The following is a 72,089-nucleotide window of genomic DNA, read 5'->3' on the forward strand; positions in this document are numbered from 1 at the left end:
ATTTTGTGTCAACTAAAACTTTTTTTGAATTTCACCTAGAGCATAGGACTGCACTAAAGGGGCAAGGTGTAGGTATAACTTAGGCCATGTCCCCGTCCAGAGTTTAGGAACTTAAACTCATCTCAGTCAAATTGAAATATTTAATATTTCAAGATATATTCTTAGCATTTGAGGCCTCATCCTTCCCCTTTGAAGTTAATGACAACTTTGCTTTTGACATCAATAAGAGAAGAATTGGGCTCTTCACAGTTTGTGCCAGTAATTTCATCTATCAAATGCAAACAAGAGAGTCAAATTTCATTGTAACTCCAGTGTAACTCCACTGATCTCAACAGGGTAACATCAAGAATAAATTTAACTCACTACTGTATATTTCACCTCCTACTGTGTTTGCTATCAAGGTGATGTGAGAGGTTTGGCTATCCCATTTAAAAAACAGAAGGATTATATAAATTCTCCACTTTAATTTAATAAATAAAAAGTAAAATATATATAGTAAACTTAAAATACATAATAATCTGCTACTGCCCAGTTTTTACAAGTTAGCTGCTAATTTACACCACACTCAAGCATTAAAAATCCTGTCTTGGAGCTCATTTCTAAAGCTCTCCTAAAACAGGCCTCTCTCTGATTGCACAGATCAGACTTCTTTATAGTGTGGTAGCAGATAATCCAACATCTCCTTGCCTAAAATAATGAAATTGTTCCTCTCCATTCAAAACGTTAACAGTTAACTAATACCTGCTGTGAAAGAAGAGGGGAGTTAGCTAAATTCTTTAATACAAAAATTCCCTTAGTAAAAACATGTGGTTTTGTTTAACCAATCACACCACAACCATCTAGTTACTAACCTATTTTTTTCCCCCATATGACAGGCCTAAGTTCAAATTTCACAATACCCTCCATGGTGTAAGACACCTTGGTTTTGGGGCCTGCTTCTACTTTTAGAAATTCCATGCTGCAAGTATTCCCATTAAGCAGCAGCTCCTTAATACACTAGCCATATCATTTCAAAGCAAACACACACCAACAATGAACAAACAATTAGAGAAGGTAGCTGTAACAATGCATCAGCCATTGCAATATTAGCCGCTTTGCTCTTTGGGTAATATCATGAATTATTCAGTTACTCTTATTCAAAAAGAACAAACCATTCCTTCTAAGCTCTTTAAGAACCAGATCCTTGTACACATCCCTTTTACCCAAAAGGCTTTGTCAGAGCATAAGACTTGCACATTTCAGGATTAGTGTAGGACATAACAAACAAAGAAAAAAAGTCTTTTGGCCTAGCAAAAGCAATGAACAAAAACCTTTCACGCAGATGGCTTTGTATTTGCCACACATGTATTTACAGTGACCTGCATTTTCTAGCACGTGAATTTTTACAGTTCCTTCTCCCACTTGACAGGCTGATCACAATATTTAAAGCCAGTATTGAGAGCAGAAACACCTGGCATCTGGCTACGGTTGCTGGATAGAGTTCCTGTGCCTCAGAGGTAATTAACTCATTATTAATATATCTTTATTCAGACTGTAGTAAGTAAATTGAGTGACTTAAATTTTAGCAAATTCAGGAAGTAGTGGAATGGAATTTCTTATTGAGATGAACGGCGCTCACATCCTACAAAAAAATGGTGTTGAAAATTTGATTTATCACTCTATTAACCTTTCATATTATTATTATTGCCTACATTGAATAGTGCAGTTGCGAAATGCAAAATGTAATTGAGTAGTAAGACAATTACTGACCCACATTCAAACTTTTACCAGGGCCCCATTTTGTCATTCACTCTATAAAAGACTCATATTTTGGGCTTCAGTAGGATTGGGACCAGTTGTTACGTACTAGTCCAAAAATATAAAGTAAGATAAGTGGCATTCACCACAGAACTATATTAAAGGCATTGATAATATGTTTTCAAACAAGTTCATGGGTTTTGTTTTATAAATTTGAACATGTTTAATTGAAGTCATATGATGTAAGCGTATGCTTAAAGTTAAGCAGCAGATTGTTTTCCAGAAAAGAGGCCTAAATCACTGAAAAGAGGTTACTGTTATTGTTGATTCTTTCAAATTTACGTAACTGTGTATATATATACAGTATAAAAACCCTTGAGATATGAATTAAAGCAGGAAGTCATATTGTAAGCCTGATAATATGTATCAAGGCAAAGATCTGACACAGGAAGCTGCATGAGAGCTCTGGAGAACAGTAAGAGGTTTTCAAAGATCTTGATTAAAATACAGAATGTAGCTATCCATACAGTGCAAATCTGCCACTGTTCATGACCAGCTGCAGATCTAATCCTGTTTTCAGATATGTCATCTAGTTGCACATCCTGCTGGAATTACCAGCAAAACAGCTACCACCAAGGATTATACAGCTTCCTGATTCAATGGAATTGAGTGTTTGAACCATTGCTAAGTATTTTAAAAATACTCTTTTTTGTTGTTAATTTCCTTGTGAATGTTTCTTTCATCATCCACGACGCTATAGCAAAAATCACTACTGGTTTCCTTTAAATGTGAACCACCTCAGAGCTAGTCTTATGTCTGAGACATGAGTTCCTCCATTTAATCTGGCAAGAATGGCACTAAACATCTATGTGAGATGTGGATAATCAATACCTACCTCACTGAGGATTAATTAGTTTGTGTAGTGCTCAGTGAAAACATACCATATGTGCTAAACTTTATTAAAGAGACCAATTCATGGGTGAAATTTCACCCATGTGAGGGAGCCTGGCCAAGACTCTCCTCACCACTTATATCCCACATTCCCTGTGAGTGGAGGGATGATGGGTGAGAAATAGCTCTGCATACGGCCTTCATGCCACCAAGTGGAAATCTGCACTGTCCTTAAACACGACGGAGCGGTGAGTCCTGTTGGTGTGGGGCTACTGAGGGCACATTTCTATGGATCCAGTGCCCTGAACCCAGGCACAGAAGTATTGAAGCAACTATTTCTGCTCTGTGTAATGTGGTATGGAGGAATAGGCACAATTTGAGGAGTCAGGAGCCCTATATTCTTCCCCTAGCACTGCCAGTGACTTAGTATGTCCTTGGGTAAGTCATTGCCTCTTTCTGTCTTGGCTTTCTTATCTGTAAAATATGGATAATATTTACTCACCTATCTCACATGGCCTTGAAGATTAGTTATTGTCTGTACAGTGTTTTAGAAAAATACTAAGTATTGTTATAACAATGTAGCCAGAAGAGAATTTCACTCTTACGGTCAGATTTTGAAAGGTATTTAGGCACATAAAGATGTAGTTAAGTGCTTAGTGGAATTTTCAAAAGAACCTCAGCAGGCTAGGCAACAAACTGCCATTGATTTTGCTAAGAGATATCACTCAGATCTGGGTTGAGATGCCTAACTCACCTAGGTTCTTTTGGAAATCCCATTAGGCACCTATCTGAGGCTTAAGCTCCTAAATACCTTTGAAAATACGGCCCTTTGTCTTGGTTTTTATTCTGTTTTTCACCATTGGTTACATTAATGTCAAAATACAAATTTTTATAGGTCTGGGCTGAAGAAAATTAGCCTATCCATCTCTGGATACTAGCTGGCAGATAGGGAGGCAATGATTTAATTTGCTTATCAGATGCATGATTTCTTATATGCTATGGAACTGCAAATAGATTGGGTAATTTTTGACCAGTAATATTAGTAGCAACACCATGCCTAACTAGGAATGAATTCATATTTCAGGGCATAAAATCTTTGCTTCAGGAATCATTAAAGAATTTTACCCCATTATTAATTATTATAGACTGTGTGCCAACAATCTGTGGAAAGCTGTGAAGGTTATAGATAAATATCCTGTCCCAGTCTGAAAGAGATAGATGCCTTATGGGTATTTTTAGCTTACTCCAAAATAATAGGTAATAACTATTGTTAGAGGCAGGGCTCCTGATTTAATGGACAGATTATCAAATCTGGTGTGGCAAATTCTATGTTCCTAAGTAATTTCTTTTAGCATGTTTCATCTGAACTGTTGGACAGTTTGGTTTCAATTACTGTGTCACATTTCCTTTTCCCTTTTCTTTGTTCAAAAGTCAGATCCGTTAACCATTTGATCTGTTTTCCATAAAACCTCCTTAACTTTAAGCATGGGTATTCTTTTTTACATGTATGAGGTTACACTGCACTGGAAACTATGGAACTGGTACTGTCACTTTGCAAACACACCTTAAGCCTACTACAGTATTTGAAGATATATTTAGTGAGAGGAGAGAAAATGGTACTTTGCGGAGTGCTGTAATATGCAGTAATATTTTCAGCTGGCAGAACTAGACATAGCCTGATGAAAACACATCATTCCATGAACCTTACCCAGACCACAGAAAAGATCAACTTCAGACAGCAAAGCCTGAAATCTAAAACCTGAAACAGTAATATAAATGATCTGAAAAAGACACGGCATAAAAGCAAACATCTTTCATTTTCAGACTAGTCAGTCCATGGTTTTGGACAGATTAAAATGTTTCAAATCTTTCCTGGAATGCAAGGGAGAGAGTGGACAGGAAGAGGGTGAAGCGGAACAGAAGCTGCTATCAATATAATGAACATTTGCCGATCAAAACATTGTGTAATTTATAAAATTAAAGTCATATGGTTTTTGTCCTTTGCCTATAGTGTGCATGGTTTTTCAATGTGATCACTAAGTTCCCATTTTTGAAAACCCAAATGCTTTCTCTGTGTTTTTCACATTAACTCATTTTACTTTCCACTGACACTTTGCAATTTCTATGGATTATTTTCCAATCAGATTTTTTTTCTGTAAGCCACTTCTTTCTGAATTTCTGAAGCCCTTTTTTACATTTCATCCCATAGGAGTTTAAGATTTCCAGATGTCAGAAATTTTTAAATGTACAGTGACCTGTTCAATGTTTTAGTAGTAGTGTAGAAACATTGACATAAGATGTAATGTATACAGTATGTGGATAGAGAGAATACAGGATGGCATGTGGAGATATAAAATTTTATCAGCATTAGGTTGTGCTGGCTGCATTACCCACATGTGCTGAAGCCATGAGTGTGTTGTTATCATTACTTATTAACATAGTACCAAGAATGTGCTCTGCACCTTGTTATGAATACAAAGAAACCTTTATACAATACACGTTATCATGTATTTACATTAGGACCCATTCTGAGATGATATTTCAGAACATATTTTGGAGTTTTATAGTTGTATTTGTTTTATTTTTAAGTTCCCTACATTCTAGTTGCCTTATTTACAAAGCACTGGCTTCAGTTTTCCAATTTTAATCTCCAGGATCTTGTGATTTGCCTGGGGTGCTCGGGGATGCTATACCTCTTTCTCGAAAGCTGGAATTCCTAGCCATCCAATAGGATGTAGCAAGTGTTTCTAGCCCTTAAACACATCATTAGTCCAGAACTGAATTTTCTAGTCCTGGACATCAGAGTTGTATGTAATTTTCATTCCCTATTTTTAGGTAATCTGGAAAGAAGGAAAAGAAATTGAGGCACTCGCTTTGTCTTTTTCAAAGCAGATGTCCTTTGCTGTAGGGACAAGATCATACATTTGTCTCAGACTGTGTCATGGTTTGCATGAGCAGTGCTTGAAAATGTACTGTTTATATGGTTCTTAGTAGCACTTTACTGGAATGAATCATAGGAGATGAGGCAAGAAGTAAAGGACATCCCTTAAAATACAGGATGAATAATCACCTTAGCCTAGGTTTGTTTGTGATTTCAGAATCAATTCCCAATTGTACAGATTTGGAAACTCATCCCTGAAAAAAAAAATCCCTTACATGTATTATCTTAAATAGATTTCTTTTAAAAAGGAAAGTGTTAGGGTGGGGTGCTTTTTTAGCTTTAAACAAACAAACAAACAAACAAAATGAAAAAGCCCAAAAGCAACCAAAAAACATAATATGCAGGCATTTTTCTCTTAAAATAGCCAGGATTAAGCTGCCAGTGACTAAAATTAACAATTTAAAAAATCCCCCCCAAGACCTATTGGCATATGTATATATGCATTTGCACACGCAGTTCAAAGGCCAAATTGCCCCATTCCGTGGGAAGGAGATAATAAGAAGGAGATGTCCACAGAGGTCCACCCTGGGAATTTCCCCCCCTATTGTTCTACCTCAAGGTTAAGCGAGATTTGTCCCCTGAAGACTGGGCCATTAGAGCTACCCTCAAACCTGGAGAACCCCCAGGGATCAGCACACAGCCAGACAAGGCCATCTCACATAAGAGCTGCTGTGCACTGTTCTGGCCTCTGGCTGCCCCAGGCTGCAATGCCTGGTAGCAGTGTGCTACCTGGCTGCCCCTGGCTCCAACTGTTCCTGGAATGAGGGATGCCACAGAAAAAAGTAGCAGTCCCAGGCTGCTTTTCCTGGGATACTCTGTGTGACTGGAGGGAAGATGATATAACACCTCTAGGGCCCCAATCCTAGTCTGTCCACTTCTTCCAGCAATGTAAACACCAGACTCAAAGAAAAATGGTGCTCCAGAGTTGGCTGAGTTCCACTTCCTTGCGAGAGGGAGGAGATCCAGACAGAGTTCTCACTGTGGAGAGTGACAGGATGGTCTCACCATTGGTAATTAGAAATGCAAGTGCATGTTTTGCATAGAAGTGCCACCTTCCTCACATATGTGCAGTTATTCTTTACACAGTTTTTGCAGGTACTATTTAGGCAGCCAATTTTGAAATGATGACCCTCATTGTACCTTTCTGATAGCTATACACTGGACTTCATTTTTTATTTTGTTTCATAGCAATGTTAAGGAAGAAGTTGATGCTATTAACTATACCAATATTTATCATGCAACTGTATCAACTTGAAGCAATATCTGAAAATAGTGATTTATAATGAAAGTGTGATCTTAGCCTTCACTACAGAAGCCACATCCTGTCTATGCCATAAGCATTGGTTAACACTGAGATGCCACCACTACTAAGCAAGTGCACCCCAACACCAGCCACTGGCATAAGGGATCAGGCTCCCCTAAACCTCCAATGATTCCTGGCTGCTGGGTTAGCCCTTGGGCGCGTGGTGTCAGGTGTAGAGTAGAGTGGCTGGAGTGTACCAGAATTAGGAGAAAGGAAAGGTATCTTAATGTGACCTTTCTCCAACCCCAGTGTGGAGGGATGTGGGTGTGGCTACAAAGATCAAAGACCATTTTGGAAAGCAAGGTTCTGGAGGACAAGGAGCTATAGGCTACTGCCAACACCAAGCTGTGTCTGCTGCTGCTAGGGTTACATAATATTTAAATAAAAATAATGCAAGTGTTAAGTACAAGCTCTCTGTTCCCTAAAAAGAAGAAAAGTACATGAAACCAGGACTGGTAGAATTTTCACAGTAATTCCAGATGCCTGAATTATACCTACACAGCCAGTAAGTGTGGAGGGTCTGAGACCACTACCTGAATTAAGGTTTGGGGACAATGTGGAGAAAATGAGGAAGTGGTTCAAACAGAAGTTTTTCCTGTATACAACTCCAGTGAATGCAGACACCATTAGTGGTACCAGGAAAGTGACCTTATTATTAAGGTGGAGTTCCTGAAGAATCAGGCTTGGGACCAATCTTATTCAGTATTTTTATTAATTACCTTGGCACAAGAAGCAGGAGCATGCTAATGAAATTTGCTGCTGATACAAAGTTGGAAGGCATCATGAAGGCATAAGAGGGTCAGAATATGAGACAAGAAATTCTGGGTGATCTCGAAGACAAGAGTGCCAAAAATGGGGTGAAAAATCAAGAGTACAAAATGCAAGATCATGCACTTAGGATATAATAATAATAATTTCTGCTAGAAACTGTGAGTTCATCAGTTGCAAGCAACAGAGAAAGAGAGAAAGCTAGGTGTGTGGATTGATCACAGGATGACTATGAGCCACCAATGCAATGCCTCTGTGAAAAAGACAAGTGAGATTCTAAAACGTATTAGATGAGGATTTGCCATTAAAGAGAGAGAATTAATGCCATCGAACAACACACTCAAAAGACCTCATCTGGAATATTTTGTTCAATTCTGGTCACCCAAGTTCAAGGAAGATTAATTTAAATTGGAACAGGTGCAGAGAAGAGCTACTAGGACGAACTGGGGAACAACTTAACTATTTTTAAGAGAGAGCTGGACAAATGTATGAGTGCAATTGTATGATGGGATTACTTGTGACTGTTGGGGACAGGACTCAACAGCCCTGGGGCTCACTTCTGATTTATGTCTTATGTTCCTAAAAGCTCATGCTTCAGCGTTTCAGCTGGCCACCTGCAGGAGTCAGGAAAGTATACCTCCCCCTCCCCCACAATACATTGTGGGAGAGTTTCTTAACCTCCTTCCTCTGAAGCATCAGGGATGGCCACAGCTGGAGATGGAACATTGGCTGAGGTGGGCCAGGGCTCTGAGGTGGCATCAAGCAGTTTCTCTCATGGTTCTTGCTCACATCCTTAGGGTCTAACTGATCACCATGTTTGGGATCAGGAAGGATAGGCACTGACCTGGGATTTTTTTTGCCTTCTTCTGCAGTGTGTGGGTGTGAGTCACTTGCCAGGATTATCTGATTATATCTCACTTAATCATTTCACTGACATGGCAGGGGCCTCAGGCAGTGGTGCATCTCGGTCTCTCTGCCTTTGGCACATGATAATCTAATCTTCTGTTGTCTGTAATACTTTGGTCTAATTTCAGTGTGTGGATGCTGGATGGTGTTGGTGCCCTGTGATATACCGAAGGCCAGACTAAATGATATAGGGGTCCCTCTTGGCCTTAAACTCTATGACTCTATGACTAACTGTAGCTGATGCAGAGGCCCTAGATATTTTTAATAGTTTCCAGCTAACAACCTTTCACAACACTAATTTTTGATAAGGGTCTTAGTACTGTTTGAAGCTTTGGTTATCTACAAAAAAAGAAGAAAGTCTACAAAAGATTCCTCTTTCACACAAGAATGTAAAAGGCATGGAAAAGTATTGTGAAATGCTATAGACTTGAAGTTCAAGAGCCAGTATTTCAATTTTGGCCCCATAAGAGATCCTTTGATTCTAGATTGACTGGTGGTGGGCTGCCAGCATGGAAAGCTGTGTGACCATTTGCAGAGATATTGCGAATTGACTTTTTTTTTTTTTTAAAGAAAAAGACACAGAAATTTGCAAACCAGCAGAACAGGCAAAATTGCACGTGGAGACCCTAAGTAAGGAGAGTCAAGAAGCCTGCATGAGGTTATCATGCAGTGGAATTTGAATGATGGGTATGAGACGAAAACATGCAAGGAAATTAGGCAAGAAGCGGCATCTAATATCACATCAAACAGCCCAGGGTTAGTCTACACTGGAAGCACTACAATGGCATAGCTGCATCAATACAGCTGGGTGCTGTAGCATGTCTGGTGAAGACGCTCTCTGCTGATGGGAGAGTGCTCTCCTATCTGTATAATAAAACCACCTCCACGAGAAATGGTAGCTATGTTGCTGGGAGAAGCTCTCTCACCGACACAGAGCTGTCCACACCTGCGCTTAGGTCAGTGTAACTTATGTCACTTGGTATGTGTGTGTGTGGCTTATTCACATCCCTGAGTGACATAAATTATAATGACATAAGTGGTAGTCTGTACAAGCCCCCAGATGACTGTGTGGGAGATGAGGTTGAGAACATGCATATACAGATCATTCACTATGTGGGCAAAAGTCTGCCTTAAGTACTTCTATTTTGCTAGACAATGCTGGGAAAAGAAAACTGTGGATACAGTGATAGCTCTGGTGATGAGCCATTGTACATTGATTCCACAGAGCAACTGTCAGAGGTCCTGGTAAATGGGGAGGAAATCACAGCACCCTCAGCTGTGTGGAATGTAGATAATGGCTGTCAGACTCCAGTGAACTGAGTGCCACAGAGTCTACAGGTATCTTCTGAATTTGAGCTTGAAGGAGACACATAAAACTCATCACTAGATGGTAATGAAGCCCTTTCCAAGAGATAAATTTAAATTCTTATTACAAAATGAGCCAGATGGTAGCAGAAAGAGGAGGAACATCATTCCAAATAATATCCTGCTATTTCTGAGGGAACTGGACACAGAGTGACTAGAAATCATTCACCAGACAGTTGGGAACAGTCTGATATAAAAAGGAGCTTCAGGAGAAGCAATAATGACCATTAAAGAATTCTCTAAAGTATTATCTCATACCAACCAGATTTCCAGCACTATTTCAATCAACAGTGTCATATTTTTAGGTTTTTGCATGATGAAGAAAATTTCTTTGAGTGCCTCTAAAGGTAGACTTGGTGGGCTACTGTTGGAAAGAACACACTGCAGCTGGAGAGAACTGCAGGATACATGTCCAGAGCCTTCACAGACACAAGTTTAAATTTGATTTTTAGAGAGAGAGAGAATGTGTGGTGTACCTGTCTCTGTGGAAGGATCATTGTCTAAGGGCAGTTATCATCCATTTTGGAAGATGGAGTTCTAGACAGCAGGGAACGGTAGGCTGCGGTCAAATCCAGGCTCAGGTTTCTTCTGTGTTAATCTTAATCAAATGTTAAATAAAAAAAATTAAGTTTTAAATATAGGCTTTTCATGCCTTAATAAGAGCAATACCTCTCTCTCCCTCACCTTCAGCTGTGCAGAGCATTCCACAGCTGTAATTGAAGACTTGGGCCTCAGTATTCAAATGGTAAAAAGTCTGGAGAACAGGCTTATAATAAGCATCCCTATCCTCCTGTTTTTAACTCCCGGATTTGACAGTGATTATGTATTTTTAGCCATACCGTATTCTGTCAGAAGTCTCTGCTAAGCATACCCCAAATGACTCCCAAAGCCCTCTATGTACAAAATACCCACTTACTTCAGTGGGAGTTCAGAATATATGGGGTTTTCAGGATAAGGCCATAATATCTGTAAAGATCCTGCTATTGGCAATTTGCTGCTTCAGTAATGCAGTAGCTTTTTTCTATGGCTTGGCAAGTTGTTTGATGCTTTGGGGGTAATTTAGAATACATTGAACAGAGGCGCCTGACAGCTATGGTATGGCAAAAGTACAGCTACTCAGAAAAAGTATTCCTTGTCAGCAAAGTTGGGTGTTTTTGTTTTCTTTTTAAATTTGCTTTTCACCAGCAAAGTGACCTTTGCAAACCCATTTAGCGTATTCGCTTCTATTTGTCAAACCTTTTTAGCTATGTTACCAAACAGACACAAACCACCTTTCATCTTCATGAATACCCCTTCCCCATTCCAAGTGCTTTCGGTTGGTGAAAATGGATCTGATTAAAAAGGATCTGATTAAATCTGATACCAAACAATACAACATTAACTTTAAACTTTCATTAAAAATATATTTTAAAAAAATCATTGCACTTGACATTGGCCAAAATGTTCTTTATTTTAATGAAAAAAAAAAGATTGGCCTCATCTGAGTGATGCTTCTTCAGTGATTTTGTGGTGTGAACAAAATACATGATAATATGTTCTCTTTCACTCTCCAGCTACATGAATATTCCTAAGCTCCTGTCAATATTATAAGTAAGAGATGAGGTAGTTCTCAGTGGTGCAGGTCACTTATCTAGCAAATTTTGGCACTTGCTTCTATTTTAAATATTAGCAGCAGTGGCCACTTCTGAAATATTGGGTAAGTGCTGACCCACTGTCTTTTAAATTGTGTGCGCCGAAGAGGCATACTAATTACAATAATAAGCTATTCAACACTGCTAACTATGCGTGCGGTGCTCATCTCTAGAGGAGCCAGGACATAATGCATCATCTGAAAGGACTCACACAGTTTATTGACTTCTATTTTGCTGGTTGAGGTTCCAGTTAAGCAAGCAGGAAATCATTCTTATTGGATTATGAAAAAATATTGCACAGTGTGATTCATGTGTGGAAAATATGCTTGTTCTCTCAATTGCTTCACGTCTTCGTTGTTATGAAACAAGCATCTGTGCAGTTGATTGATAAGCCTGTCTGCTCAAGGTCTGCCTGTTTCTTAGACTTGCTCAGGAATGTGCTTGGTGGTCATATTTATTGGCAGGATGGAATACACTACTTTTGGCAATACATTGCATTTGTGTTTGTTTGTGTTTGTTCATTTTTGAAATACAGTGCACATCTGATGGGCTGAAAGATGCTCTGTTTTGCAGCCTCTTCTGCTAAAAGGCCACTGACTTGAGGCCTACAGACACGGTAGAGGGCAGATCCCTTTGCTGGGCTTTGAATAAGTCCCAAGGAAAGATAATACAAACAAAACCAAGTATGCCATTCTAGGTGGGAACTTCCATAGTGCACTAAACAGCATTTAAAGAAAGTCTGTCAATCACATTGGACCTTCTCATTGTGTGTAATATATCCATAGTGTCACTTGACAATGGATAGTACTTTAATTTCTTGAGTTAGTTTACAGCATCAGGCTGAAGGATTAAAGGCAGGCCTGAAATGGAATGCTGGATGTGGACCACTGCCAACAAACTTTGAGGAAGTTTGGAAGTAGATTTATATTCACACTGAGGTCAATTTACCAGCTTGATTCTATTTCTAAAATAGGCATACTGGAAACCCCAACACTCTGTCACCCCATGCACACCCATTTTAAACTATGGGGAAATTCAGATTTTGATTTAAATCAAGATATGAACTTTGCAGACTGGATCCATGTCTAATGAAGGCCAAGTGCCTTTAACGACCTGAGAAATGTGGTCACAGTATTAGCATTTTTTTTAAGTGTGTTGCTTACCACTAATAAAATGTTATTACATTTTTGTAATAACTGGCTAATAATACCTTGCCATACCATGTACTTACATTTTCATCAGTCAGACCATTAATCAGAACCTTTCTGATTTGGAGTCAAAGTGGTCAAGGTTGAATCCAGGGTACACTTTTGGAACCATTTAACTTGAATAGAATAATCAGAAATACTCTCATCTTATTTCTAGCCATTATTTCTTCATTCTGACTCTTAATTCTGCTGAAGTTCATTATCATCCCCCTAGATTAAGCAATGTCATTAACAATAGTTGATTGGGTTAAGGGACTATATCAAAGCTGCATTTTTTGAAACACTAAAATTATAGTAATGATGATGGTTGCAAAGCAAGGCTCTATAAACTGTTCTGCCAATGTACTTAGCTCTTACCAGACCATCCAACCCTTCTTTGTATGCTCGCTAGCTTGTGTCCTGCTGCCTCAGGGAATCACTGGTAGAAATCCACAGCTCAGTTCTTAGGAGATGAGGAATCATCAGTAAGTTTACCTAGAGTTGATTCACTTGGGGTTGAATGCAAAGGTTGTCTTTGTCAGTAAGGGAATAGTTTCATTTCAGCAGGCTGGGAGATAATTAAAAGCAAGTCCCACGTAGCAGATATATTTGTAATGATGATGTAGGTGTGGAAATGGTGGAGAGTGGGGTCTGAAAAGGGTGGAAGTGTATGTGCAATCATATTTATTTGTGGAGTGGAAAACTTGAAAAAGTCAACATTTGCCAATGGTTAGCCCATATTCTCCACAGGTACCTCTGATTTAGTGTACTGTGTTGGAGTGTCTCAAATGCATCATTGTGGCAATCATTGACTAATTATGACTGTTCATGTTGACTATTACAGATACATAATATCAACAAAATTCTGAAGGTCTTACTCAGTTTTTACTCCATTCTCACTCTAACAAGTTTCCTTTGACTTTAGCAAGTGATTGCCTAGGACTAAATAAAAAGGACTTCAGAGCCTGGCTAGTGGTGCAGCAACCGAGGCCCCTTCCACTTTTTGAAAGTTCTGAAAGTCCTGATTCTGAAAGTCCACTTTTTGCTGGGGTGGACCCTGCCCCTTCCCCTCCTCTTCCCCCCTGAGGCCCCACCCCCTTGTCAAGCCAGCATGGATTCCACCTGGGAAGGGGAGCCCAGGAAGTTGTGAGAGCAGCCCCCAGCCTGTGTCCCTGCTCCCCAGATTCCCTGCCCAGCCCAAGGCAGGTGGAGGGTCTGTGACTCTGCGCCAGCTCCCACAGCTGCCCAAGTGGCTCTGTCTCTGAACTGACTCTGGCCTCAGAGCCACAGTCTGGCCTTGGTAAGAGCTGTGCAGGCAGATGCAGGGAGCCATGGACCCTTCACCTGCTCTGGGCAGGCAGTCTGGGGGGCAGGGACATGGGTGTGGGGCTGCTTTCGGGGTGGGAGCACCTTCCAGGTGGGGGGGGGGCCAGCTCCCTAGCCCTGCTCTGGCTTTGGGCTTGGCTGGGGGCGAGGCCTTGGGGGGAAAAAGAAGGGTGGGGTGGGATCTCAAGGGAGACAGAGGCCCCTGCCCACTCCACTTTTGGGAAGGTTCTGACACCCTTGAATCTGGCCCCCATATTTGGTAAACTGGGGTTCTGTAGTGTGTGGATAAAGATTTCATTTTTCTTGTAAACACATTTTTCAGTGTTTCTAGTGCAAAACGTCACCTTCAATGTCTCCATTATTAATAGCAAACCATTCTTTCCTGTAATTTCCTGCTGTTTCGGCAATACCTCTGTTATAGATCATAAGTGCTCTAGCTGACTTGGCTTTTACTGAAACAATTATTCTTCTGTGCTAACTTAATTGCTTTTATTTTGGGGAAGAAATAAACGCTAATAAAATTCATGCGACAAGGTGGGTGAGATAATACCGTTTATTGGAACAGCATCTGTTGGTGAGAGAGACAAGCTTTCGAGCCACACAAAGACAAAGCACTACTACAGGTCTGGGAATGGTACTCCAAGCATCACAGTTAAATACAAGGTGGAACAAATTGTTTAGCATAAGTAGTTAGCACATATTGTAAGAGTCCGTTCAAGGTAGAGTGACCCGTCAACACCTCTGCAGTCACAAGGCAAAAAGGGGGTTAGTAGGTTACAAATTGTTGTAATAAGCATAAAGTCAGTGTCTCTATTCAGTCCATGGTTTTAGTATCTAGCAGAATTATGAATGTAAGCAACCAGGCTTGTCTTTTGAAGGTGTTGTGTTAGGTTGCCTTTGAGGATAAGGACTGAGAGACAAATATAGCTCAATTGCAGGTAATCAGGTATTTTTTTCTTTTATCATTTTCCTGTATGAATTTATTCAAGAATATAGTGGTTGCCTGGCTTCACCCACATAGTTGTTGTTGGGGCACTCCGTGCACTGGCTGAGCTGTACCACATGTTGTGATAGGCATGTGTAGGATCCTTGGAAAATTGTGTTGTGGAGGGTGTTGGTAATTGTAGCAGTGGAAATATATCTGTAGGTTTTGCACCTGTTGGTCTGGCAGGGTCTGGCACACTTTAAGTTGGTGTGACTTGGTCTGTGGGGAGCTTGCTTCTAATGATGAGCTTGGAGAGGCTGGGGAGTTGTTTGAAGGCCAGAAGTGGGGGCCCAGGAAAGATTTTTTTTGGAATGGCATCCCCATTGAGTATGCATTGTCGTTTTTTGATGATACCCGTTAATGGGCCACTATATCTTGAATGGTCCCTTAATATGTTCTAACCACTTAGATAAACAATCTCTTCCATCTTGCATTTAGCTGCGAGTACCTTTTCTAGACCTGATGAAGAGCTCTCTGTGGTTCAAAAGTCTGTCTCTCTCACCAACAGAAATTGGTCCAGTAAACAATATTACCTCACCTACCTTGTCTTTCTAATACCCTAGGACTGACATGGCTACAACTACACTGCAGATAATAAAATTTATATCTATCTTTTCATTTACGGATGTGTAATCACATTGTTAAATCCTCTTGATAGTTAATAATAGTTGTGAGAAAGTTACAATGTGTATTCCAGTTTCTTCATTTCGGACTCCAATTTCTCCTTTACATCATCACTTTTGTGTGCATTCTTTTTTCACATGAACATATTTGGAGTAAGGTTTTCAGAGAAATCTTTCATCCAGTTCTGCTTTCAGGGCCTGAGCTCTAGTGAAATGAGCTCTAATGTGACTTAGTGGATCTAACTTAGCTCATTCATAAAATGTTCTTTCACAGTTGTGTAAGCAGAGTCAGGATAAGCTCTACCCTGACATCTGGTGGAAAGAATTTCAGAGAGTGTATTTGCATAGGCACGCCTACCCTATCCCAGACTGCTGAGCTGTGGGACTGCTCGGTGACAAATGACTCACCCTCAGTTGGGTGGTACTTGCTAGACAAGGGACATGGGTTCCAAACCCAGTGAATTGAGAGAGAGAGAGGCTGGGGACAGGTATCTGTGCCTGGTGGTGCAGTCTCCTTGTAGAGCCAGAAGCACCAGTTCCACCCCCTTCTCTCTCCACTGTGGAATGTCAGAGTTGATTTTTTTATTCCCTCAAGAATCTAAATACAGGTTACTGAGCTGAATTCACTTTGGGCTAATGGTGCACTAGCACTGGGGCTCCCCTACTAAGAGCTGAGATCACTAAGAGCTGAAATTACTAAAGAGCTGAAATTACTGAGCTGAGAGCGCTGAGTACTGTGCTAACTAGTGGGGGAGCCTGAAGATATGCTGTGGAACAGAGCGGCTGGCAGAGTGGAGCAGTTTGTGGGGACAGCTGGAGCGGATCACGGGCCAGCTGGTGGCAGCGGAGCGGCTGGCAGAGCGGAGTAGCTGTGGGATGGGTGGAGCAGCCCACAGAGTGAGCAGAGCCGAGCAGTTTGCAGGGAGAACTGGAGCAGCTCATGGAGCAGAGCAGCTGGTGGAGAGGAGCAGTTTCTGAGGACGGCTGGAGGAGCAGAGTGGAGCGGCTGGTGAAGCGGAGCAGTTCGTGGAGAAGGCGGAAGCAGAACCCACGGAGAGGCAGAGCAGTTGGCCCTGGACCACGTAAGGTGCCCCTTTCTACCCAGGCTGGGGGGAGGGACCTCTACAGATAAACTCTCGAACTCTGGGGTGGCATTGACCAGAGAGTTTTGGGTTGTTGGACTTTGGGGTGATTGGACTTAAAACCCTAAGAGGAAAAAGGACAGTGCCAAACGTACTTGGAGATGGGTTTTTGTTTATGGTTTGTGTTATAACCCTGTTTGTGGTGTTTCTCCAATGGGATGCCGCATTGATTCCTTCCTTTATTTAAAAGATTTTGCCACACTCAGACTCCGTGCTTGCGAGAGGGGAAGTATTGCCTCCTAGAGGCGCCCAGGGGGGTGTGATATGTGGGTGTCCCAGGTCACTGGGTGGGGGCTCGAGCCGGTTATGCATTGTGTTACTGAAACGGAACCCCTGGATACTGAACCCGGCCCTTGTTGCTGCCAACTCAGAGGAGCAGAAGGGTTACAGTTGTAAACACATTTTGATAAATTCCATGAGGATATTACCTGACCCAAACCCTATCAGCAAAGATCATGAAATATAGATGTGTTCCTGAATTATTTTTCCTGTTAAGGTAATACAGCAATGCACTTACTACATCAGGTGTATGAAGTTTAGCTTCCTCTGGGGTTTGGAGAGACACGAGGAAGAACTCTGGCAGATGAATGGATTGGGTTCACATGGACAGGAACTTGGGATGAGTTCTCAGACTGACACAGTCCTTATGAAACATTGTATAAGATGGATATGCCCTGAGGGCCTGAATCTGCCCTATTCTTTGAGCTGATGTGATGGCTATTAAAAAGGCAAGCTTCATCAATAGGTGGTATAGGGAACAGGCTGCTAAGAGCTCAAAGAGGGTGGCCATCAATCCAGTTAATAGTCATATAGTTAATAGTCAGAGATGTGCCCTTTACCTAAACAAAAAAGCACTCGGAGCACCCATTGTTAGATGGCATAGAATCATCACAGAAAGGGCATATTGTAAACCCTGGTGATTTAGCATCTGCCATAACAACATGAGTCCCAGTACCACGGGGGCACTAAAAGTTAACTAACTCCCTAACTACTATATTAATTAACTAATTCTTAGCACTAACATCAACAGAGTTGCAGAGAAGCAGATGGATACTGCAGGGGTTCTATCTTGCTGCCACAAAGTGTTAGATAGGAACTGAAGGATGGTTGGGTCCACTCTGTCCTTTGTGCATTGGGCAGGCGTGCATGAGGACATCTACGATGGAGGCACAGCCCCAACTGACACTACTAGCCAAAAGAATCCAGTCTCACATGCCTGTGCACCAACCACTTGAAGAAGGGTGGTTTTGGCCTGAGTACATTTTATATACAATTGAAAACAGTATGTGAGTAGCAATGAAAGTCAGAGAGAAAAACAACTTTGATATGGGAACTTGAACTTCCTGATATCCTTGCTCAGATTTTTACCCAGGCTGGATCATGGCAAACACTCACCAAAATCAGATTAACCAAGGCAAGACTTCAGGATTAGGACTACTTTGAATAAAATAGACCAAGGAGCATATCCAGCATATTCACCCATTTTTCCTCCATCAAGGAATGAACCCACCCAGGTGTCTGACTCTCCTTTCATTTACGCTGGTGTAAGTCACAAGTAACCTAGCTGAAGTTAATGGGATTAAGTTCATGTCAGTAAAATCAGAATGAAGTTCCATATGTCAAAATCTTTCTTTGATAGCTCAGAATGTGGGACAGGATGTTACTCCATCTTTAGCATTTTAATATTATGGTATTGCAGTCCATTCTTAGGCAGTGCTTTCTTGAAAAAAAGTGGAATGGTTGACATAATCATGGTAAATCTAGCTCTAATAACTCCATGCACTTTTGTCACATTATTTCTCAGCCTTTACATTGTTTTCTAATGATTCCTTTATTGAATTTACATTTTCTTTTTCCTACATATTTGACATAGGCACTGACTCTGTGGGTGCTCTGGGGCTGGAGCGCCTCCGATCAGCTCCTCTCCCTCCCCCCAGCACCTTCCGCCTGCTGGCGGGCCCAGCTGATTGGTGCCTCCGCCTCCCTCCCAGCACCTCCCACCCACCATGATCAGCTGTTCCATGGCATGTAGGAAGTGTTGGGGGAGTGCAGGAGGAGTGAGGGCAGGGCAAGGCATGCTTGGGGGAGGGGGTGAAAGATGGCAGGAAGATGAGGGGTGGGGGTGGGAAGAGGTGAGGCAGGGGCAGGAAGAGGTGGGGCACAAGGGAAGAGGTGGAGTAGAGGCGGGCCTTGGGACAGCGCGGGGGTCGAGCACTCCCCGGCACAATAGATAGTCAACGTCTCTGATATTTGGTAGAAATATTTTTTAAATCTTCTGTTGAAATGATTGAGGTATGTTTAAAGGGCATGTCCATCCAGTCAAACCTCTTCTGCGGAGACCAGTACATCAGGAGCAGCACATCACTGAAAATCTCTTTTTCCTTTCCAGTGTCATAACTAGAGATGGGACTAAACCAAGCCTCTGGATCGGAACATGTCCGAACTCTGGGGGAATCAAAGGGGCTCAGAATCTGAATCTGGATCCAGACTGGAATTTTGTCACTGGACCCTATAATGGGCTAAACCAAACCCCTGGATCTGAACATCCTCAGGCTTTAAGTATGAGATTTTCAAAAGCACTTCAGCTTTAGCTTAACACCTCTTCCATTGAACACAGTGATAAAACTGCTACTGAAGTAAAGAGTTAGGTCAATGCTGAGGGCTTTTGAAAATCACCACCTAAAAATCTGGAGCAGCCCACAAAATATGTAGTTCCAGTCCATCTCTAACCATAATAGTTTTAGGCAAATTGTGTCTTACCTGAAAGAGTTGTAGATAAAATGTTCAAAAGCACTTAAGTATTTTAGGAATGTAAAGATACACTTTTCAAAATCCTAAAATGATTTAGAGGTCTGTTTCATTTCCAAAAGTAACTTATGAATTTAGGAGTCAGCTGGTTTTGGGTATTTTTTGTGAATAGTTTTGGTCAACCCAATACTATTTGCAAATTAATGGAAGAGTTTTGACCGCACTGAAAAATCTGATTTGGGGGGGATTTTTGAAGCAAAACCTTAAATTTTGGCCCAGCTCAACATTTTTTGACTTTGTGATTTGCCAAAAAATTCAAAACATTTGTTTTTGGGTCAACCACTGAAGTCCCACAGTCACCTAAATTTCAGCAGCTGGTCATGTGCCCAGTCACCTAAACATACTTAAATATTCACTGTGCCAGAGAGATAGTGAGAATGACTCTATAGTCCAATGGTTAGAGCACCTAAGAGGTGTAAGCCCCAGGCATCTGTTCCCCTGCTCCAAGGAATATTTAATTATTTATAAAAAGTGGAACAACTCCAAAAGGAGACACTAGGAAATCCCTACCCTAGAGTACCTTATAGGCCAATGCTTTGGGCATGCTCCTAGGATGTTAAAAACCAAAGTTCAAGTCACGGCTCCACACCAAGCAGAACAGGGTTTTTAAGCTCCCATATCCTGGGTGAGTGGTCCCGACTGGGCTAAAGCCAGAGAGAGACACTTATCTCTCTTTGAGAAATAGGGCTTAGAGGCTATACCCCTCTCCTCAGCATTCCCCATTGATTAGTTTAGATGGCTCCCTGCTGAGCATCCTGGTTTTTGTGGATCCCATTCTTAGGCATCTATCTCTCCCCATGCATTATATAGGGAGATCAAGCACCTAACTGTTGTGAATTCCTTAGTTACAGTTTAAAGTTAAGTTAAAGGGTACTTTACGTCTGTCTCTTTTTCTCGTTTTCTACAAACATCTAGAGTCCAGCTGGTTTGGGATTATGGGTTGTTTTTTTTAAACCTAACTCTTTGGAGGACAGATGGAAGGAAGGGAAGGCAAGAGAACACTGACACACATTAAATGCCAATAGCTCTTAAGATGTGGTGGAAAGGGTTGCCCTTTGCTACTTTCTTGCTATAATTTAATACAGCTGGTGTTTGCTTCCATTTCTCTGCCACCCCAGAATGTTAACTTCTGTGTGTCTGTCACTTTGTTTTCATCCTTCTGCCAGACATTGGCTAATGTGTAATTTATTGTAATTGTATAGAGAATATTTAGTGAAAGCCACCTCAACAGCCTTTCCATTTTGCTTTTCTAGGCTACAAATTAGTTTCAAGGCACTTCTTACAGTAACCTTCACAAGTCCTACTTGTAAGTAAAAGTTATAGTTGGATTACAAATATATTTTGTTTGCATTGCCTGGAGGCTTCAGTATACATTGGTGGCCCATTTTGCTAGGTGCTCTAAAAACACATGTGACACAATTTTGCCCTGAGCATCTTTCTATCAAACAGAGTATTGGATTTTAAGGACCAATCTTGAGTGTTACCATTAATTTGCATTGATCTCAAAGGGAGTTGAGAGAGTTTAGCACCTTGCAGGATCAGCATCTATCTATCTATCTATCTATCTATCTATCTATCTTATGTGTGTGATCCCAGAAAATGAAGGCTTTGTAAATTATTAGAGAGATTATTGTAGTCTTAAACTCTGGATCATCAGAGAGATTAGTGTAAAAGATGGAAGGATACCCTTCTTCGGACAGAATAGTTTACACATACAATATGATTTAAATGGCACTGTTATGGAAGTGAAAGGATTTGTAATTTTTCATGACATGAGAATATATTTAGAAATGATTTGATTTATTTGAAAATAGGCTCAGACTCTTTGCCACAGTGAGAAAAATGTTATGCAATATATGGAATTATGCTCTTCTGCATATTTTCAAATGCTAGAGGCTTGACATTTATTTATTTAACAAATAATTGCTATATGAATGAGCCAGACCACACTGAAAATGTACTGATTTTTATTGCTTGTAAAATATGCCGGATTAACTGCTCTGGAAAATGAAATTCTTTTGCCTTAAAATAAGAAAAGCATGGAGAACTGGCACTATAACTATAGAGTGATGTAAAAGAGCATATACATAAATGAGAATCAGGGCCTTAAGCTCTAGCTGCTATGGTCATGGAGAAAACCTTCAAAATGTGACCCTAGTGGAAGCACAGTAGTAATGTCTACCCAAGTTTGCAGAGAGCCTGAAACAATAGCTCAAGGGTATAAACTGCCCCGTTCATTTTAATAGCAACAAAGAGTCCTGTGGCACCTTATAGACTAACATACTTATTGGTGCATGAGGTTTCGTGGGTGAATACCCACTTCATCGGATGCATGTCATGTCACATGCATCCGATGAAGTGGGTATTCACCCACGAAAGCTCATGCTCCAATACGTCTGTTAGTCTATAAGGTGCCACAGAACTCTTTGCTGCTTTTACAGATCCAGACTAACATGGCTACCCCTCTGATACGATTTATTTTAACAAGTGCTAACTTAATTGCCAACCATGATCTGTTAAAAATGTGTATTGTTAACCAGTTCGTTGCTCTTCACAGAATGTAATAAGGAGAGAGGAACTACACTAATCTTTCCCTTTGGAATGGCTCCCCAGAGGACTAGCTGGAGTAGGGAAGGCATTGAAAATGTATGAAGTAAGAGGGATAGGCTTTGAACATCACATGGTGGAGTTGCAGGGTGATTGTGATTTATTTCCTTTTATTCAACTGGTGCTCAGTTTTCAAAAGTTTGGGTAAAACTTCTTTACCTCTCAGCTTTCCCTTCAATTCATTGGGTAGAAAATCATGGACTGGGAAAGGCAGACTGAGAATTCAAGTCCCCTTGCACATACTATATCCCATTAGCTGACAATGGTAGTAGATTTTGTAGCTAAATGTCTTTTGCATATGCAGCATGTGGATTTGATCTTCCATCCTTCAGTTCCATGTAGTGCTGCCAACTTAACCAGTTGAGTGGACTGATAAATATATTTGTGCGTGTCTGCCATTCCAGCTAGTAGATGGCTGTGGCACACATTCTAACTAATGTGTGCTTTGGACCTATAAAATATTGGGAATCTTATGTCTTTCCTGTGTCATACTGAACTCTACCCTCTGGCTAATGTGGGATTAGTAACCTGCAGGAATTGAGCCTACCTGTGGGCAGAAGATGTTGGGCAGTTTTTGCTCAGCCTTGCTTGAAGTACACTATTGTTCTTTGTGTTTCTTGCAAGGTGGTTCTGTTCAGCTGTTTGGTTATTACTGAATGATGAATGCAATAAGCTCTGTGGAATCTTAATTCATTACTACAGGAATCTGAAACTAAAGAAGAAATTGTTTCTTGGCATGTATTTTTGCAGCAGTCAGGATATGCTCCAGATAACAAGCTCTAACTATGTAGAAGTGAAGACCAACTTTTCATTCCTTGGCCATCTGCTCATACTTCAGTCAAGTTTCAAAGTGTGATCATTTAAATTGCACATTGAAATAAACATACAGAGGACAGTGGAACAATCTCCTAAGGGAAGTGGTGGAAGACCCATCATTTAAATAGTTTAAAATTGGTGTATATAAAGAGCTCAAGAATATATTACAGGGAAGAGTCATGCATTGGCCAGGGAATGGACAAGATGACCTAAGAAGTCTTTCATCTATAATTAGATGTTTATGTTCCCAATGGTCTACCATTGTTCAGTAACAAGAAAAATATGTAGTTGGATTTGCTGTCTAAAATGACCTTCAAAACTATTGAAAATTATGTAGATGTGCATAATAATTTACAGTAAGTTATATCAGGGCTAATACTCATTTTATCCAGAAATACAGGTATCTAAGGGCCAAAATACATACATACATTATTTATGCCAAGTTACAGTGTGTATACATATACACAGTACTGTTCTTTGAGAGGCTGAGCCTGTGAACTGGTGAGCACTCCGTTTTTGAAATCTAGAGATCTTTCCAATAAAACCCAGATGATCTTATATTTACAATACTTTTAACAGAAGTAACAAAAAGAACGTGACAAAAATGTCTTGTTTCTAGTGTTGTTGTAGCTGTGTTGGTCCCAGGATATTAGAGAGAAGAGGTGGGTGAAGTTAATGTCTTTTGTGGACCAACTGCTGTTGGTGAAAGGGATAAGCATACATAGAGCTCTTTTTCAGGTCAGGGAAAGGTATACAGAGTCACAGCCGTAAATAAGGAGTTATCACTTGTTGCAAGAGACCATTCAAGACAAAAGGGGCAGTTAACACCTCTACCGTCCTAGGATAAAGAAGGGTCAGTGGATTATAGGTTGTTGTAATGAGCCATAAATCCAGTGTCTTCTTTAAGTCCATGATTTTTGGTGTCTAGGGGAGTTATGAATTTAAGTTTAAGTGTTGTGTAGGTTTCTTTTGAGGTCGAAGACTGAGAGGCCAGATACAGGGTGCTCATTTTCATAGGCGCCGACTCCGTGGGTGCTCCGGGACTGGAACACCCCTGGGGAAAAATTAGTGGGTGCTCTGCACCCACCAGCAGCCAAGCTCCCCGCCCTGCCCCATCTCACCTCTTCCTCTGCCTCTTCCCCTGAGTGTGCAGCCTCCCAGCTCCTCCTCCTCCCTCCCAGCGCTTGCCGCCGCCAAACAGCTGTAGCAAGCTCCAGGAGGGAGTGGGGAGGAGCGGGAAAGTGGCACGCTCAGGGGAGGAGGTGGGGCCAGGGCAGGGATTTGGGGAAGGAGTCAAATAGGGGAAGAGAGGGGGCAGAGTTGGGATGGGGACTTTGGGGAATTGGTTGGAGGGGGCAGGGCTGGAGTGGAGTGGAATCGGGGCAAGGTCAGGGGCAGAGGGGGGTCGAGCACCCACTGGCGCCATTAGAAGTCAGTGCCTATGCTCATTTCAGAAAAAGTGTTTGCTCAGGGATGATAGGGTGTTTTTGTCTTATAATTTTTCTGTCTGAGTTCATTTGAGAGCATTATGATTGTCTGGTGCCACCTACGTAGTTGTTGGGGCATTTGATGCATTGGATGAGAACATCACATGTGGTGATAGGCATGTGTAGGACCCATAGTTCTTGAAAGGTGAGTTGTGGAGGGATATTGATCTTCGTAGTAGTGGAGATATGTCTGCAAGCGTGGCATCTGTTATTATGGTAGGGTCTGGTCCTCCTTTGAGTTGATGTATCCTGGTCTGTGGTGAGCTTGCTTCTGATGAAATTGTCAAGATGGGGGTGTTGGTTGAAGGCCAAAAGAGGGGGTTCAGGAAGGATTTCTTTCAGGATGTGGTCCCAGTTGAATATGGGTTGTAATTGTTTAATAATTCCCCATATGGGTTCCAGTGCGGGATAGTAGGTGACAACTAGGGCTCTGCCACAGGTTTTTTCCCCCTGTATTGAAGCAGATTCTCTCAGGATGTTGGGTTGGCCTATTCCATGATGTGAGCTAGTTCTCTGCTGGACTGTGCTTGTTAGGTGAAGGTGGCTTTAAGTATGTATCCTGGACTTTCTCCTTGTAGCATAACTGGTGTTATCTGAGTGCCTGGCTGTAGATAACATATTTCTTGGAGTATTTTGCGTGGTTACTGGATCTGTAAAAATAAGCATGGTGATGCATGACTTTCTTATATATAGTTGTCTGTCAGATTCTGCTGATCATGTCCAGGAAGCTGATGTTGTAGTAGGAGTGTTCTAGAGATAATTTGAGATGACTAGATGATAGAACACATTTGGAAAGAAAATATAAATTACTGCATTTTAGGCTTCAAGAATTTGATATTGCTTTAGTTCTGTATTAAAAACATGTCTCTAGATTCTGGCACTATAGCAACTGCATATTATATATTTTATCCTTTCAGGTAAAGGATTATGGCTAATGTATATTGACATCAGCCCATCCTACTTGTGTGAATTGGAATAAACCTGGCAAATCAGGACATGGGAGGAAGGATGTTCATTTACTCTTATGGAAGAAGGTGTGTATATTGCATATTCTAAAAAAATTATACATTTCTGCTCGCTTTCTCTTGCTCTCTCAAAGAAATACACCTACAAAACTCAAAATATTAGATGCAGCACTGTGCACTATAAGGATTACTGAACTTACACCATATATTGGCCATATGTTTCAGCAAATTGGTGTGTGGATCTAGCTCTGGGCTGGATTTAAATAATCTATATTTCTGCCAGGCATGATCAGCATTCTGTCTATACTCATAGATCCTCACACATATGTATATCTTGGTCTTCCTCTTCCTGAGATGCTGCTGTCACTTATGGGAGTCCAGCAGTCACATAGAAGAGAATGGGGACGTGATAGACTAGAAACAACTGCCATGAGACACCTTGGAACAATTTATCAAGAGTCCTGGTGGATTCGTCATCACTGACAATCTTTAAATCAAGATTGGATGTTTTTCTAAAAGATCTGCTTTAGAAATTATTTGGGGGAGTGTTACAGCCTGTGTTACATAGGAAGTCAGACTAGATTGCCACAATAGCTCTTTCTGGCCTTGGAATCTATGCCAGCATTTCCAAACCTGAAATTTCTGGGTTTTCTATGAAAACCTTTTTGTTTTTCAGGGGTTGCTTTTTTCCTTTTTGGACAAAAGGTCAAAATTTCAAAAGGTAAGTAGATTTTTTGGTGAAAAAAAATTGTCTAGTTAAAACCCCAATTTTCCATCAAAAGCAGATTGGACAAGAAATTTTTGACCAGCCCCAGATACAACCTTTTTACTCATTGCTCAAAAAGCTGAAGATTCAAAAAGTCCTTTTCATTTCACTGAGAGGCAGGCAGCATGCTAGAAAATGCTACAAAGCCTCATCTGACACTTTGTATTCATAAGCAATGGCTCGTGTTGAATTATTGCATACACCTGGCAGCCAAAACAATTACACATGTAAGGCTTCAGTTTATTTGTATTATGTATTTTTTATTACTACTGTAATGAATAATGTATATGTACATTACTAACTACGGAAATATACATTGCAATGAGTAATCTTTGTAATGTTCCCTAGTGGACTTTAATGCAGTACAGTGCCATGTTAAAGTGACTCAAGAACTTTTAGTGAACAGTAGCAGGGTCAACTATATGGGACCAATTTATGCACAATGTGTTAGTGTGCTTTAGAAATCACACCCTTGTAGTCTACATTACTGCTGTGGAAATAAGCCCTTACTAACCATTTCTGGCATTTTTGGATAAAGATAATTTATTTATTTAGGAACCAGGTATTTTGTCAGTGTTTATCAATTAAAACCTAACATCAGACGCCCTGTGAAAGCACGGTCTGTCTACCTTCTGGCTCCTTTTGCAATTTCCTTAGCCAATACCTCCTGAGGTATTCACTTTTTAGATTTTTTCATAGCACAGGACAATGCTTACGCTATGTCTACACTAAGCAGCTTTTGGCGACAGGGCTGTTTGTTGCCATTGTTTGTCGGCAGCAGAGCGCTGCCAACAAACAGCAAAAGCATTGTGAGCAGCAGAGCACTGCTGCCAACAAACATCTTCCACCCCCAACAAAGGGCGTTAGCGTTGTCAGCAGCAGAGCGCGCCTGCTGACAAAGAGCTGTTCACGCCAATGCTTGTTGTCAGCATAACTTTTGTCTTTCAGGGTGTGTTTTTTAAACACCTCCGAAAGACAAAACTTTTGTTGTTCAGTTGCCAGTGTAGACATCACCTTAGTTTATAAACTTCATAGAGACAAGCACTGAAGCAAATTTTTCATATGTTTGAGGAGGAAGGAGGAGGAACAGGAAGCATCTCTCAGGAGTTTTACAGGTATTGTATATTCAGAGGAGTCATTTAGACATATCTGTCATTGGTCAGCTAAGCACCATTACATTTTTATATTTAAAACAAAAATCACATCCCCCCATCACATCTATAATTACACCAACTTGCTTTTTCACATGCCTGACAGTTTCCAGATCATTTCATCAGCTAATGCAGACTCAAATTCTTTTATTATTACAGTCAATGAGAGTTTTGCCATTGACTTTAGCAAAAACCAGGACTTGGTACGCAATGCAAATCAATTACTGTGATAAACAGTCTCCTTAATTGTTCTTTAAGTCATTGCCTAGCAATTTCCCTAACTTTTTATGTACATTGTTACTATCAGTGAATGCCAACTGCTCTGTATTTCAGTGTTTATATTTCCATAGAATGGGATAATGAATATTTTAAGACTGACAATAGTCTTGGTTTAACCAAAATCAACAAGCCTTTGCCAGATTTGCAGACATTTGTTGTTGGTGGAACCATTCATAAGTATGATTAAATTATTATTTGGAAGAGAAATTGTGACAGGATTCCCAGGGTGCAGCCTGGGACTGTGGGACCGCAGTTCACCCTTAACTCACTAATCTGTGTTGTCTCTCACAAAGCTTTGCTAGTGACCAGCAGCAAACGCCTCCAGGTGCTGTTATCACTCAGCACAACAGCATGTGGAGCCCCATACCCAGCTAGATTGCATGAGCCACTCATGAATCACACAGAGAAAGGCACCAGCCAAATGGCAGCTCCCAGCCTGGTACCTCAGGAATATACCATCTTGCACTGCTCGAGACGAGCAGTGCAAATTTATTAATTGGTTCACCACTTCATTAATGGAAAGTGGATATACACTAGTGTCATAAACAGATAAGAAAAGTTAATATCACAGAAGTACTTTATATCTCTTTGACTGTAAAGGGTTAACAAGTTCAGTAAGCCTGGCTGTCACCTGACCAGAGGACCAATCAGAGGACAGGATACTTTCAAATCTTGAGGGAGGGAAGTTTTTGTGCTGTGCTGTTAGTTTTGGTTGTTGTTCATTCTGGGGGCTCAGAGGGACCGGACGTGCAACCAGGTTTCTCTCCAATCTCTCCAATACAGGCTCTTTTAAGTTGAGAATAGTGAGTACTAGGTAGATAAAGCGAATTAGGCTTATGGTTGTTTTCTTTATTTGCAAATGTGTATTTGGTTGGAAGGAGTTCAAATTGGTATTTTGCTGAAAAGATTTTAATTTGTACTTGTATACTTAGGCTGGGAGAGTATTCCCAGTGCCTATAGCTAAAAAACCCTGTACCTATTCCATCTTAAATTTACAAGATCATTTTTACTGTTTTTTCTTTCTCTAATTAAAAGCTTTTCTTGTTTAAGAACCTAATTGTTTTTTTATTCTAGTGAGACCCCAGGGGACTGGGTCTGGATTCACCAGGGAATTGGTGGGGAGAAAGGAGGGAAGAGGGAGAGAGAGGCTGATTTCTCTCTGTGCCAGGATTACTTTCTCTCAGGAAGAGTCTGGGAGGGGGAAAGAGAAGGAGGGAGGAAGGTGAATTGGCCTCTCTGTTTTGTGATTCAAGGAGTTTGAATCACACAGTGATCTTCCAGGGTAACCCAGGGAGGGGAAGACTGGGAGAGGCAATGGTGAGGGAAAGAGTTTATTTTCCTTGTGTTAAGATCCAGAGGGTCTGGGTCTTGGGGGTCCCCGGGCAAGGTTTTGTGGGGACCAGAGTGTACCAGGCACTGGAATTCTTGGTTGGTGTCAGCGCTACAGGTTCTAAGCTGGTAATTAAGCTTAGAGGAATTCATGTGGTACCCCATCTTTTGGACGCTAAGGTTCAGAGTGGGGAATTGTACCATGACAACTAGCCTTTGTAAACTTGAGCAGATTTACCAAACACTTCAGGAAAACTCACTGGTAAAGATAAACAATTAAACAAATTTACTGACTACAAAACATAGATTTTATGTGATTATAAGGAGGGCTGTCAATTAATCTCAGTTAACTCATGTGATTAACTCAAAAAAATTAATCGCGATTAATCGTACTTATAACAATAGAATACCAATTGAAATTTTAAAAATATTTTTGGATGTTTTTCTACATTTTATATATTGATTTCAATAACAACGCAGAATACAAAGTGCACAGTGCTTACTTTATATTTTTATTTTTAATTACAAGTATATGCACTGTAAAAATGACAAACAAAAGAAATAGTATTTTTCAATTTACCTCATAAAAGTACTTAAGTGCGATCTCTTTATCATGAAAATGTAACATAAAAATACAGATTTTGTTTTGGTTATACTGTATAACTGCACACAAAAACAAAACAGTGTAAAACTTTAGAGCCTACAAGTCCACTCAGTCCTAATTCTGATTCTGCCAATCGCTAAGACAAACAAGTTTGTTACATTGATGGAAGATACTGCTGCCTGCTTCTTATTTACAATATCACCTGAAAGTGAGAACAGGTGTTTGCATGTCACTTTTGTAGCCAGCGTTGCAAGGTATTTACATGCCAGATATGCTAAACATTTGTATGCCCCTTCATGCTTCGGCCACCATTCCAAGGACATGCTTTCATGCTGATGATGCTCGTTAAAAAAATAATGTGTCAATTAAATTTGTGACTATACTACTTGGGGAGAGAATTGTATGTCTCCTGCTCTGTTTTACCTGCATTCTGCATATTTTTTGTATTAAAGCAGTCTCAGATGAAGACCCAGGACATGTTCGTTTTAAGAACACTTTCACAGCAGATTTGACAAAACGCAAAGAAGGTACCAACGTTAGATTTCTAAAAATAGCTACAGCACTTGACCCAAGGTTTAAGAATCTGAAGTGCCTTCCAAAATCTGAGAGGGACGAGGGGTGAAGCATGCTTTTAGAAGTCTTAAAAGAACAACACTCTGATGTGGAAATTACAGAACCCAAACTACCAAAAAAGAAAATCAATCTTCTGCTGGTGGCATCTGACTCAGATAATGAAAATGAACATGCATCAGTCCACACTGCTTTGGATAGTTATCAAATAGAACCCATCATCAGCATGGAAGCATGGCCTCTGGAAATGTGGTTAAAGCATGAAGGGACATATGAATCTTTATTGCATCTGGCACGTAAATATCTTACAATGCCAGCTACAACAGTGCCATGTGACTGCCTATTCTCGCTTTCAGGTGACATTGTAACCAAGAAGCGGGCAACATTATATCCTGCAAATTGTAACCAACCTTGTTTGTCTGAGTGATTGGCTGACCAAGAAGTAGGACTGAGTGGACATGTAGGCTCTAAAGTTTTACATTGTTTTGTTTTTTAATGCAGTTTTTTGTACATAATTCTACATTTGTATGTTAAACTTTCATGATAAAGAGATTGCACTATAGTACTTGTATGAGGTGAATTGAAAAATATATTTTTTTGTTTTTTACAGTGCAAATATTTGTAATAAAAATAAATATAAAATGAGCACTGTACACTTTGTATTCTGTGTTGTAATTGAAATTAATATATTTGAAAAATGTATTAAACATCCAGCAATATTTAAAATAAATGGTATTCTATTGTTTAACAACGCTATTAATCACGATTAATTTTTTTAATCACTTGACAGCCCTAATTATAAGTGAAAGGCAAAAAGTCAGAGTACTTACCAAAGGAAAACAAAATATAAACACACAGTCTAAACTCTCGACCCTATTAGACTGGGCAACATCTAGATGAAGCAGTTTTTCTGACCTTACTGGATATGGCAGTCCTTAATATACAGGTTTGTCCCTTAAAACTAGGCCAGTCACCTCTGTTGGACTCTTCAGTCTTCTGAGCGTCCTTGTTGCTTGCAGCATAGGTCAGGGTAGGAGAAAGATTGAGCCTGGGGCTCCTGTGTTCTGTTTTATACCCTCAGTCCCACGTGCTTGGAGAACACAAGTCCAGGCACGTCTGGTGGGCATTGCTGAGTCCCCAAGCAAGGTTTAGCAATTCCCCTGGTGTGGTCTTATGCAAGTGAGTTATTGAATTGTAGCTCCCTTGCTGGATAATGGTTGTTGATGGTTGTTTGGCACTTGGATGGGCATTGGTTACTTTCCTTGGCATTGTCTCTGGAGAGCTAATATCTGGGCACTTCCCAAACCCACAGCATATTTTAGTGACAACCATACAACACAATTCTCATAACTTCATATGCATTAACAATATACATATTTAGATAGAACAGTGACTTTCAGCACATCATAACCTTTCCTCTGATACTTCATACAGCCTGTTTTATATGTAATATCAAAATTATATATAAATGAGGAATATGGGAGTTACAGGATACTCCCTCAAGGTATAGAATGTCACAGAAATGAACACCCAATTAGCTCACTAACTTGTTTAGAAACTGCATCAACTAACATATACCATTCATTAAATACCTGCAGGGCAAGGTTTTACTGCTTTTTCAATGCAAAACAGAACAGATGCGGTTAGTTTGCTGCCAACTTACACTCTTGCTTTAAGAATTATGCAAGTGCAGCAATTAGACTTAATTGAAAGGACCAGATCGAAAAATTAACTTTTGTGTTTGACATGGCATCTTTCCTGAATGAGATAAATTTATTTTTCAAATGAGCTGCAACATGCATAAACAACCTTGCTTTGGCTACTTCAAAAGTTGCACTTATAGTATTCAGTGTGTTTTCACTACTCAAATCCAAGGGAAGCTGAGACAGTGTTAAAAGATAATCCTGCATTTATATACATCTGACTTTACTAACAGAAACAAAGGCACCATTTCCCACAATAAACAAATGCTCTAATCATCACAGAAATCAGACCTCTGGAATGTGCTCCTTCCATTTTGAAGCTTGATCCTCAATCATCTGATAGACATTTTCTAGCAGATGTAGAAACATTGCATTTAGAAGCTCTTAAAAATGTATCCTATGTATAAACTATTGCTGTAAATTGTGGAACCTCTGTTTATATATGAGAGTCCAATGTATCGCCTCACATTTAGCTTGATAAATAAAATTCCTCAGTAAAGAAATTATTAAAACACAAACAGCTTTTGAACCTGTTTGCCAGATTTTGCTTTTTTGTTTGGGGTTTTTTTTGTTTACATGGTCTTTAGTTCCAAATACCCAGATTTTCCTCCTACATAGTACATGAATCATCAGGCATATGAAACCTATTCTTTGTATTTATTTACTGTAAACTGCTGTCCCTTATATTTATATGGAGAGCAGGAGATATTCCAGGGATTTTGGAGCCTATATTCTTAATTCACATTGATATCAATGAGAGTATGGACTGCCTTAAGGATCAGGTCTTTAGTGGGGTGCATTAAGTCCCCCTCCCCCCATGCCCATTCCTCTAAAGGACAGGGAATTGATACTACTTGAAGACTTGTACTGAACTTGATGAATTAAAATTTATAGTTACATTGTCGAGACACCACCATATTTTTTTAAATTTAAAATATATATTTCTCTTTTGTTTTAAGGCTGAACTAACTCCCCAGCTATGAACACCCTCATATGTTAGGGAAATATGGATCCATATTTGAACAGTTTCTGCTTCATTGTTCCTTTGAGGGATGGGGATTACAGTCACACCACCACCAGCACAACAGGAAGAATGAGTTGGAGGTTTCCCCTTCTAAATATGCACATGGATGTTGGAACAGCCAGAAGACAGGATTCCCCATTTCTCATGGTAGCACAGCTCCTTCAGACATTCTGTTGTGACGGTGCCCAATCAGCCTGTGTTCCCAAAACACTTTTGTGGAGGGATTATTTCATAAGGCAAAGGGGGAACCTTGGACTCACCAACTCTACCAAATTCCAAAGACTGCTAAATGGCAACAGCACCCACCCACTGGACGAGGAGCCAGTGAATCATTACCATTCTACACTTGGCCATTGACACTCTAGCTCCCAAATGGCTCATTCCTCCCCATCACCCACACAGATCTCCTTGGTTTTCTGACATGCTGTGGCAGATGAAGAGAGGGGGTGGAAACTCAACTGCTCATGGAGGAAAACAAAGGCTGATTCAGATAGGATGAAACATAATGAATTCCTCAAAATCTATGCTAAGGTTATATTACAGGCCAAAAGAGAACCTTTCTATCAGCCTTTACTGAAGCTGCCAAATCTGACCTCAAGGAGTTATCCTAGTGCTAAACCATTTCATTAATCCTAAATGCCTTCAACCTGCATCATTGCTGAGCTCCAAGTGCTGCGACGAATAATCATCCTACTTTGCTAAAGAGATCCTTCACATTTGGGAAGGCTTCTCAAACTGCATGGATACGCTCTTCTTGTACTCCCCAACCAACAGCCCACCAGCATTGCCAGACTTCAGTACACTCACTCAGGACTTGTGAATCTGATACATGCCTTTCCTGGCTTGTGAAAGAGTCATGAATGACTGGTGCCACTCCTGACTTAAATAGTCAATGCCTCATACAGAGAATGACTCCAGAAGCTGAGAATGAGTGACAGGGGATGGATCACTTGATGATTACCTGTTCTGTTCATTCCCTCTGAGATACCTGGCATTGGCCACTGTTGGAAGGCAGGATACTGGGCTAGATGGATCTTTGGTCTGACCCAGTATGGTCTTTCTTATGTTTTTATGAATCTTCTCTTCCTCCTTCAAACACAGAATAATCCAACCAATACTGAAGAAACTCACTAAGAAACCCACTACTTCTACTCTAGCCAACTACCAACCAGGGTCAAACCTACATTGCTGAGCAAGCTCAAAGAAGCTAGAAAAAGGCCGACTACCAGGTCTTCTAACTGATGCTAACAGTCTATGCCTAGCACCGTATGGATTCAGGCCAGGACACAGAGCCAAAATTGCCTTAGTAGCACTGATGGATGATCTCCTTCTGTCAATGAATAGAGGAGAGACATAGATTCTTACCCTCCTAAACCCCTCTGCAGCATTTCATACTGTTGATCATGAGATTCTGTTGTCTTGCCTGACATATGTGGCAGGGGTCCAGGGTAATGCACTAAAATGGTTTGAATCCTTCTCAGATGGATTTACCTAACAAGTAGTGATGGGAAATTGCTCCTCCACCACTAGACCCTCATTTGTGACGTTCCACAAGGATCAATTCTCTATTCAGTCCTAATTAAAATCTACATGCAGCCACTAGATGAACTGCTCAGATTACATGGATTCAGGTCCCAGCAATAAGCAGAGGATACACAGTTCTACCCATCCTTCACCACATATGATCATACCAGAATTACCAAGATGGCCGAGTGCTTCAATGAGATCAATTCCTGGATGAGGAACAGCCAATTGAACAAGATAGAGGTGATGCTGGTGGGTACAGGAAAGTGAAGAGCTGGCAGCCATAGTGCAGTCTCCATTGGCTGAAGACACAATTGGTCAATTCAGTCCATATTCTAGGGGTACTCATGGATTCCTCACTGACTATGAGTTAGGTTAAGTTTCTGACATGGATATTTTTAGTAAAAGTCAGGGACAGGTCATGGGCAATAAAAAATATTCAGGGAAGCCTGCGACCTGTTCCTGACTTTTATTAAGAATACCTTGAGGGAGGGGGAGACACAAACAGAACGCTGCTGTGGGCTTGAGACAGCTCCAGCCTCACTGCTGCTCCTGCAGTGGGCTGGACTGCTGCTGCTCCAGCCCCAGGGGGATTGATCGAACCCCAGCCACTGCTCAGATGGGCCAAGGAGTGCTGCTCCAGGGCTGGGCCATAGTCAGCTGTTCAGTGGCCCCGGAGCTGGCTGTTGCTCCCTTGCCACGAGGCTGGCTGCTCGTCAGCTGTTCTGGCAACCATTACTCCAGCAGCTCTGGGGCTGATAGCTGTTCCAGCCCTGCCCCAGAAAAAGTCACAGACGTCCCAGAAAGTCATGGAATCTGTGACCTTTGTGACAGAATCATATCCTTAACTATGAGCATTCACATAGCAACATCTGCACTTAACACTTTTCACTGTCTTTGTTTGTCTAGGAAACTCCATCCCGTCCTGCCCGATGAAGACCTGGCCTCAGTTATTCATGCCTTCATCACTTCTTGGCTGGATTACAGCAATGTAATATACCTGGGCATGATGATTAACACTTAGGAAACTCCATCTAGTTCAGAATACTACAGCACATCTCGTCAGCAACACAGGCTACTGCAAAAATATCTAATCTGTCCTCCACTCTCTACACTGGCTTCCCATAGAATTTTGAATCAAGTTCAAGGTCTCAGTCCTTCTTTTCAAAGTGTTCCATGTACTGGGCCCACAATATCTAAAAGACCATCTAAAGCTCTGGGACAAAGACCATGGTTGACAACTATGGATTCCTCTGGTACAATGGAACTGAAAACTATAAGAGAGAAGCTCCTCTGTGAGGGAGACTGAGCTTTCTCCAGGGGTGGTCAAAGACTCTGGAATGAGCTCCCCAGGAATTTAGGACCATCACAAATCTCACCACTTTCTGCTCCAAATGCAAAGTGTATTTATTTGACCTTGCCTTTTCTTACAGTAACACATAGCAAAAGGTATATTTATATTTAATTACAAAAATAAACAATGCACATCCTACCCAGACACTCCACTGAACATGCTTCTTCTTCTAGGGAGAGGATGAGAACGCAAACATGTGATAAATGTAGTCATGTTGCTTAAAGTCCTGCTGGAAGGCACCCAGATACTGTGGTGATAAGCATGGTATAAAAACCTATATAGAACCGAATCTCCATTGACATAAGGTTAAGCTGGGTGATCATTATTGCCGCTCAGCATTTATGCATAAAAACATTTTTTCAGATGCAAAATGGCTTTTTGACCAATATGAAAATGTTCACCCTTTCGCTTGTAGAAGTGGAGATAATGAGTTAGCTCTTTATTAGCCATTAGTTCATGAGTATTTGGGGCAAGAGAACCAATATTATCCAAATTGTTTGATATAATATGGTCATGAACAAAACAATTTCACCAAGATATTTATCACCTTATATCAAACTCAAATGTTTAGAAAATTGGCTATTTACACTATTTTTCCATTCAACAGATTATTACTAGAACTATTATTCTATGATAATCTGATGTTAAAGCATGATTTAAAAAGAAACTAAGAAAAATTTTAAATAGCAAAAGGCACCAAGCCAACACTAAGGATTAAAGTGTTTGCAAACTTTCAGTTCTGAAAAAAATCAAGCTGATTTTTATCTAGAGCATGACATAAAATAAAACCACAAAAAATACCCAAAAACATAGCCAGCATAAGCCATTTCTTTTATAAATGTAAAAAATTGTATCTGGGTTGACAGCATATATTCCATTCATGCTTTATGGAATTGGAAATAGTTGTGTTGTAAGCCCTTTAGAAAAAAGGTGTTTATAATGGAAATTCTGACAGACTTGGAATTATTGTGATGCTACTGGGTGCTGCTTTAACACTGCTTTATATCATACTGTATACCAGGCATGTTAGACAATGGGATTTATCCTCTTTCACCAGATGCTTAATATCATGAGTGTCTGCTGAATATTTTCTTTGTGTGATTTTTAAAAGATGTTCACATAACTATACATCTTTGTCCTCATTTTAAAACTTGTATTTATTGATATTCTGGGTATCTTATTATGGCCTGATTCTGCAAACAGTTGTGTTGAAGCCTTTGTGACTATTGATGTGAATGGACTTTTCCTCTGAATAAGGGTGTGCATGATCTGGCTTTTACATTTGAAATGAGACCTTGATGCTTTTTCTGAAAGGAAACAGATTCCACTTGGGGACTGAGACTATTTTTCACCAGGAATGATAGTTCTTTGTCTTCTCCTTCAAGGCCTGCTCCTGACTACTTTTCCATACTTGTCTCTTCCTGTTGCCCTCCTTGCTTGCTTTGCTATTTTAAAGTAACAACTAACAGCCCCTCAAAATTGATGAGGGGAAGAGGAAGGAAAGGAAATAGTAATGGAAACTGGTCAACGGAATTTAGGATGACCTTTTTGTAAAGTATACACCTTGCATTGAATTATACTGCTTACGTAAATCCCAATTCAGCAGTCTATCCCTATTCAGAAAAATGCTTATGCACTTGCCTTTAAGTATGGGCTTAAGTTCCACTGACATTTATGAGCTATAAACACATACTTGACGCTAAGCAGGTGCTTTTCTGAATAGGGATGGATTTAAGCATGTATTTAAATCTTTGCTGAATGGGGCCATAGAACTTCACAATTTGTTTACATAAACTAATTAATTCACTAAGCAGCTCTGTAAGCTCCAGGCCAATGGGGGCTGCAGGAAGCGGTGAGGGCCAAGGGACGTAGTGGCCGCAGATTCCCACAGCCCCCATTGGACTGGAGCAGCAAACCGCAGCCACTGGGAGCTGCAATCGGCCGAACCTGCAGATGCAGCAGGTAAACAAACCGGCCTGGCCCGCCAGGGGCTTTCCCTGAACAAGTGGTGGCCCTAGTTTGAGAACCACTGTCCTAAATGGCAGGTTCTTAGATTTGGAACCACTTTAATACCTGAAGTTTGGCAGATACATTTAGAACCATTCTATCAGTTTTCATCTGTTAACATGAAGGAAATTCCAAATAATTTTGTCCACAGTTCTTATTCCTCCACCAATCCTGTGTTAATTTGAGCAATTTGCAGTCTAAAACATGATCAAAATGTATCTTGCACAGAGGTGCAATTTACCATTATGTCTGAAACTGTAGTTGTCCCAGTTTTTTTATTTCAGGTCTGTAATTTTTTGTCTACAGCAGCAAGAGTGAAATAATTTGACCCATTAGCATGTCTGTTTTTACCAGCTTGTCTGGATGAATAAACCAACTCAGTAGTTACTGTCCAATGATTTATGTATAGCACAGGAAATTTTACTTCTATATTTGACTCCAAACAGTTCTGACACTGGATTTTTTTATGTTGTCACTCTGTTATGTGGTTTCAGAAATTAGACATCATTATGGAAGTCTAACTAAAGGAACGTCAGAAGTGGTAATTCTGTCTGTTGGGCTAACATTTTATATTCTGATCCTTTAAGAAGGACTTCACACATTTTTTGAGAGGATATTTTGATTTTTCTTTAAAAACCACCAGAAGTTCCTGTTATCTATCCCTGTGCTCAGTTCATTAGAATGTGCCCTTCAGACAAATGTAATCCTAGACACTCCGGCACAGCCAAATTACTGTAATCAGGGAAGAAAAGTTTAAAAATGAAAATTTTAGTAATTAAAAAAGAATTTTACTACTCTGGAGACTTTAATGGTTAGAGAATACCACTCTAGAATTATTTGAAATGCAGACCGAGCTGCAGGAGGCCAGGGTACAGAGCATGGAGTATCTGAATTATTCAATACTGACAGGAATACCTACTGAAAGTGAAATCTCTTATCCACATCTAAATTACCTAACACTTTTTCTTACCCAAAATAGGATCATGTATATTGATATTTTATGAATTACACTGAAAGTACTTCTAATTATTTTAGATTATTCAGTGGCTCCAATTACATTCAGCTAATTGCTGTAGTGTGTATGAAAAAAATTGTGAATATAAAACTGTCCTAAGTGGTGCTGCTTCAGAACACCATTTGCTGAACAGCTTGTACAGAAACCAAATCCTATGAAAGAAACAGGTGTGGCGTTGCAAACAAATAAATTTGCAAGAATTTCAGATCAGGAGCAAAAAAAAATAAGGTTAAACTGAAGTAATACTCTATGGAAACGCTAAAAAAAAACAAACAAAAAAACAAACCACTGGGAAAGTTTTGCACTTGATGATAAAGGCAGGACCCTTGAAAACTGGGTTCTGCAATGGAAGGTAACCCTGAAGATGTATTGAGTCAATGAATGACAGGCAAAACTGCATAGAGATAATTGGTGCTCTCTACCCACTTGTTACTGACATAGTATCCAGAATGGAGATGCAAACTGGGCCTACAAGTATCTCCTGCAGTTACTTGACTCATGTAACAACATGATGCCCAGGGGTGGAATAGAATTCTGATTTGAAGAATGTACATGACAACACAGATCTGGCAATAGCACGTTGGAGGTGTGTAGCTCTGACTTGGCAGGACGGCATGTAACATACACTGCCAGATGGCTGCCAGGGTGGGGATTGTAGGGAGAAGCCAAAGTTTCGGTGGACCTGAGCCCAGTACAGTCTTAATCCTCTGCCGCTGAACAATAACAGTGACACTGGGATTTAACATTAAAGTGAAAAAGCAGGCGGATCTGCCCACTGAAGAAAGTGAGCAGGCAGCAAATTAAAACAATGAAGCGATGAGAAGAAACTGAAGTTGACTAGGGAATATCAGAGAGTATTTTCATTAACAATGCAAGGTTCTAAAAATATGTTTGCATTATAAGAACATAAGATAAAATTTGACGAAGTGGATCTGACAAGGTCTACTAGACTAGATGCATATCTATGACAGTGGCCAGCAGCAGATGTTTCAGAGGAAGTTGTAACAATCCTACTGTTTGTAAGTGATCTCTTTATAAAGATATAGAAATACATTAGTAATGGTAACAGATCTTAGGGAAGAGAAATGGCAGATGTAGCAATCAAATATCTCTTTATGTCTATATTATGACATATTTTCCATCCTTTTATTAATTTTTGTTGTATAGTAAACATCTCTGGTGCATTTCCACTGGAGTGAATGGAATGACAGGGATGTATCTGGCTCCTTATATGCATAGAGTTCTGAAATAGACAAATCTGTGGTCTCACTCTTCTCAAATTACAGAAAAAATGCAGAACAATTGCTTTTTGGAAAAAGTCAGTCATACATAGGTATGGAGTCAACTGAAGTATAAGCCTGGGGGAATCTTATTTCAGAGCAATCATGTCTGCTTTCCTAATGACCTTTGGCATCTAGTTCCAGCTAGCAGCTGAAAAGCAGAGTTAGTTCAGTTCCCCTATTTCTTAGCTTTTAGATAGGGAAACAAGGAACAGGATCCAAGCACAATAAAGGGGAAATTATTCTAAGCCTCCCAAATACTTGACATTCATTTTGCCAAATAGTTTCCCCAGTCCTGAAAACTTGTCCCTGATTGAAAGCTCTCAATTTTAATGTCTTTGAGATGAATTTTCAAATGAGTTTTAGGTTTAGTTTTTAAGGATTAGAGAGACAAAGTCAGCAGAGATATGAAAAGCAGACACAGTGACACTGAAAACAATACAATTATATTTGTTTACACCAGAGCTGAATTTAGTGTGGCAGAGCTACACATGTAATTCAGGTACTTCTGGCAGCTTTCTTCTGTTCCGTAGGCTAGCAATCAATTTCTATAGGATCTCCTTTTCCTCTCAGGTGTGAAATGACTGACTTCAGTCTCATGGCAGCTCCTGTGCAGGCTAGACCTATAGAAGTTAGCATGCAGATTTAGGAAATTTCAATTTAAAAAGATTAACTTCAGGATCACATATTTACACAAAAGGGTCAGGGGAGCAAGTTGCATGAATTCTCTTGTCACAGATGTCATACAGTTGTGTTAATTGTACCAATAGAACTATTTTTCCTCCTTCAGGTTTTGTTCCAGTGTGTGTGAGTGAGGGTGTGTGTGTGTGGGTGTGTGTGTGTGGGGGGGGGAGGTGTGTGAATGTAGGCAGTGTTTATAGTTTTTTAGGGGCACATATAAAAAGGCAATAAAAAAGTCTAAGACAATGGAATGACTTACATTGGCTATTACTATGGTCTGATCCCAATTGGAAAACCTAATTTACTATATCAATTCAGCTGAGATTTCCCTCCAATATTTGTGATAAGGAAGTGAGTCATTATCCAAACGAAACATTATTTTTGTCTACACTGATTAATGCGTGGTAATTATTAGGATTATTAGATCATTGTTTGTATTACTCCTCTCAGTCATATTTAATATGAGATATTATTTGGCTCTGATCTGGATTATGTCCTGCTGCCCCTTTCACACCCTTCTCTTCCACCTTGTTTCAGAAGATACAAGCCTTCAAAAGACTAGCTGAAATGAATTTCAAAAACCATCAATTCACCATATCACATCTGATTAGGAAATCACCAAAACATTGTCAATATACAACACAAGATTCTGCGGGATGCCTTTCTCTTTAAAAATATAGATTTCCTTCTGGGTTCCACCACTTGCTAGTGAGTCTTAATATCATTATGGATATAGGAAAGTTTCATGGAAAATATGGAGAAATACAGCATTAACACTACACTTTAAAAAAAAAGGCACCTTAAATGAATTACAAATAGGCTCAAAGTTTCAATTTATCACATGAAAAATGCAAAGAAGAGGTAGACTCTACATACACAGATATTCAGTCTTTTCCTAATCCATGTTCTGCTGCACACACTCTGGTGGTGGGGCCAATAACACCAGAAATGCCCAAATGCTGAAGCAGGCTAGGAACACTCCTGAGCCATGGTCAAGTGGCACACAGGTAGTCTGATAGCCAGGAGATCAAATCCAAGGGGGCAAGTTGGCAGGATAGGTAGACAAGTTTGGGCATAGTGGCAAGGCAGGGTCAGGCGAGACAGCAAGGCAAGGTCAGGCAAAGCAGCAGGGCAAGAAGAAAGGTTAGATGAAAAAGCAAGGCAGTTTAGGCAGCAACCGTCAGGTAATGGCCTGTTGCTCAGACGGCTTCCTGATGTGGTTTTTATATAGCCAAGGTACCCAATGAGAAGGCTGCTGGTCAGGGCACTTGCTCAGCACATTAATGTGATGCAGAGGCTAAGATGCTGTCCAAGGACCTGGCAGGTTTGGGTTCAATAGTGGGGACCTGATGAACAATGGAATGGGGTAACCATTTTATGGAAGACTGAGATCCACAGCAACAGTGCTCTGCATCCCAGATTTTGGCCCTCATTATTATTATTATTATGTATTTTTATTTATCTGTTTTCCCAAAGTGTCTAGGAGCCCTGGTCATGGACCAGGATCCCACTGTGCTAGGCACTGTACAAATACAGAACAAAAAGACAGTCCCTGCCCCGATCTAAGTACAAGAAAAGAGATAACAGATGGATACAGGCAGATGGTAAATCAGAAGTAAACAATGAGACAATATTGGTCAGCCTGATAGGCAGTGGTCTCAATACCTCAGTTGTCTAATTGTCAAAAAAAATTGTAGGCATCACAGCAAAGGAGAGTTTTAAGGAAGGATTTAAAAGAAGATAATGAGGTAACTTTGCAGATATTTATGGGGAACCCCTTCCAACAGTGATGGACAAAATGGAAGAAAGCACAAAGATGGTTGTTTGAAAATTTAACAAGTGGGTGATGGAGGCTGGCATCATGGCTGACTGAAGGTGGGAGCTGACATCTTGAAATGAGTGAGGGATGATAGATAGGGTGGGGATAGGTTGAGAAGGGCCTTGTAAGTGAAGACAATCAGCTTATGTTTGATGCAATAGAGAAGATGACACCAACTGATAGATGAAAAAAGCAGGGTGACGTGGTGTGATTGGGGTGATAGTGCCAGGGGTTCCTGCCCAGTGGCTACAATTCAATGTGGCAACAGTTCTGCTACTTCTTCTCCTGTCCATAGCCTATCTGGCCACTGTCCATCTCTGGGGAACATCGCCTTCTGGGCTTCTAGTGCACGTCTCCGCTGTGAAGTGTTGTGGTTCCCTTGCACCTGGTCCTCCCCAGGGGCACCCAGGGTACATCCTCTTCTTTGGCTTGTCAGCCCTAGACTGAGCTGCTTGCTGGTTTTTAAACCCTGCCTCATAGAATATCAGGGTTGGAAGGGACCTCAGGAGGTCATCTAGTCCCACCCCCTTCTTAAAGCAGGCCTCCAGCCTGAGCATGCTTGGCAGGGGTTTAGGAGTGGGGCCTCCTCAGCCCGCAAATGTTCCTTAACCTCCTCCTGGCCAGTGAAGTGTTTATACATCCTGTTACACAAGGTCAAAGCAACAAACTGGGAGCAGCCTTGAGAATGAATATGAGTGTGACGAGATTGCATTTGTCAAGGCCAGAGAAAAGGATGTTGCAGTCATTGAGATGCAAAATGATGCGAGCCTGGACGAGAGTTTTAGCTGCATGGGTAGGAAAGGCCATATCTTAGAGATGTTGTGCAGAAAGTATTGTCTATATTTAGACATAGCCTGGATGTGAGGACCTAGAAAGAGGTCTGAGTTGAAGATTGTGCCCAGGTTCTTGGCTTGAGTGGCAGTCAGGCTGATGATGTTGTCCAAAGTGACCAAGAAATCAGGTGGCAGATGCTTTGAAGTGGAAAATTAAGCACTCTCTTCTCATTTTTCTTGGCTTCTCCTGACCACCTATTACACTGGCAGCATGTCAGCCTGTCCTGTTGTGTTGTCATTGGCTAACATTCCACCAAACCAGCTATACCTGCTCCATCAATAATAAGTGAGAGCCATAGTAAGTTGCTGCCTCTGAGGAATGATTAATATACCGTGATGTACGTCAGGTGGTACAGCTTCATGTCATCCATTACAGAATGTAGACTGTAAATGCACAATCCAGCCCTCGGCTGCTGTCAGTTTTCTGTAAACTTTGATGATTGTAAACTCTTTTCCTTTGTCTCTCTGTGGCTTCCCAATGTATATATATATATTTTGTAGATGTTTGGAAACCAGTTCCAAACACAGAGAAAAGGGTTGTTAGATGTGGCCTTAAAAATAAAGCATCAATATCAAAGTGGCTGTGAGTATAATTAACCTTTTAAATAACATTGGATCTTCCAAGCCTATGTCACGATGGAACAGCTTCTGCCACTCTACTAACTCTGAATAGTAACTTACTCCATGAGTAGCCCATTAAAATCCCTTTGGCTACTTGCAAAGGGAGGTACTACTCAATGCGATCCATGGGGAAGAATCTGGCCGTTGTAATAAGAAGTGTCTTATATTGTTGAGAAGTGATGTAAGGGCGGTTTGAATTAGGTTTATGAGAATTTGAAGAACTTTAGCAATATAGCTGTCTGCTTTCTATTAAAGTTTTGTATGGAACAAAAATATATCCATGGATAACAGACTGGAAAATTTATGCATGCAGACTGAACAGTTCTAGTGTTTGTATTTTAAACTTGCTGTTTTCTAGTGAGCACAAAGTAGAAAAAAATCTCATGAAGATACCATACTTTTCTTTTTCAGGCAATTTGTGCACCACTTATTTTATATGAGAGACAGATGGGCCCAAAGTAAAACCAATCCCTGTTTCCCAGGCCCCCTAAATGGTAGGAAGTTCAGAGTTTGATCTCTATTTGGATCCAATTTTGACTTTCACCATTATTAACAATTAATATTTATGTATTTAATTGTACAGCAGTAAAGCCTAGAGGCCCTGATCAGGGATCATGGTCCCAGTGTGCTACGTGTACAAAAAAGACAAAGATGATCCCTTTCCTCAAGAGTTTATATACTAAAGTGGGATTTTCAAAAGTGATCAATTTGACCTAACTCTGCTCCTACTGAAGTCAATGATACAACTCTCATTTGGTATAGCTACTCTGCAATCAGAGGTGTATGCAGCATGTGTGGACATAACTGAGCTAGCTTTACTCAAGCTAGTTTGAATGACAATAGCAGTGAAGCCCAGTCAGCATGGGCTAGCCACTCGAGTACATACCCAAGATCCAGGACAGTGTTGTTTTGCCCATGCTACCATCTGTGCCACTGCAGCTTCATTGCTCCTGTCATTGCTAGGTTGAAGCTAGCTCAGGCACGTCTACAAGTGCTGCAGTCACACCTCTGACTGTAGTGTAAAAGTACCCACTGATTTCAGTGGGAGCAGAATTAGGCCAATGCTGAGTGCTTTTGAAAATCCTGCCCTAAGTAAGGGTTTATAAAGGCCAAACTGCAGCTCAAGCTGAGCCCTCTTGAACTTTCAGAAGCTTGGACTTGGATCCCATACTGGACCTAAGCGTCAGAACTTAACCTTCTCTCCCTTCTAAATTTACCAGCACCATAGTTGCATGGCAGTTTGCATGGCAATGAAATAATTCTGTAGCTTATATACTGTATATTTTGGTATTTCTGCAGTGAAGATGTATGCCACTCCTGGTTATAGAATGACAAGGAACCTGGAAACAACTGACAATGTGGTTCTAAGGAATTGGAGGACAGAGAATGTCTTTAAAAACATATGGAGAACAGTAGCTCTCTGTTTTTGCAGTTATAGTCACTAAAGCTGTGTAGAAAAGTTTCTCACTGTTGGTATAAACTGATCAAAAAGCTATAGTTCTACATTCCTGCCCATAGTTTTTGAAGTCTTAAAAAAAGTCATTTCCACACGAGTGCTCATAAAGCAAAAAATGGTATAATTGTACAAGTCTGCAAGTCACAGGTAGGAAAATTTGTAGAAGTTTTCTTCATTTATCCCTGTAAACAGATGATAACAAAGAAAATACTTGTGGTCATTAAGTTCCACAGATTTAGCTCTTGGAGAGCTAATAAAATTATTATTATGATATTATGAGACAGCACATATTGATTATACAGATATTTACAACCTTATCTGTAACAGGATTGGGGCTTGGACAGGGAGATGAAGATACTTAGTACCTTACAGAAAGTATGTCAAACCTTATAGGTTTGGGGCCTAAAAGACAGACAAACAAACAATAGTTAAAACATATTGGGTAACCGGTAGATGGATTTATCACATGGTAGTGCATATTTAAACAAAACAACAATAATATAACTATAAATGCCAATTTTTCATTTTCAGTCTTTGCCCAACACAGATGTTGCAGGTATCCTGGTGTTCTTTCTTGGTGGTTTGTTCTGTGAGGTATGTGGTTTCTTCACATGTTAATGCTTGAAACTGGTTGTAAACTCTAACCTAGATGAATGTATACACTGTGGCTTTCTTCTTGAATATCTATATTTCTCCCTCAGCCAATGCTGTGTCAATTCAAATACTTTAAAGCAGGAAAAAATGTAATTGAAACATAGATGATACACCAAGATATACTATGGAAAATGACTGGAATGCAGTGGATACTAGAATTCCTATATGTGTGAAGGACATACCATGGGAAGTTAGAAAGTTTAGGCATATGAGGTCAAATCTGAAGATGGGAGGAGTGGGGGAACAGTTGGGAATAGCGTATTCACTTTTATAGCCCAGTTTAAAATAAGTTGAGATTGCAGGTGATTTTGTCAAGAATTTTATAGCTCTTGTGTGGATTTTTGTGGGCAAACCTGTGCGTAGGGTATGAGAAACAATAAAGGTTAAAAACTGTGGAAGATATTATCCTATGTAATATGGTGACTTTTTTTAAAATAACAGATCCTACTTCTTTGATAGATGTCTTGGTAAGGTCTCTTGGAAAGAGGTCTTCCTGCAGAAACGACATCCAGTGAAATAGTTTATACAAATAATTCTTTAGTGAAGTGACTTTTTTCTATTACAGTAATGAATGATTCATAAGTGGTATGACTTGGAAAATAATGATTGCACATCTAAGTGGAAGTTTGGGAAAGCCGGATGGAACCATTCAGGAGAATTTAGATTTATGATGATTACACAGAATGCAACCAGAAATGTAAGTTTGTGATTATAATTCTTCTCCAAGTGCAGTCAACAAATCCTGCTCATAAAAGTATCAACAAAGTAACCTGATGCAAAGAAGTTTATGATTTAAGACTTATGAGCCTTATGAGTCTTAGTGATTTGCCAAAATTTAGACTGTAGCGTGACAACTTTTTGCAGCTTTCAAAAATAAAATAAAAAATAATGAAATTAAGCTTTGCATCACTCTTGATAAAACTAGTGATGTTGAACCTCGAAAGGTTGTTCCAAATGTTGCAGACCCTCACATTAACAGTGGCAAGACTGTGGGGGAAACGACAGAGGAAGCACGTGCAAGAATAAATAGATGAAATGGATAGTGTAAAGAGACAAAGCCTGTGAAATACCATGGACCATCATTAGTGTAAATTAAATATATCCACCTAGCACTTTTGTAATTCAAACATTTCATGCAACTTGGTCATTAGCTCACTGATCAGCAATGGAGTTTCCATTCTCAAAAATATGTGGAAATAGCACCACTGAGGAGACAATACACGAGTGAAGCAATAATATCAGAGCCCTTCTCAGATCTTTTGTGATCATTTTATGACTTTAGTTTTTCTACTGGTTTATATTTGGATTTAATTCACATTTATGATACTCCTCTGAGACACTTTTGATTCCTGGAAAATTAGGAGAAAAATCCACCTACATTGAGATGTTTTTGTCTTCAGAACTGAAAAAGAAATTCTGTCTTATGTAGCATATATCTTTGAACATCTTCTGCCTTATGTACTTGGTTTCTCAGCAAGGCCAGCAGGTGCAATTATTTGGTATGTCCTTGGCATCATTTTGAAGCAATTAGAGCTAGAGTGTTCAGTAATTATCTACATCTGGGGAATCATCTTCCCCAGGAAACCCATAAAACTGAATCTGTTCTGGTCTTGAAGTCAAGAATAAATATATATTTCCTGCTTTTAACTGTAAAATACCCTGAAATCATAGAGAGAGGAGTCCATGTACATGTGGTCACGAGCTCAGTTAGTGTAAAAATGGCATAGTTCTAATGAGGTCAATAGTGCTACAAAGATTAATACCAGCTAAGGCCCCTCAAAGTTATTGTTCATTAGGAACTAGACTATTAACAATACATTTTTTCATTCTGTAAAAGATTTTGTGACTATTTGTAGTTCAGACTCTGATTTTCTGTGCTAATATGTAGGTCCCTACTACTTGAGTCGAAGAAGAGTTTGATAGCTCTCATACTCTAGGTCTTACACACCACCATTAAACCAACCACTAAGCAGGGACATAATCATGCAGATGAGCAGGTGTGACATTCTATCTAGCAGAAAGCAATTGACACATATGCTTAAACAGTATATGTCAAAATGCTAAGATGGAAACAACTTTTGGTCATTTCTAACATAGGTTAGATTCAAATTAGTAATCTAGAAGTAAGAAATGAACTCTACGCCAAACCCTTGAGCAATCTGCTCCAGTAAACAGGGATTCCCTCCAAAAAATTTGAACTCTCTGAGCCCAACTTCTTAGATAGTAACATTTGAAATAAAAATCCATCTTCATTTTAGACTGAATTAAACCACTCTATCTGCAATGCTTCTATTTAAAGAACAGATTTCTGTTTCACATTCTACATTCACTCCTTGGGCAACGAACTTCCATAGACATCTGAAGATGTGTAGTTCTTCTATTACCATTATTTAACATTAATATTGCAGTGGTGCCTAGAAGTCACAACAAGGCTGCATCTCAGTGTGCTAGGCACTGCAAACAAGCATAGACTATGCAAGAGAGATGCACAGAGCACATCAGAGAGGTCAATAATTCCAGAGAATTATGTATTTTACTATGACATAATATGTGTTTTTTGCATCTGTGGATGATGTACAAAATAAAATATGAACCACTCCTCTGTAATATGCAAGGAATATGGCCATTGCTGTACTGTGCAATCTGCTCTGTGTATTGCATACAGCCTGTTCTGTGCAGTTTGCTAGTAGAATTTGTATATACAATTTTTTAAAAACAAAATAAATCACTTACATATGCTAGTTTATATTTGGTTAGCACTGCATCAAAGTCTGCTTTCTTCCTCTTGACTGCTGAGAGAAATAATAATCCAATATCTTTAAGAAATAAATATATAAAAGGAATATTTTGGGACTTGGTCCATGATCCCTCTCCACCTTTCTCATTATTTTTCTGGTCTCAAGCTGCATGTCCTATTAAGTTCATACTCTCTCCTTTTCCTCTTCCCATTCTCTTTTTCCTCTTTACCCTGACTCATCTATTGCTCCCATCAGGTCTCTTCAGTCAGACCCTTTCCTTATGTCCCATCCCTTCTTGTCTCCAAAAACTCACGTCCCATCTCCTCTTCCTCTTTTCCTTTGACAAATATTTGTCTCTGCACTCACCTGCACCCCACCCTCTCTACCCCCATACATCTCTCCCCATTGTCACCTCTGCCCCCGCAACCTCTCCTTTTCAAATCCCACATCTGTCCCCACACTTCCTATGACCCTTTGTCCTGCTCCCTCTGGAATGCTTGCTACATCTCTAAAAGGATCATCACCATCTTTAGTCTTTCACTTTCTCCATCTCCTGGCACTTAGAGAAACTTGGAGCTTCCTCATTAACATTGCCTCTGCAGCTGCTCTCTCTTATGCTGGCCCTTTCTTCTCTTGTATGCCTCACCACTCATTGCCCTAAAGAAACATGCTGGAGATGTGGGGCTTTTTCTCTCCCATTGATTCCAACCCATTTGTCTTCTCCCTCCTTCTTCTTTGAACACCATTTCTTGTGACTTTTCTCTTCTCCTTGCCCTCTCCTCCTTTACCCTCCTGTAGCTATCATCCATCAGCAACCTTACTTCTCCACAAACAACTGTCAGGAATCAGGGCCTGCAGCAGAGCTAATTTCCAGGCAGTCTCATCAGTAAGGCTGGCCTGCAGGAGACTGACTGGCCACACAAACTTGATTGGCTGGAAGGGCTAGCAGGGCATCTCTTAAGCCAGCATCAGTTTGCTAGCTGCTCAGTGCTCATGCCTATCACTGTGCCTTCTCCTGCCTTGCACCCAGCCTCGCCTCTGTCTTGCCCCTGTCTGAACTCCTCCTTATCTCATACCCAGTTCACTCCAGTTCCTGCCCTCCAGTTTGACACTTGGTTCTTGCTACTGACTACTGACTCCAGCTTGATTCTCGACTCTGGTATCCAGTTCCTGCCTTCCAGTTAGGATCTAGCTTCTGACTACTGATTACTGACCCAAATCCCAGGGCCTCTCATCAGTCCTTACCTCCCTTGACCTTGCTGTAGCTTTTGACGCTGTTGGTCACAACCTTTTTTGAAATCTTGTGCTCCCTTGGCCTTTGTGATTCCTTCTTTTCCTGGCTCTCCTCTTGCCATTCTGATATCTTCAGTGTCTTGTTCAGTGGGTCCACTTCCCCTCTCCCCCTTTCACTGGGGTTTGGCAGGGATTCAGCATTGGCCTTCTCCTCTCCCTTTTACATCTCTGGATCATGTCATCTTCTCAGAGTTTCAGCTGCCATCTTCATGTCAATAACTCACAAGTCTTCCTTTGCACTTCTGACTGGCTCCCTCCACCCAATCCTACATCTCTGTCTCTCCAACATCTCCTCCTGGATGTCCTGTCATAAATTTAACATTGCTAAAACTCAACCTGCCTTTTTTTCCCCTCTGAAACCTTTAGTCCTTCCATTCCATTGACACCATCATCTGGCCTGTCATCCAAGCCCACACCCAAGGGTTTTTTTCTATTCCTTCCACACTCTCTCATCCTGCCTATCCAGGCTTTATCTACATTTTGCATCTCCTTTATCCATAAAATTCGCATGCAGGCTGTTATCATTTTATCTTGATTACTGTAATTTCTTCTCTGGCTTCCCTAATACTCACTTCATCACTTTTGGTCCATACAAAACAAGATTGGTTAAGATCACTGTCCTTGCCCATCACTCTGATCACATCACTTTTCTTTTTTGAATTCCTCCACTGATTTCCTCTGTTTTACTACATCAAGTTTAAGTTTCGTGTCCTCACATTAAGGCCCTGCACAACTCTGCATCACCAGGCCTGTCCACTTTCACCTGTTGCTGTCCTCCCCTCCACCTTCCTCTGCTTTGCCAGTCTTTTCCATCTATTTGTAAGTCTCTTACACAGACATCTCCTGGCCTTCTTCCAAGCTGCCCCTTACTCACGGATTGTCCCAGTTGAACTTGTTTTAATCTTTATTGTCCCACATTCCTTAAGTATTAAACAATCGGCTGAAGTGACATATAAAATTTTCCACCCTAACTCCAGCTAAGTAGCCTTTAAAATACACAAAGTTAGAATCTTAAAACCCCTGCAGCTTTCAGAAGAAGTAAAATAGCTTTTCAATTACTTAAATTACTTCCTTTTTGAAGCACTTCGAGATCTAAAAGCATAATATAAGAACTAAGTATTGGTAGTAATAATAATAATAAAATAAGAAACTTGTGCTTTGGTTGAGCCCATTATTTCCCTAACTGACGATGAATGCTGTTAACTGAATGAAATGTGAAATGCTCCATAATCTGGAATTTTGGTCGGCTTTGTAGTGGTGTTGAAATGAACTTAAACAGCAAAAACTATAGTCATAGTCAGCAATGTTTCTGGAACTGTGCAAAAAATGACTTTCATTTTGGGTACCATTGTTTCACCTCATCAACAGGCTTATGGCACCGTATTATACCTCATCTAAATGTACATAAAATACATTTTCAAGTGATATATGATTAGAGTGTGTGTAAGGTGGGTATATTAAACTCCAAAAATATGGCCCTTTTTGGAGAACTGCCACATGCCTAAGTGGTTTTGGAGACTTTGGCAAAGTCTGCATGCTATGTGCATCAACTATCACGTGTCCCTGGAGAGGGGAACAGTACACCACAGTGCCTAAAAGGTTGGCGCTCTGGAAAAGGATGTGCTTAAGCAACTGAGGAGTGGGGGAGCCACCACTAACCAGAGGTCCTAGGCAGGTGACTCACATCAGCTCTGATAAGAAGGTGCTAGATGGAGGATCTGCATCCCAAAAGCCTGCCTGGATAACCAAAGCCAGAGAGAGTCCCAGGGCTTTGCTCAGATTTATAAAACTTAAAAACCCACAGGTCCACCATGTTGGGACCCAAACACAGCAGTAATCTGTCCACCCCCAATTCCATCCTGGGCCTGAGAAGCCTTCCTATCAAAACCAGATCTGTTTCTGCCAGAAGTTTTGATTTTGGTGAATCAGCCATTTCTGAAGATGCTTTTCATGTTGATGAAAAGTTCCCAATCAACTCTACTCTCAACACCTCCTGAACTTCAGCAAGAGCCAATAGGCTAAACTCAGCCAGGGCAAGACAGTGCTTATCTCCTCCAGATCCCATGCTGTAACCCATCTGAAGCACAGGAGGAAGCATATGCAGGACAGCGCAAGATGGGGGGAGTCCTGCCTCATACTGAGAAAGCAGGATGATCAGCGAGTTATCTTAAGTGCCTATACACAAATGCAAGAAGCCTGGAAAACAAGCAGGGAGAACTGAAACTCCTGGCACAGTCAACGAATTATGATGTGATTGGAATAACAGAGACTTGGTGGGATAAATCACATGACTGGAGTACTGTCACAGATGGATATAAACTGTTCAGGAAGGACAGGCAGGGCAGAAAAGGTGTGGGAGTTGCATTGTATGTAAGAGAGCAGTATGACTCCAGTATGAAACTGCAGAAAAACCTGACAGGTTTCAGAGTAGCAGCTGTGTTAGTCTGTGTCTGCAAAAAGAACAGGAGTACTTGTGGCACCTTAGAGACTAACAAATTTATTTGAGCATAAGCTTTCGTGGGCTACAGCCCACTTCATCTGATGCATGTAGTGGAAAATACAGTAGGAAGATATATATATATATATATATACACAGAGAACATGAAACAATGGGTGTTACCATACACACTATAGGGAGAGTGATCAGTTAAGGTGAGCTATTATCAGCTGGAGAGAAAAAGAACTGTTTGTAGTGGTAATGAAAATGGCCCATTTCCAGCAATTGACAAGGAGATGTAAGGAACTGTAGGGAGGAAAAAGAAACACGAGGAAAATAATTTTACTTTGTGTAATGGCCAATCCACTCCCAGTCTTTACTCAAGCCTAATTTGATGGTGTCCAATTTGCAAATTAATTCCAATTCAGCAGTCTCTCGTTGGAGTCTGTTTTTGAAGTTTTTTTGTTGTAATATTGAGACTTTTAGGTCTGTAATCAAGAGGCCAGGGAGATTGAAGTGTTCTCCAACTGGTTTTTAAATGTTATAATTCTTGACATCTGATTTGTGTCCATTTATTCTTTTATGTAGAGACTGTCCGGTTTGACCAATATCTCTGGATTAAGTTTAGAAGTGTGAGCAACAAGGGTGATGTCGTGGGTGAAGTCTGCTATAGACCACCAGACCAGGCGGATGAGGCGGATGAGGCTTTCTTCCGGCAACTAACAGATGTTACTAGATTACAGGCCCTGGTTCTCATGGGGAACATCAATCACTCCAATATCTACTGGGAGAGCAATACAGCGGTGCACAGACAATCCAGGAAGTTTTTGGAAAGTGTAGGGGACAATTTCCTGGAGCAAGTGCTGGAGGAACCAACTAGGGGAAGAGCTCTTCTTGATCTGCTGCTTATAGACTGGGAAGAATTAGTAGGGGAAGAAAAACGTGGATGGGAACCTGGGAGGCAGTGACCATGAGATGGTCAAGTTCAGGATCCTGACACAAGGAAGAAAGGAGATCAGCAGAATACGGACCCTGGACTTTAGAAAAGCAGACTTTGACTCCCTCAGGGAAATGATAGTCAGGATCCCCTGGGAGAATAACATGAGGGGGAAAGGAGTTCAGGAGAGCTGGCTGTATTTTAAAGAATCCTTACTGAGGTTGCAGGAACAAATCATCCTGATGTGTAGAAAGAATAGTAAATATGGCAGGTGACCAGCTTGGCTTAACAGTGAAAACCTTGCTGATCTTAAATGCAAAATAGAAGCTTACAAGAAGTGGAAGATTGGACAGATGACCAGGGAGATGTGTAAAAATATTGCTCAGGCATGCAGGAGTGATATCAGGAAGGCCAAATCACACTTGGAGTTGCAGCTAGCAAGAGTTGTTAAGAGTAACAAAAAGGGTTTCTTCAGGTATGTTAGCAACAAGAAGAAAGTCAAGGAAAGTGTGGGCCTTTTACTGAATGAGGGAGGCAACCTAGTGACAGAGGATGTGGGAAAAGCTCATGTACTCAATGCTTCTTTTGCCTCTGTCTTCATAAACAAGGTCAGTTCCCACATTGCTGCACTGGGCAGCACAGCATGGGGAGGAGGTGACCAGCCCTCTGTGAAGAAAGAAGTGGTTCAGAACTATTTAGAAAAGCTGGATGAGCACAAGTTCATGGGGCCGGATGCACCGCATCTGAGGGTGCTAAAGGAGTTGGTGGATGTGATTGCAGAGCCATTGGCCATTATCTTTGAAAACTCATGGTGATCGGGAGAGGTCCCGGATGACTGAAAAAAGGTTAATGTAGTGCCCATCTTTTAAAAAGGGAAGGAGGAGGATCTGGGGAACTACAGGCCAGTCAGCCTCATCTCAGTCCCTGGAAAAATCATGGAGCAGGTCCTCAAGGAATCAATTCTGAAGCACTTAGAGGAAAGTGATCAGGAACAGTCAGCATGGATTCACCAAGGGTAAGTCATGCCTGACTAACTTAATTGCCTTTTATGACAAGATAACTGGCTCTGTGGATGAGGGGAAAGCAGTGGACATGTTATTCCTTGACTTTAGCAAAGCTTTTGATATGCTCTCCCACAGTATTCTTGCCAGCAAATTAAAGAAGTATGGGCTGGATGAATGGACTCTAAGGTGGATAGAAAGGTGGCTAAATCATCGGGCTCACCTGGTAGTGATCAATGGCTCCATGTCTAGTTGGAAGCTGGTATCAAGTGAAGTGCCCCAAGGGTCGGTCCTGGGGCCAGTTTTGTTCAATATCTTCATTAATGATTTGGAGGATGGTGTGGACTGCACCTTCAGCAAGTTTGCAGATGACACTAAACTGGGAGGAGTGGTAGATATGCTGGATGGTAGAGATAGGATATAGAGGGACCTAGACAAATTAGAGGATTGAGCCAAAAGAAATCTGCTGAGGTTCAACAAGGACAAGTGCAGAGTCTTGCACTTAGGATGGAAGAATCCCATGCATTGCTACAGACTAGGGACCCAGTGGCTAGGCAGCAGTTCTGCAGAAAAAGACCTGGCGGTTACAGTGGATGAGAAGCTGGATATGAGTCAACAGTGTGCCCGTGTTGCCAAGAAGGCTAATGGCATTTTGGACTGTATTAAGTAGGAGCATTTTAAGCAGATCAAGGGAAATGATCATTCCCCTCTATTCTGCATTGGTGAGGCCTCATCTGGAGTACTGTGTCCAGTTCTGGGCCCCACACTACAAGAAGGATGTGGAAAAATTAGAAAGAGTCCAGCGGAGGGCAACAAAAATGATTAGGGGGCTGGAGCACATGATTTAGGAGGAGAGACTGAGGGAACTGGGATTGTTTAGTCTGCAAAAGAGAAGAATGAGGGGGGGATTTGATAGCTGCTTTCAACTACCTGAAAAGGGGTTCCAAAGAGGATGTATCTAGACTGTTCTCAGTGGTACCAGATGACAGAACAAGGAGTAATGGTTTCAAGTTGCAGTGCGAGAGGTTTAGGTTGGATATTAGGAAAAACTTTTTCACTAGGAGGGTGGTGAAGCACTGGAATGGGTTACCTAGGGAGGTGGTGGAATCTCCTTCCTTAGAGGTTTTTAAGGTTAGGCTTGACAAAGCCCTGGCTAGGATGATTTAGTTGGGGATTGGTCCTGCTTTGAGCAGGGGGTTGGACTAGATGACCCTCCTGAGGTCCCTTCCAACCCTGATATTCTATGATTCTATGATATATAACTACAGAATAGTAGTGTTGTGATATAACCTTCCTTCTTTTTGATCTTTTGCTTTTAATAGGTTGTAATAAAATTAGACTTAAGTTTACTATGTAGATGGAGTCCTGAGTCCTCTGTCTTAGTCTACAACAAATGCTAATTAATTTGTTGGGTTTTTTTCAATGGGAAAAGTCAGCCTTCTTTTCAAAAGCTGAAGATTTGCTTAACTTAAGTTACTAATAGTCTGTAGAATTTCTGAGATGAAAAAAGCCACATTATCACACAGAGAAAATTAAAAATAGGAAAATAGACTGTTTTATAGTAGAACAGCTGAAAATAAGTTAACACACAAGCAGTGGTGTAGTTCTCAATCTCAAGGTACCATAATCGCGTGGGTCCACTGATGTGACCTGATATGCACTGTGTGTGTGAAATCGTGCTGCACGGTGCTGGAACATGTCAGTACTTCAAGGTTGCCAAGGTATGCCTGCATGCACCACACAGAGGACACCATTTTGCAAAGCATCCCAACCTGCCTGCACTGGCATGCCCAGGCACACGCCGTTCGTGCAAGTTCACACCAGCATGGGTGGAGCTGCATGGTTTGCAAAATGGTGTCCTCTGTGTGGCACATGGGGACCCTGACTTTGACAACCTTGCAGTAGTACTGAAATTGTGTTCTGGCTCCACTGTACTCAAGTATAAATTCATGGTTTTTTTTTATTGTACTGCAAACATCTGTGACCTAAAACCAAGATGTAGGTTTTATGCAGCCAGTGGAAATGCACACTTCTCATGTGGGCTGGTCTAAGACTACAGACTACAGAAATGTCTATGTTGATTCTGTGCAGTTGTAATGTTGGTCCCACAATCTGAAGAGCAGCTCTGTGTAAGCTCCAGTGTGTCTTTCTCACTAACAGAAGCTGGTCCAATAAATGATATTACCTCACCCACCTTGTCTCTTTATGTTGGTTCTGTGCAGAGCTGGTTGGATTTTCTGACAAAATGACTTTTCATCAGAAAATGCCAATTCCTCAAAATAAAAACTGTTTATGGGAAAGAGTTGATTTTGATGAATCTCTCAATTTGGAAAAAAAATTGAAATGAAAAACTTCAAATTCATCAAACAAAACATTTCAATTTGCCCAGTCTGATTTTTTTTTTGGATTATTGGTTTACGAAAATTTTCAAGATTTCGTTCCTATTTGGGATGGATTTATTTTCAAATCTTGAAAATTCTCAGAGGACAGAAAAATTGTTTCCTGTCCAACTCTAGTGTTATGAACGTCTTTCTGTATTTCATGGATGTTATGCTATTTTTAAAATAATAGAGTAAAATCCTGTCACAGTGCCCCCCTTGCAAGTGAGAGTTTTGCTTCTGCTAAGCTGTGTGTCAGCTTCCTGATACATCAGCTACTCCACCATGCCAGCAAACTCTTCAAGACTCTACCAGTCTAAACCTTGCTTTTCAGGTAACAATCAGTGAACCTCAGCTCCTGAATTCCCCAGAGATGTCCCCTTGCAGTGTCCAGTCCCTCTCTTGTGACACTCACAGATATTATTAAGTTTGCTGCCTCCAAAGAGACAGTGTATATGCCAGAGTGTTAGGTTAGCTGAAGACTCACATTTCATATTAATACACAACATTGAGACGTTTTTTGTAATAAAACAAGTATGAATTTACTAATAAAGAACAGAGGTTTAAGTACTACTAAGCAAGAGAAAAAGAGACAGACATGGTTACAAACAAAACAAAACACACATTCTAGTCACTAAAACTTAATTCTAGCAAGATAAATCTTTGGCTATAACAGTTTCTCATTTACAGCAAGTTATAGCAGCTCCTGCCCTCGGCCCAAGAGGATCCACCTTTCACAGGGTGTTGATCCCTGTCTGCCCTAAGTGATGGATAACTAAGATGCCTTCTTGCTCCCCTTACGCGACCCAAAGTCAGTTCTCTACCACCAGAGCCTGGAAGGTGTCCTGGGGTGCAGATTCTGTCCCTTGGTGAGCTCACCAAGCTCTTCCTTCCATTTATTAGCTTGATGGCTTTGTTTACCTTATATGTAGACATATTTTCATTATCCTCTGTCTGCAATCAAGCCAGTCGGACAGGCAAAATCCACATTTCTTTGTTTAGGCTTTTTCAGACTTTGTGTGTGTACAACCTTCCAAACGCACTGCAAGAACATATTCCCAGCTCACACACAATGATTTTTGGGACCAACATGTCACCCATTTACATATGATACCTTACATGACACCTTTCAGATACATATTATGACAATAGTCTGTTGGGGATAGTGAGTGTGTCAAGCCTTATATGAGTTATAGTATCATGGACCCTCTGCCAGGTGTCCTTGAGGGGCTTCCAGGGTCACAAACATATAAACATCAGTATCTCTAATATTTCACAATGAAAACTCTCAAGGGCAGGACTGTGCTTACCAGACAGTGGACTCTACTGGAAACAAATAATAAACTATAATTATTTACCCAAATGTCATAATATAAATTGGAATGAGAATCCATGCACCTTTCTATTCCCTTCCAGTATAGCAGCCCATATTTATCATATGCTATTAACTCTATATTTTGGGGATATTTACCTGCCTATGTACAACCATCTTTAGCTAATCAAATACCCCTTTCTGTCCATAATAGCCAACTAAAATCCTTCCAAAGAATGATCATTTCAATAGGCATGCATATATACAGATATTTGAAAGCATGTGAGAGAGAGAAGTATTCTCTTTGTTTCTGTATTTCCATTTGGCAAATGGAGCAAACTGGCAAGTAGATTAGTCTAAGGAAAACTAAATTAGATTTCCCTGATCATCTGCCATTTTGTTCCAGTTTAAAAACTGATAGCTGTCCAGCAGACAAACCCTCATATTCTTTAAGTTATTTGGAGACCAATTTAATGTGTTGCAGGCCACTGAGCAATGGGATGCGTATATAGCTTGTTTTTGTACATAAATGATTATTGGTTTCTTGGTCTGAATCTAAAATATACTGGAAACCTTTTTCACATTCAAAGCTTTAATGAAGCAGAAGAGAGAAAAAAATCAACCCAAATTAGGAAATGTTCCATGTCAAACAGTACTCATTCTATATGTATGAAAAAAATATATAACAAGGCTTAAGCAGTTCTATAGACCCAGAATACCTTGGGACTCATAGGGTGGGAGTTTATTGGGAGTAGCAGGTGCAGCTATCTGTGACCACAGAAGAATCTCCAGGATCCATGGTGAGACAAATTAAGACTCAGTATGTCTCATTTTGGGACTATTGAGGAAACTGTTATGTTTCATATAGATATATTTTAAAACCAAATTTTCAGAATGAACATATGTTAAACAAAACTCTAATGAATACAAGGAAAAAGATCCCTTGTGTCTTTTGGTAGTACTGGTGAGAATGAAAATGAGAGAACGAGAAAATTCCAGAGTCCAATGTTAATGAGAAAGACCATGAACTGCATCTCTGAGACTATTTTTGGCGAAAGTTATTAATTTATTCCAAGACTACAAATGGACTTGTAAATCTTGTATAGTGGGGAATATTCTCACTTGAATGCATTGATTAATGTCTCCAATTTCCATTAATGGAAATATTAAACATCTCTGGCTCCTTCCACCATTCCAGGAAGGAGAGGTCTAGTGGAGGCATATCCAATTGAAGTTGGATAGGGATGTACAGTGATCTTAACCAGCCCTGCATGTACAATAGGTGCAGACTGGCACACAGTGTTACAAAAGTGCCTGAAGCCACATATCTGAGCAGGGCGATACAAGCCCTTACTGTAGTATTTGGGGTTTACTCTAATTGGGCTATTAAGACAGACATGTTCTTGAACTTGCCCTGAAGTAGATAGGTCTGATGTCTAACATGTTTTCTTTTAGGTGCCAGAGAGTAGACCTTGAGGGATCTACATGTAGCTTTAGTATCCCTCAATATATGAAAAGCATCGTCTGTCTGACAGCTAAATAGTCTGACACTTCAAAGAGCAAGTCTTACAGCATCAACTGAACCTTCTGAGGGAAGTCAGAGCCCCAAAGTAATGAGGCTCATCTTATTAGCATGCTGAGGCCATTGACCTTGAAGCAATGTCCACCACATCCAGAGCAACTTGTAGGCTGATTTTGGCAACTAACTGACCTTCAGCCACCAGTGAAAAGAATTCTTACCTCATACCAGAAAGCAGCTTGTCTGAAAATGCTGAAGACTTTTTGTAGTTAACAGGACCATACCTGAACAATAATGCCTGATAATTAGCCACTCTGAATTGCAAACTAGCCAATGAATAAGATTTACAGCCTAATAAATCAAGTAATTTAGCCTCAGATTCCTTTGATGTGGTTTATTTTCTTGTCATGACATCTCATTAGCAGCTGTCACTACTAAAGAAGATGACACAGGATGACTGTAAAAGAATTCAACCCTCCCTTGATGGATCTGGCATTTCTTGTCTGCCTTCTGAGAGGTAGTCTCTGCTGTGGCCAGAGTCTCCCAAAAACTTTTTCTGGGTCCATAATAGACTCATTAATGAGAAGCACTATTTTACAAGATATAGAAGTTTGTAGGATATCAATCATTCTGTAGGTGGGCTCCTGAATATCTTCAAAAGGAATTTACAAAGAGCTTGAGACCCTCTTGAGCAGATCCTGAAACTCCTTAAAATGAACCAGCTGCTGTATACTAGGCAGGCCCACAGCTTCATAAGACCGTGATGATGAATAAACAATGGGACCCAACAAATCAGTAGCATGAGATGGGATCTCCTCACGTAAATCATCAGGCTCAGGAGAAGGCTGAGTGGATTTTTATTCAGGAGTGGCCTGGGTAGCTGATGCTGTAGAACAAGAAGTCTTGTGAGTCTGAAGCCTGTCAGAATATCACTCCTAACTATAAAAGGCCCATGGTCACCAGTAAGTCCACAAAGGCATACCTGAGTAAGAACTTGGCAGCTGTAGACTAGGGAACCACGGTCCATGCCCAGAGAGATGCTCTCCATAAAAGCAGAAGTCTCTGGCTTCCTTGTGTGAGGTAGAAGACACAGAAGGAGATGTCCTTGGGGAATATATGTGTGATTACATCACATTACAATCAGAAGCCATTGAAGATGATGATGACAATGAATGTTCTAAATCAAATGGTAGGGCAGTAGTCAGACGTGTCATTGACAACATAGGACACTGTGATACTGACATATGAGACATAGATGGTATCAAAGAAGCAGACTGAAAGGCTGATGGTACCAAGCTTTGAGATGGAGAAGGAGCTTGAGGTGGTATCATGCACATTAGGTCCTTAGCATGTCATTTTGACGCCGAAGTCTCTGTACCAATATGAGATCAAGCTTTGTGGTAACTGTACAGGGCTGCAAAATCTCTCCAGAGATAGAACAGTTTGGGGAAGCTATTCTTTTCTTCGGGACCCTCATCAGGGATTTGACTCTGGATTCCTCCATGCCCCATATGTTTCTTGCAGACAGCTTCTTGTCAGGCCTGAAAGACTTTGAAGCTGGAAATGTTGCTGATGGGACCTGAGAAGCTATATACCCAATGCTAACAGGAGCACTCTTGGAAATAGTAAAATAATTTAAAGGTCACGTGACCCACAGTCTCCAGCCACTCTCATAGATTTGTCCATCAAGTAAATTTGGAGCCAGACTTCTCTGGATTTATGAGTCCTGCGTGTGAAGGACATTTTCTGGGGATAGCTGATTTCCTCAAACAAAACAAACATTTTAAGTGCCTATCATTAGTGAGTATAGGACTCTTGTATAAAGATCAGTGCTTAAATCTGGGTGACACAGAAGAAGCCATGCTAGTGTCAGGAGGAAAATAATGATTTTGTAGTAAAATAATGAAACTTGCTCCTAAGAAACTAAGTGCCAACAGGTAAACTAACAATTTCTTATTAAATATATTATTTACAAAATTGAGAAGACCCAGAGGTTGTTTAACAACAGTCAGTGAGCAGCTCAGTCTTGAAGTAAGGGGGCAGTGACAGTAACTGAATCGTGATTGGCCCGCTCTGCCCTTTCCTGTCCTCCGAGCAGGGCATAAGGATATTCAGGCTGAATGTATGGCCACAGTGGACACTGCTGACCAAAAGACTGTGATCTCTGACACATGGGGAGCATGCATGTTGTAAGTGGAATGCACATATGGACAATCACCTAACAGAGAATTTACTTTTCCTTTAGATATTGCTTTCAAAATATTACATTTGATAATTTTTGCTTTCTAGAGGAGACCTTCCACAACACATATTTTTTGCTTTAGTGTACTTCATTCTGACTTAGTACACTTACTACTAGTTCATCTGCTGTTATTTCCTATTCATTATGACTGGTGAAACTTCAGGAACAATACAGGCAAATAGCAGAAACACTCTTAGCTTTCCTCTCCCCCCTTAGACCACCCTAGAAAATGAAATATAGGTGTTTCTGGGTCCTGATTTAAGTTTGTTTCATGGAGCGATATGAATATAAGAGAACATCTGTTCTGATTAATATTTTTAGGCTGGCAAATCAACCAAATTAGAAAGGCAATTGCTGACATCCTGGACTGCAGGTGTTGACACTGGAGAAGTTTTGCTTGGTGTTCCCATTAACCTCATGAATCAGCATCATTGTAGGTAATTCAAAGTTCACACAGCTTGTTGTTTTTTTTAAAAGAACTTCACTTTCCCCTGTTAAGGGCCACTGGGGACATCTATAGTGGACATCGAGTAATGTTTGCTATGCTTGAGCTGAGTGTGAATTTCTTGGCTTCCAGATACCTGCCTAAAATGTTCACTGCATTGGTTTTGATGACCTATTGTGAACTTAAACGGTTATCGAAATCCATTAAATGGATTAAGTAAACAAAGTTATATTGTTTTGGTTAATTAGATTTAAGAATTGAACTCCTGGCTTTTCTGTTTGTGAAAATACTGGACTGTTTTACATAGCATCTGCTATGAATTAAATATATGTTTTCAACCCCTTTTTCACAAATTCTTATTTTTTTTAATAGCAAACAAATACAGAATGTTCTGAAGTTGTGGAAACCCGCAGCTGTTTATATTATATATAGAGAAAGATATGTGCCGACTCTTGCTCATATAAGAAAAAAGATTTGGGTTCAGAATGTTGATAAATGTAAAAATGGTAATATTCCAAGGTATTGCGGTTGTGACAGAGACCGTTTGTTAAATATATCAAAGTGTACCACACATGACAGCTGAATGAAGCTGGATAATTCAGAACTTGAATTGGTTGAAAAGAGGCTTTAGTTACTTGAAATTTAACTCCAGCAGTACATACTCAACCCAAATATTTGCACATTTTATAAAATGGAACTCAACATAGTGATAGGCAGGAAAAAAGATACTTCAGAAATGATGCAGAATAATTACATAAGATCTCATTTGTATTTAATTGTAGTGACATACTCATGACAGCAAAGTATGTCTTGCTCAAAATATTATTCTCCTTCTATACAAACAATCAGAATACTGTTCTTGCCTGAAACGTGAACAAGTGACAGGGTTAGTTGAGTGACATCCCAGCCTCAAATAATCTTGTGCATTTGGATCACAGAAGTTATGATGCAGCTGCACTGATTGATCTAAGCACTGCTATGAAATAAGGTGTACGATAATCAGTATCTTGGAGAATCCTGAAAAATAACTTGATATCCAGGCAGAAGAGAGATTAAACCTTTTATCTTAAGTATCTAGTGCCCATTTCTGATCTCACTGAAGTCATTCAGAGTTTTAACATTGACTTAAATAGGATCAATATTTAGCTCTCAGACTACAAGCCATGCAACCTTTGGGATTTGAACATTTTGTATTGGAAGATTACTCTTTTTAACCCTTTGAATTGCTATCCTAATACTTTTGTAAAGAAAGACTCTGGGAGTAGAGAGGTTGACTGAGGCAATCATAAAGCTATAAGGAGAGGGCAAAGATGGAACACCACCTAGGCATGGTGTTCCAAGTTAGAGGTCCGAAAGGTGTAAGTGATTCTATAGATCCAGATACAGCCATGCATAACGTATTGGCTAATGAATGTGGAGGGCAACATTATGAGAACCTAACAGCTCAGAAAATTCCACACAGATCTCTGTATCTATATCCCTATAAGCATTAAAATAATGTTTGAACTCATCAAACCCTGGCATTGATTTATGGAGAGCTTCCACGATGTATGCCAAAACTCAGAAAAAAAGCTAATTTGAGAGGCATGGCTTCATATAAAAATAACAATGATTTAAAGAAATATTTGTACAATCTTAAAAGCCGCAAGCCCCCAAAAAGTCTGAAGACTGTCTGACAAAGTCATAAGACAGCCATGACTTCCTGTTGTCTTTCGACCACTGGAATTATTAGGAGTCCAGAGGCCAGTTACAAAAAAACAACTTCAGTTATATAGACCTTAACTGAACTGCACATGGAAGAGAGAAATTTCTAGGAGTATGCACAAAAATTGATGATAAAAACATTCCATCAACATATCATGTGAGAAAAGAATCAACCCACAGAAAGCTAAGTTAGGTTCATGACATAATCAGAATAAATGTTCATTGGCTTATCATACCATAAGGGAATTACACTTTTTCTATAAACTTCTAAAAACAGTCTTTTCCTAAATGAAATTTTAATGGATACCACATATTCCACAGGCCCTAGAATGATGAGCACCTTTGAAAATCATTGAAGGGAAAGTCAAGGAAACTTGTAGCCTGTGGCATGGCACTACGGATAAATCTAATGGTTACCACTAATTTTTATTGCCATAATCCAAACAAGTTTAAATTTGAGTTTTATCCACAGCTAGATGAGTAAAACCATTCTGGATACCAAGGGTAAAATCCTAGCCCCAGTGAAGTCAATGGCAAATTCCCATTGACTTCAGTGGAGCCAGGATTTTATCTAAAAGGTTCACACTTAAATCAACAACAGCATTCACAAGTAATAGAATTACTTCCATCAAGAGTTAACAAAAATTCCCCCCCATTGTATTTAAGATAAAGTTCCACTTTACCGTACATTCTACTCCTTTTTTTCAGTTGCTCAGAATTTTCTCAGAAAAATTCCTTCTAGGCTGATATCTTGATTTGTCTCAGCCTACAAATTATTTTTTTATTATTTATTTTTGTCATTGACTGAACATATTTCTTTCTGTGTTTTTGTAATAGGAATACTGATATTCACATACAAAATTCCTCAGATAACTCAGATGAATAAAGCTAGGAAATTTAAACATCATTTGTTTTGTAGATATCACTGAGGCTTAAATTCATGTCAATTTAGAAAAAAATGGAATTAGCAATTTTATGGCTTAGTAAAAATAGTAGTTTTAAAATTAAGATTGTTTAAATGTGACAATTTCTTAACAAAAGCATAATTAACTGGGGCATCCATTATCAAATGTATTACAAATAGAACCATGCTCATAAGTGCAAAAATTGTCATCATTAAATAATACTTTTAAAATTAATTTTCTCTGGAGTGTTCTCAATTTTTATTATGGTATATGCTGTATTATATATTGTATTATTTGTCAAATAATGTATAATATAGACCATAATTTAAGATAATTACACAAATGGGCATTGTTAATTAAAATTGAACTTTCACCCTTCACTTTTATAACATCCTGATTCTGAGTGCTTAATTTCTCAACTCTATCACTGTTATTATATTAAGTGGCAAAAAGGTTAATGTAAAGAAATATCAGATTAATCCTGTTGTTATAGTGGAGGCATAGGTGTGCTTTCTTCAGCAACTAGATTTCCTCTATCAAAAGTTTTTCTTCCAAAAGAGAGTTGCATAAGTGATGGGCATGTCTAAGCAGATTTGATCAGTCTGTTAAGATATGTGTGAGCCTTCAAAATAATCGCATCTCCCTCCACACCCCCCTTTTTTTAACCAAGAATATTTACTGAGTGCAGCACTGTTTACCTCAAGCATTCAAAAATCATGAGTCAGCCCTGACGCCTAAAAATCATGAGATCGGCTTAGAAATCATGAGGTTTTTTTAAAAATAATATATTTTTGGTTCTATTTATTTACATTCTGGTTTCTGAGCTTTCAGGTTGCACTCACTTCATGTTTTCAAGCTCTTCTACGCAACTGTAAAGGACTGAAACTTACTTTGAAAAAAGAAAGTCGAGATTCTCATGCAATCTCTTGATTCTAGAATGTTGTGCTTTAAGAAATACACCAGTGATTGCACAAATCCTGATAGATGACAACACAGTGAGTGCTACTATCTAGAAATGTGCCAAGGACCTCCTCCAGGTCTCTGTCAGGCTCATTTCCAAACTGAAGGATTCAGAATGCTTCATTTGAACCATCTTTGCAAAAAAAATCTGACACACAAAGTGCTGGGGAAAAAATCTGGTCTTTATTTCCAGGCCATCATCAGATGACCTGGGTTCACCACTGTTATATGACAATGATCAGCATTCACTAACTCACGTGGTTAGTGTTATACAATACCAACCTGAGGCCCCATGTAGCCCCAGGTTGTGCAACCTGCTAGAACTATCCCTACTTCCTGTCTTCCTGGTGTATGATTCCCTGGGGGTAGTCACCCAACCTTGTTCTTTACCCTTTTTCAGAGAAGAAGGCAATTTGCCTGATAAAGACCAGGTGCCTTAGCTGCTCCTTTGCTGGATTCTGCTGTGCTGGAATTAAACAACAGATCATTCCATGTCCCAGAACAGAAGAGCTTTTAACTAACTGATATTGGTGCCTAGCAAGTCAACTAGCAGTTGTGCTGGCTTGTACTGAGGTGAAGGGAGGGCATAGTTAAATGGTAAATTTTGGGTTGGTATCTTATCATCTGAATTGGTTTTCCTGTTTGAGCCAAGTTCGCAGAAGCACAAAGAAAGCAGAGCAGAGTCAGGGCACACTCCTGTGAAGTTCTTGCAGATGTAAAAAAAAAAGGGGGGAAGCAAACACATTTCTTACAGAAGTAAAACCACTTTGTTTCACTTGCTCTCAGAATGCAATGAAAAATGAAAATAAGTTTCTAAATCAATCTCAGATAGAGCTTTCTACTAGTCACTTTTCTGACAGCATTCTCATAAACATAGCCAAAAGCTTACTCAGGAAATAGTTAGTTATATTTCTTACAACAATTAAGCCACTCAGTTGTTCTTCCAATTTCAAAATTTAGTCAGAAGCTGGGGGATGGGGGCAAAACCCCTCACAGACCCCAAATCAATTCCAGGACAAGCAAACATAAGGCTGTGTTAAACTCCAGCCACATAAGAAAGATAGATCCGCAGAGAAAGAATCCCTGCTGAGATGAAGATATACAGTAGAACAGACATTGCAGAATTTCTAGGGGGAAAACATGTAAGCAAGTGGCAGATACATTTTAAAATCAAATCTGGCACAGAGTAAGTCTGTTTCTACAACAATTTTGATCCAAAATTATATAAATAAATTCCATCCAAGCAAAATCTAGATGAAAACAGGAAGCCCAAAGTTCTCACACAGACTACAAATTATTTATCTGCTTTTCTCCTTTCTCTGTTAACAATTCAGTTGGTGGTAGATGAGAACAGCTTGTACAGCACAAGCTAAGGAATATGTGACAGCAGTATGATTCCACAAGATCTTGATGCATCAGTCAAAACTGCAACTGTTTATCTAAAAACACTCTCCTCTTGTTGGGGATTCAGTTGGAGGGGGAACCAATGCCTGTTGATTTTCCTATCAACATCCCAACCAACAAGGCTTTGCAGAGCCAACATCATGTTCAGTTTTACTATATCTTGTCATGAAACAGAGAGAGTAAATCTGGAGCCATTTATCCATAACCTCTTCATTCCACACTTTGGGGGTTCAGATTAAATGAGACCTCTTCCACTGATTTCAGTTTTGCAACACCAAAGATCAACTGAGAATGGCAAAACTAAAATCATGCAAAGGTTTGCCATTTCTAGACACAACACTCTCCTTGTGCTCTACCAAAAAAGAAAAAAATGTATAAAATTTCATGTAAAGTTCAAGCTTCTAGAATTTTTCAAATTCTGAGGTAGAGGATGGCACTAAAAATAACTTGAGAATTTTCCTTCTCTGTGCTTAAACTCAGTCTTAGTTAACATACTACATGTTACCTAATTAGATTACAGACACCCTCCGGGTTATGCAAACCTGATTTATGCAAATCCACACTTACAGGAAAAATTTCCGTAAGCTAGAAATAAGGGGTGGGTTGGTTTGTTGGTTTTTTTTTTTTGCACAATGTTTGGGTATACGTGTCATAAACAGATAGCTAAGGGTTAATGTCTCTTTCACCTGAAGCACCTGACCAGAGGACCAATCAGGAAACCGGATTTTTTCAACTCTGGGTGGAGGGAAGTTTGTGTCTGAGTCTTTGTTTTCTGTCTGCCTGCTTTCTCTGAGCTTTTGGAGAAGTAGTTCTGCTTTCTAATCTTCTGTTTCTAAGCGTAAGGACAAAGAGATCAGATAGTAAGTTATATGGTTTCTTTTCTTTGGTATTTGCATGAATATAAGTGCTGGAGTGCTTTAATTTGTATTCTTTTTGAATAAGGCTGTTTATTCAATATTTTTTAAAGCAATTAACCCTGTATTGTGTCACCTTAATACAGAGAGACCATTTGTATGTATTTTTCTTTCTTTTTTATATAAAGCTTTCTTTTAAGACCTGTTAAAGTTTTCTTTACTGGGAAATTGAGTCTGTACTCACCAGGGAATTGGTGGGAGGAAGAAATCAGGGGGGAGATCTGTGTGTGATGAATTTGCTAGCCTAATTTTACATTCCCTCTGGGTGAAGAGGAAAGTACTTTTTGTTTCCAGGACTGGGAACAGAGAGGGGGAGTCACTCTGTGTAATTTCACAGAGCTTGTGTCTGTGTATCTCTCCAGGAGCACCTGGAGGGGGGAAGGGAAAAAGGATTATTTCCCTTTGTTGTGAGACTCAAGGGATTTGGGTCTTGGCGTCCCCAGGGAAGGTTTTTCAGGGGGACCAGAGTGCCCCAAAACACTCTAATTTTTTGGGTGGTGGCAGCAAGTACCTGGTCCAAGCTGGTAACTAAGCTTGGAGGTTTTCATGCTAACCCCCATATTTTGGACGCTAAGGTCCAAATCTGGGACTAAGGTTATGACATGGTGTAGCAGCGGGTGGGATATAGACAGAATCCAGAAGCCAGTAGGAATATTATATTTTTCTTTTCTCTGCTAAGGGCTTTTTAGCAGAGAGAAACAGTTTGGTTTTAAAAGGGAACCAGAGAGAATTTTTTTTTCTGCTCTCTCTGGCAGTTTGTGGCTTGCATCATAAGCAAGAAACCATTAAGGTGCTATTAAGAGTCTTTTGTCACACAATAGCACTCCCATTGAGAGTCATTACCAGCACTATATAAATGCAAATAAAGTGGTTTTTCAGGTTTACTTAACATTGAAGATTAGCTAAAGGCACTGTTGCTAGGCAGACTCCAGGAGGCAACAGAGCCTGCAGTTCAGAAGATAAACACCGGAGGGCACCCCAACACAGGAAAACAGGAACCATGACTTCTAAGGCAAAAATTGAGGCCGAAGAACAATTCAGAGAAGCTGAACACAGGCGACAACTGGAAATAAAACAAAAAGAGATGGAGATGAAAGAAAGAGAAGAACGGATCAGAGAGGCAGCCTACCAAAGAGAACAGGCAGCCAAAGAGGCAGCACACAAAAGAAAACTAGAAGAAGAAGAGGTGGCCTACCGAAGGAAACAAGCATAAGAAGAGTTGGCCCACCACCGAGACATGGAAAAACAACAAAAAGAAATGGAAAAACAACAAAAAGAGAATGAAGAGAAGGAAAAACAGAAAAAACATGAACTGGACTTGGCAAAAGCTGGGCTGCATGTGCCAGCCAACCCTAACAACCCGGCGCCAATTATTGCTCCACAGCACAGGAAATTTCCCACCTACAAGGCAGGGGATGACACCGAGGCCTTCTTGGAAAATTTTGAAAGAGCCTGTCTTGGGTACAACATCCCCGAAGACCAGTACATGGTAGAATTAAGGTCACAGCTCAGTGGACCTTTAGCAGAGGTGGCAGCTGAAATGCCTAAGCAGCAAATGAATGACTATAAACTTTTTCAAACCAAGGCCAGATACCGAATGGGGATAACCCCAGATCATGCCCGTCGGCGCTTCAGAACCCAAAAGTGGAAACCAGAGGTGTCATTTCCCAAACACGCCTACTACATTGCAAAAAACTATGAGGCCTGGATAACAGGAAACAACGTTCAAACCTTGGAAGAACTGCACCTCCTCATACAAATGGAGCAGTTCTTGGATGGTGTTCCTGAAGACATCACACGGTACATACAAGATGGAAAACCCAAAGATATCGCTGAGGCGGGGGAGATTGGAGCCAAATGGATGGAACTGGCAGAAAGCAAGAAAGCTACTGTCAAGGGGAACGATTACCCCAGGGGGCACACAGACCATAAACCCTACAACCGAGGACAGCCAAAGACCCCACATACCACCCAAGTAAAGCCACAGACACCCTACTCTTCCACCTCACCAGTCTCCAGTAACTCACCTCGGCCCAGTGACCCATCAGATGGAAGATGCTTTAAGTGTAATGAACTGGGACATATCAAGGCCAACTGTCCAAAGAACACCATGCAAGTGCAATTCATTACACCACCATCACACCAAAGATCCCCAGGCCCGGATGCCTCTCAAATACCCTTGGAGCGAAGGGAAAATTTGAGAGTGGGCGGAAAGAAGGTTACTGCGTGGAGAGACACGGGGGCACAAGTGTCAGCTATCCACCAATCCTTTGTTGACCCCAAATTCATCAACCCAAAGGCCAAAGTTACAATTTACCCCTTCATGTCACAAGCTGTAGACTTGCCTACAGCTCAACTGCCTGTCCAGTACAAAGGCTGGTCAGGAATGTGGACTTTTGCAGTCTATGACAATTATCCTATCCCCATGCTACTGGGGGAAGACTTGGCCAACCAGGTGAGGCGGGCCAAGAGAGTGGAAATGGTTACACGTAGCCAAACCAGGCAAGCTTCCAGACCCATTCCTGTTCCTGAGCCGTCCACAGAGGCCCCGTCTGGGTTACCAGAGACCCAGACAGAGGTAGTGGATCCAGATTCCATGCCAACCACTGAAACAGCCACAGCACCTCCAGTCCCAGGCCCGGAACTGGAACAGCAACCAGCACCAGCGATTGCAACCCCATCTTCAAACTCAACACCAGTGGGCGCCAGCGAGCCACAACTGGCAAAAGCAACAGACAGCCATACCCAAAAGGCTCAGCCAGAGCCTGAAATACCCTCAGGTGCACCAGCGGAGAGCGGTTCACCAGCAACGGAAACAACCCCATCACCTACATCGCTTCCAGAGGAACCAAGCCCAAGTCCACAGTCTGAGGAAAAACTGGTGACCCCAGCCTCAAGGGAACAGTTCCAAACTGAGCAGGAAGCAGATGACAGCCTTCAGAAAGCTTGGGCGGCGGCACGGAGCACCCCACCGCCTCTCCGCTCTTCTAATCAATCCCGGTTTGTTATAAACCAAGGACTTTTATACAAGAAAATTCTTTCTGGTGGACACTGGGAAGAATGGCAGCCGCAAAAACAGTTGGTGGTTCCAACTAAGTACCGGAAAAAGCTCTTAAGCTTAGCCCATAATCATCCCAGTGGCCATGCTGGGGTAAACAGAACCAAGGACCGGTTGGGGAAGTCCTTCCACTGGGAGGGGATGGGCAAGGACGTTGCCAAGTATGTCCGGTCTTGTAAGGTATGCCAAAGAGTGGAAAAGCCTCAAGACCAGGTCAAGGCCCCTCTCCAGCCACTCCCCATAATTAAGGTCCCATTTCAGCAAGTAGCTGTGAATATTCTGGGTCCTTTCCCAAAAAAAACCCCCAGAGGAAAGCAGTACGTACTAACTTTAGTAAACTTTGCTACCCGATGGCCGGAAGCAGTAGCTCTAGGCAACACCAGGGCTAACACTGTGTGCCTGGCCTTAACAGACATCTTTGCCAGGGTAGGTTGGCCCTCCGACATCCTTACAGATTCAGGGTCTAATTTCCTGGCAGGGACCATGGAAAAACTGTGGGAAACTCATGGGGTAAATCACTTGGTTGCCACCCCGTACCACCATCACACCAATGGCCTGGTGGAAAGGTTCAATGGAACTTTGGGGGCCATAATACAAAAATTCATCAACAAATTCTCCAATAATTGGGACCTAGTGTTGCAGCAGTTGCTGTTTGCCTACAGGGCTGTACCACATCCCAGTTTA

The sequence above is a fragment of the Gopherus flavomarginatus genome, chromosome 4 (genome assembly GCF_025201925.1).
Source record: "Gopherus flavomarginatus isolate rGopFla2 chromosome 4, rGopFla2.mat.asm, whole genome shotgun sequence".
NCBI lineage: Eukaryota > Metazoa > Chordata > Testudines > Testudinidae > Gopherus > Gopherus flavomarginatus.